This window comes from Helianthus annuus, chromosome 6 (genome assembly GCF_002127325.2).
Source record: "Helianthus annuus cultivar XRQ/B chromosome 6, HanXRQr2.0-SUNRISE, whole genome shotgun sequence".
Classification (NCBI taxonomy): Eukaryota; Viridiplantae; Streptophyta; class Magnoliopsida; order Asterales; family Asteraceae; genus Helianthus; species Helianthus annuus.
Genome location: NC_035438.2, coordinates 51,184,189 through 51,251,150, shown reverse-complemented (window position 1 = coordinate 51,251,150; position 66,962 = coordinate 51,184,189). Strand labels below are relative to the sequence as shown.

Here is a 66,962-nt window from a genome sequence, read left to right as displayed (position 1 = left end):
CATAAAGAATAGATATCCTTTGCCAAGATCGATGATCTATTCGATCACTGCAGGAGCAAGCTACTTCTCGAAGATCGACTTAGGTCGGGCTATCATCACTAAGGGTCAGATGAGATGTACATAAGACAGGCATTTAGGACTCGCTATGGTCATTACGAGTTCCTAGTGATGCCTTTTGGGCTCACAAATGCACCGGCTGCGTTCATGGATCTCATGAATCGCGTCTGCAAGCCGTATTTGGACAAATTTGTCATAGTCTTCATCGACGATATCCTTATATATTCCAAAAACCAAGCTGATCACGAGAAGCACCTCCGTTGCATTCTCAAATTACTACAGCGTGAGAAACTCTACGCCAAACTCTCGAAATGTGAATTCTGGCTACGAGAGGTTCAGTTTTTAGGACACGTTGTGAGTGAGCGTGGTATCCAAGTGGATCCCGCTAAGGTAGAGGCGGTCATGAACTGGCAAGAGCCAAAGACGCCTACCGAGATCCGTAGTTTCCTGGGGATAGCAGGATACTACCGGAGGTTTATTGAAAATTTTTTAAGGATTGCTGCGCCCTTGACTTCCTTGACCAAGAAGAAAGAAAAGTACATTTGGGGCCCAAAGCAGCAAGAGTCCTTCGAAATCCTGAAGCAAAAGCTGAGCAACGCACCTGTGTTGACATTACCTGAAGGTACTGATGAATTCGTAGTTTACTGCGATGCATCACACACGGGCATGGGGTGTGTGCTTATGCAGAAGGGCAAGGTGATTGCCTATGCTTCAAGGCAACTAAAGGTGCACGAAAAGAATTACACCACCCATGATTTGGAGTTGGGTGCCGTTGTATTTGCACTGAAGTTGTGGAGGCACTACCTTTATGGTATTAAATTTGTGATTTATTCTGATCACAAAAGCCTCCAGCACTTGTTCAACCAGAAGGAGTTGAACATGAGGCAGCGCCGTTGGATGGAGACCCTGAATGACTATGATTGCGAGATCAGGTACCATCCCGGCAAGGCGAATGTAGTCGCTGATGCCTTGAGCAGGAAAGAAAGGGTAAAACCTATTCGAATCAATGCCAAGAGCATTGAAGTCAAGAACAATTTGATTGAGAGGATATTAGCTGCACAGCGAGAGGCTGTGTTGGAAGCTAATTACCCTAATGAAAAGCTGGGAGTAACTGAGGAGCAGTTGACTCTTAGCAAGGATGGAATTCTTAGGCTGAACGGACGTATATGGGTTCCGATTTATGGAGGACTACGAGATGTTGTTCTCCAGGAAGCCCATAGTTCCAAATACTCGGTCCATCCTGGTGCTGACAAGATGTACCAAGACTTAAAGGCAAATTATTGGTGGATAGGCTTGAAAAAGTCTGTAGCCGCCCATGTAGCAAAGTGCTTGACTTGTGCTCAAGTCAAAGCCGAGCACCAAAAGCCGTCTGGCTTGCTACAACAGCCTGAACTTCCCGAGTGGAAGTGGGAATGCGTAACTATGGACTTCATAACCAAGTTACCCAAAACCGGGAAAGGAAACGATACAATATGGGTCATAGTCGATAGGCTGACTAAATCAGCTCATTTTCTACCCATCAAGGAGACGTATAGCTCCGATATGTTAGCCCAACTTTATGTGGATAAGATTGTAGCCTTACACGGCATACCTGTGTCTATTATCTCCGACAGGGATACTAGATACACATCTCACTTCTGGAAAAGTTTCCAGCAATCTTTGGGCACGCGTTTAAACTTTAGTACGGCTTACCACCCACAGACGGACGGTCAAAGTGAGCGTACTATCCAAATGCTAGAAGACATGCTTCGTGCATGTGCAATCGATTTAGGCGGTAACTGGGATAAGAATCTACCCCTGATCGAATTCTCCTACAATAATAGCTACCACACCAGCATAAAGGCTGCGCCTTTCGAGGCATTATACGGTAGGAAATGTAGATCGCCTGTTTGTTGGGCGGAAGTAGGAGAGGTCCAATTATCAGGACCAGAGATTGTTTTCCAGACAACGGACAAGATTGTCCAGATCCGGGAACGTCTCAAGGCTGCCTGCGATAGGAAGAAGAGCTACGCTGACCCAAAGCGTAAGGATTTTCACTTCGAAGTAGGTGAAAAGGTATTACTTAAGGTATCACCCTGGAAGGGGGTGATGCGTTTCGGCAAGAAAGGCAAACTGAGTCCGAGATACATAGGACCTTTTGAGGTCATTGAACGGGTCGGGTCAGTCGCCTATAAGTTGAACTTGCCTGAAGAGCTCAATGGAATTCACAATGTGTTCCACATCTGCAATCTCAAAAAGTGTTTCGCCGATGAATCGTTGGTGATTCCACATACAGATGTGCATATAGATGAGAGCTTAAAGTTTAGAGAAAAACCCTTGTCGATTGAAGATCGACAGGTGAAGAAACTTCGAAGAAAGCACGTACCGATTGTAAAGGTCAAATGGGATGCTCGTAGAGGTCCCGAATATACGTGGGAAGTCGAAGACACAATGAAAGAAAAGTACCCCTATTTATTTGAGTAAATCTCGGGTCGAGATTTATTTTAAGGGGGTGAGGATGTAACACCTCGAATTTTTGTGTCCAATGATGTGTTAACACGTGTCATTTGATTACACGTGGCATCTATAATAAATAAAGGACTAATTTTGACAAACCTTGAAAGTATATAAATTCGAGGGTTATAAATGTCAACTAGGGTAAATATACTGTATAGTAACCCTAAATAACGCTTGTACCTTCAAACAAATAAAACATAGATCGTACGGAAGCGAAACGCGGAAGAAAGTGAGAGATTACGAGCTACAGGGGTTAACTGTGTCAACATGTTTAATTATACCTCTGAGTGACCCTTTAACGTTCCCAAGGCTTCGTAACAGTATTATACGCTCACTAAGAATATACTGTATAAATTCCGCGAAGTTCCGTCTTAAAACGAGAGAGTTATACTCAAATTCGTATGAGAAGGGTTAAAAGCGTCAACAGTGAAAGTTAAGGCTTTCCAAATAATTAATAAACTAGCCGGGGACTTAATAATGCGGGTAAATAACACGAGGCCCCTATCGGTAAATAACCGAGGGCCAAACCGCAAAGTTACCCCTTCAAACCCGAAAGGTCAGGTAAATCATTTCGAAAGATTTCGTTATTAATTACCAGGATTTCGTAATCATGACAAAAGATTTTAAAAATCTGAAAAACAAACCTCTCGCGACCCGCGTGAAGTTTAAGCTTAAGTTGAGGCGGGCCGCGAGCCACCTCAATTACGCGTCTGATTTCTTAAACTCAGGCGACCCGCGTAAAAGTGCATGGGAACTCCCATGCGGGTCGCGTGAGACGCCCAGATGCAGAAAGTTGGTGTTTTCTTGACTTTTGAGCATTATGAACGATCAATCTCCAATAAAAGAGGCATGGGCGCCCCCTACTCGACCCATAGCCCTCTGGGACACCTACCCATCATCTCTGGACTGTTGTAGGTGTTTGTAATGATCATAGATGCTTGGCATTGGCTATAAATAGCCACATTATGCACATAACATTCACAACACCAAAAACACACATCTCTGGTCATTGCAAGAGCCCTCAAGTCCTCTTCTCTGCTCTATAATCAGCTCTCAACTTCTGTAAGTTGCCTAGATCATTTATAATTCAGTTTATGCTTAGTAAATAGCTAGAAAACAAACCGTCGTAAATACGGTTTGACTTTAAATTAAATCCATGATGGTTCTGTCTTATGACGAATCAAAGGTGGTTATGAGTTGGTATCAATGAGGGTAATAAACCCCTAAAAGGGTTCCCCCTGATCACCACTCTAACTATGTCAAATACCGAGTCAAACGTGCGATTAAAAAGTCAACAGAAAGCTATTTTAGCGATTTATGCATAATCTGTAATGTATATGTCATGAAACCTGTTTTGACACTTATAAAACATGATATTAAGTATATAAACTTGTTTGCGCTCGTTTGAATCGATCATTTGCTATATTGACCCGGTTCGGAGCCGAATGTCGCAAAAGTTTGACTTTTGCTTTGACTTCAGTTCTGACCCGTTTTAGTGAGGTATAGATATACCTTAGGACTCTCTTAGGACCAGGTTACATGATGGTATCAACCTCTGTGATCGGTTCATGAGTTATCCGAGTCTTTTACGCATTTCCGTTAATCGCCTAAAAGTTGACCGTAACGGCCTTTTGAAAATAAAACGAGTATTTCGGACACGTGAACGGACTAGAACATTGCTTATTAAAATATAAGCATGTCCTTAAAGTTTCACGTCAATCCGAGGTCTAGAATGAGAGTTATGCTAAATAGCGCATTTAAAGTAAACTTTAGTAATTAACGGCGCAATTAGCATAACACCTATCTAAACCAAGATTTCGTCACCAAAACTTTTACCCACTGTATTAAAATAATATTTTGGGAATTTTAAAGATTTTTAATAATTTTTACCTCGCTCATAACCTGCGGTTATGGCTACGGTTCGGTAAATACCGAATATGCCCTTTTCGGCCAAAACATGAGTTCTACAAGGTCTTTTGACCCGATTCCAGTTACTACTGATTTTAAATAATAAATAAAGTATTTTAAGCTTTATAAGCTGTTCGGGAAACTCAGATTTCCTGTAGAACTCGAAAAGCTCTTTAAAAGTCTTTAAAATGACCGAAAAGCCCCTACGGGGCATAATATTAACTTAAACTCGTTACGGGCGTCACGAAAGGTATCCTACTGATACCACAACCCATTTAAGGCATATTGACTTAGGAAATAAGCGTACGACTCTCATGGTTAACCGTTTCGCCTATTGCGCGCACGGTTCGGCTTATGAAACTAGTTTTCGTAAATTAGCCGATACGGGTCAAATAATATTATTTGAACCCCAAAATCCAGAGTGTGAACCATAAACCCGTATAAAACAAGTCTCTGAACTTGTTGGGTCAGAATCACACTCCATTCTCGGTTTTCGCCTTTTCGCGCGATTAAACCATATCTATATATATCGGAACCAACCGGTCTAGGCTACGGCCATTATAACGACTCGTTAGGATTCTAAGAGGTTAATTAAAACCTTCGTTCCAGATTAGGAGCCCCAGTAAAAGCTATCGGTGATTTAATCCAAATTAAGGAAATATACTTGCAAAGGTAAATACTTTAACTTATTTCCCCTATATGGGCTTGGGTTACGGTATATTAATACCGCTTGATTGAGCATTATATTCTTCCATCGCTTAGGTGGTTAATTAAATAATATGATCGGCTCATTTAAACAGTTTTGTTTCTTAAAAGCCTTTGGGGGTTTAATGACCGTTGTCCCGGATATCCTTGGCATCATTTTACGAAATGGCCACGACCATCGACATCCCGGTGTAGGCGTACACCCGGTATATATTGTCGACATTAAATTAAAAGACGTAGCCGTTGGTTTTTATACTACGGTTTTACGCAATGTGGTGTGTTTATAAATCTTTAACCCGGCACGACCCGGGCTACTGAACGCATAAAAGAACATGTAAAACGTTCACAAGATTTTAATAATTTTCCCAAGTTATAAAAGAGTTTGTGCCTTGTGCATTCAAATCAATTTTTAAGTAAACATTTTCAAATGTGTCAGTTGAATGTATTTACCAGTGTAAACTGACGTATTTTCCCCAAAAAGATTAAATGCAGGTACTATACGTAATGGGCTGGTATAGGCGTCCTAAGCATCGTACATAGTCTCGCAAACTCGATGCTGCATCTGAATGAACAATATTTATTACTTTTGATCCACTGTGGATATATTCAACTTCTGTAATACATTTGATATTACAACCAGGAGTTGAAGTTTATATATTTATCTTTAAGCTTCCGCTGTGCATTATATAATTGTGTGGTTTGACTATATTGTTGCCAACATCGTCACGGTAATCCCCCACCGGGCCCACCGGTGAGACACGTGGAAATCGGGGTGTGACAAAGTTCCATGCCGCTCTCGAGTGATTCACTAAAAATACACCTTCGGCCGAGTGTGAGTGATTTCCCCCGTGAGGTATGTGAACTTGTATATAAATGGAATTTTAAAAAGGCATGCTATGCCCAAATAAGTAATTTATCTTATGAAATGTTCTAAATAAATCATAACGAATAGGATTGTAAATAATATAAAAATAAAACCCAATAAAGATCTTGGATTCCCGACACTCAAAGACAAGCCCAAAACCTTCTCTTCTACCCATTCCATTTGGGAGTGTAAGCCACATATTAAAGAGTTTTGTTTGAGGACAAGCAAAGATTCAAGTGTGGGGGTATTTGATGTGTGTAAAATGCAACATATAAATTACATCAAATGAGGCATAAAACTAACCCTTTTTAAGTACTAATGTTGGAAAAAGTGTGCTTTTGTCTTCCTTTTGTATTTTCAGGGTTAAAAGAGCTTAAATGAACAAAAGAAGCAAAAATGCAGCCAAATCCAACATAAATACAAAGAAAAGGAAGAAATGTGGCATGCCCGACTCCTCGACAGCATCTCTCAAAGCAAAAACAAGAAGAAAGCTGAGCATTGGGCTGTGCCCAGCTGAACACGGGGCTGTGTCCAGCGGACACGGGGCGTGTCCAGCTCAACACGGGGCCGTGCTCAGCGAGCACGGGGCAGTGTCCAGGATGGTCAGCCCTGGCACAAAAGACAAAGTGGTAGAAGCTTCTATTGCCCACCACGGGGCCGTGCCCAGCGGACACGGGGGCGTGGTCAGAGTGCTGCATGTGCATTTATTGTAATTGCGAATTACAATTAATGAAGAGAGAGAGTGTCAGACGGGCACGGGGCCGTGTCCAGCGGACACGGGGCCGTGCCCAGGCTTCTGTTCAGCCTATAAATAGGAGTGCTTGGCTTCATTTCAACTCATCCCTTGGCACACCACCTCTCTCACACTTCATCCACCACCCACCACCACCATAACACCATCATCCACCACCACCACCATCATCCATTGTCCATCGTAGAGTGTGTGAGTCGTCTCGGGATCCAAGATTGATCGTAAGAGTTCTTGACAATCAAGGCCATGTTTGCCTAAGTCTCTTACATCACTTGGTGAAGAGAAGTGTTTAGTATAATACTTTTTATTTTTAATCTTTTGCACTTTTTATTTGGTTTTGTATTAATGACTTTAATAACTAGTTACTTATGTTGAAGGTGATCTTTCCTTATCGTTTGTCCGTGGTGTCTTGGCATTATTTTACTGTCTATATAAAATAAAAGATTTTCACCATTCATATCTCCACGGTCTATATGGAGGTATGTTGGCTACCCGGTCGGGGGTTAAGGGAACGGTTTGATAAGGGTCTTGCCCTTGTTCAGCGTTTAGAGGTCCTGCTTGGGACCTGGGTGAAATTTAGTAGGATCTCCTTCAATGCCCATAGGTATTGGATGGCGGGGATCCAAACTCTTTGACCCCCTCATAAGTTAACTACTATTAATACTATAACCCGGCTATTTAGGACTGTATCCCTGCTGACTCAGACTACTTAGCCGAGGGTAACGTCACCGCCAAAAGCGGGGCCTACCACAATTTGCATTAATAACTTAATTCATTATCTTTCAATAATCCGACCCTTTAGGATTGTATCCTTGCTGACTCAAACTACTGGGTTGAGGGTAACGTCGCCTTCAAAAGAGGGGCCTACTACAATAACTAAGATAATCTCTTAAACAAGTGCAAAAGTGCGAAAATAATCAAAGGTTATACTAATACACGTGTCGGATCCAAGTGATTCATCTTGTCTATCTGTTTTTATTTTATTTTTATTTTCAGCATTTAGTTAGTTTTCTTAGTTTAAAACATTTTTCTCACTTTTTGATTTGATTAGACGTTGAGGATAAACCGGTATTAAAAGCTCTTGTGTCCTTGGACGACCTCGGTATCTTACCAACACTATACTACGTCCACGATGGGTGCACTTGCCCATATGTGTGTTTAGTGTTAGTGAATATCGTGTTTTATAAATTTAAAACTTGGCTAAAAGTGTAAAAAGGGGCTTAAATACTCATCAAAAATATAACACACTTCACGCACATCAATATCTATATATTAGCTATTAATATTAAAAGAAATATATTAAACAAATATAAATAAAATTTATAAGGTTGAAGGAGAGAATGACATGTGACATTATTTGAAGTCTTTTATTATAAGTTAGATTCATAAACATTCTTTATCATTTTAATAACACAAAGTTATGTTTTCTTATATAACTATTTGGGCAATGTAGATTCATAAACAATCTGATTTGTTTTATCTATAATACTATATTTAGAGGCCAATGATCTCGAGATCAAGTGGTGGAGGGCTTGCATTTCTCTTGAGAGATGCAGGTTCGACTCCCACTTGGTGCAGAGTGAGGCACTGGTGGGCAATGATAGGAGACCTAGGGAAACTTGGGTTGGATCCTTGAGCCAAACAAGTTTTACCGGTAATTTCACTGTCATGCCTACGGGCGGGTGGGTTACCGGGTTTTCCCCGGAATTGGTGGTGGACTCGGCTTACTCTCGGAGTACTCCGTTTGTCCAGTGGGTGCTCCGAGAGTGCTCGGGATTGAGTTTGTTGGCCGTTCAAAAAAAAAACTATATTAAGAGAACTGGGTTTTCTACCTTTTACGTAATTTTGCTTAGGTACAAATCTTGTAGCACCATGTACAAATGAAGCAAGCCGTTTTAGAGGGGGAAAACTTGGACATTGTCCAAAGTTTTAAGACACTTTGAGGGCAATCTAGATGTTTCATTCATGGAATCCATGCCCACTTATGTCTTCCATTAATTAAATTAAATTAAAGAATTAAATACAAGTTTTATAATAATTAAAGAAATTAATTGATTAGATTAAACGTTAGACATGCAACCTTTTGGATTTTCATGATTTAATAGTATGTATAAATTCATGGAATCCATGCCCACTTATGTTTTCCATTAATTAAATTAAATTAAGGAATTAAATAAAAGTTTTATAATAATTAAAGGAATTAATTGATTAAATTAAAGGTTAGACATGTAACATTTTGGATTTTCATGATTTAATAGTATGTATAAATATAAAAAATCTATACTTCTATATTACCTTATTAAGAGAACTAGAATTTTTACCCTTTTGGTAATTTTACATTGTGTACACATTTTGAAGCAACATGTACAAGAAAGCCAAGCTATTTTAGATGGGTAAACTTGCGCATTTCCCAAAAATTTAAGACACTTTAGGGTCATTTTAGTGATTTCGGCACCTTTGTAACCTATAATTAAGATAAATGTATAAAATTTTTCATCAGTACTACTCATCAATATTTTTTGATTATCAGATAAATGTATAAAATTAATAATATTATTACCTTATTAAGAGAACTATGATTTTTACCCTTTTGGTAATTTTACATTGTGTACACATTTTGAAGCAACATGTACAAGAGAGTCAAACTATTTTAGAGGGGGTAAACTTCCGCATTTCCCAAAAATTTAAGACATTTTATGGGCATTTTAGTGATTTCGGCACCTTTGTAACCTATAATTAAGATAAATGTATAAAATTTTTCATCAGTACTATTTATCAATATTTTATGATTATTAGATAAATGTATAAAATTAATAATATTTCAAACATATATTTATATAACAAGTGATCAAAACCAAACTCCTCGTGGAGTTGAAAACTCAAATAAATAAATAAGAGTGACATGTTGGGTTTTGTAACTAACAAACTTCATGCTTAAAAGTCAACATTTATAATACATATCATAAATGAATATGATATCAGTCGGGATACCCGCCGCAACACGCGGGCTTTCTCACTATTTGTTTAAATTTAGTTTAGATAAATGAGTATTTTACATAAATGATCCTTGAAGTTATAAAGGGTGTTTTTGTCATTTTATAGAAATCTAACAAGAAAACTAATATTTATTAGTTTTAGTACTCCAAGTTGTTACAAAATTGAAAGTTGGTACCTCAAAATGTTACTTTAAATTATTAGTACCTGATCCTGTTATTTCCTATAAACCACAAGAATTAACGGTGTAATTAACTCTAAATAAAAATAAATTATGATTATATTTGCAATTAAAATTAAAAAATCTATAAATGTATATATAAGTCATAAACTATGATTATATTTGTATACATCATTTGCTGAAAATGTTAATAGAAAACATTACATTGAACTTTGACACCCTGCACATAAAACAAATAAGAAAACACAAGTGTAATCATATCTAATGTATTACTAAGTATAAATGACGAATAAAATAAAAAATACCTCCTCATCCATAATCTATACATCTGTATAAAGCATTGGACATAGATGTAATTTCCCCACGATATTTTAAAACGCCACACAATGTCCCAAGAAAATTTCCCCTACTTTCGTCTCCTGCTTCCAAATATGCCCCCATTTAATTAGGTTTTAATGATTCATACGTTTCTGGGATGATGAAGATGTATAGATGGTTTGATTGAATGTAACTGTAACCCACAATTCAATGTAATCTTTTAAACAGAAAAGCCCCAAGCAAATCAGTGGACAGAATCATCAGTGCTATTAAAATCCCCAATTGAATGTAAGATCAGCTTCAAATCCCCTCAATTACAGAGCAACAACTCCATCAAAATTGGATATATCGACTTCATATGTTGCACTACCGTCTACAATTCCCGCCACCAGAAATGATGGCGACTGTTAGGGTTCAATGTAACGATTGGTTATGGTATGTCAACAGGTCCGATTCCTTTCATTGTTGATATACAATCAGAACATAGGTAACCTTATTTTCATCCAATTTATGTATGTGTTCGGTTGTGCACAGACTTTTTGTCTATGACATGATCAACTACATCGCTTCAATTGTTAATTTTGTCTTTTTTTCATGTAAGTTTTGTTCATGCTCGTGTTTTGGTGTGTAAACAGAGTTTCAGTTGAATTATCTCGGCATTCTGGAGCTATCTCATAATCTCAAACCTTTGGATAAACTGAAAACCGTTCGTAGGATTGGTTGGGTGCTTGATTGTTACAGTGGGGTGCGAAGTAGGATGTTCTTAAGAAACCCGTTGGAGTACATGTGTTTTTGTGGTAGGAGAAGTAACCAATGAGTGTATTTTAAAATGGGATTTGAATTTTTTTTTCTTGTTTTGGATTGTACAAGTTAAAATGGGATTTGAATCTTTTTTCTTGTTTTAGATTGTACAAGAAAATTTGTTGTGTATACATGTGCAAGTAACTATGTTTGTTGTTTGGCATATTGTTTGGTTTTGTTGTTTGGATTAGGTATTGTGTTTGGATTGATTGGGATTGGGTGTGATTTGGGAATAGTCGATGATTCGTGTATGATTCTTCTTATAGGATTAGCTACAGGACTTGTCGGTTTTTTCAATAACCTTGCAGTGGAGAACATTGCTGGTTTTAAGCTTCTTCTAACCGGCAGTCTTTTGCTTAAAGAAAGGTACGCCCAAATATGTTCTATTTAAACCGCATACGGCTTGAAGTGACAGAGAATCTTTGTTATCGAAAATGCAGGTATTATCTGGCATTTGCTGGATTGGCTGGTTGTAATGTGGTTCTTGCAACGTGTGCTGCAGTTCTTTGCGCTTATATTGCCCTGTCAATAGCTGGTTCCGGTATACCTGAGGTTAAGGCCTATCTTAATGGTGTAGATGCTCATTCTATTTTGGCTCCAAGCACTCTCTTTGTAAAGGTCTGTACCATGCATAGTTGTTAATGGCGAATAGCGACAAATAGCGATAAGGCACCTATACACTACATATCGAATAGCGATAAATAGGGGGGCGGCTATTTTATAAATAGCGATATGCTACAAAAAAAATATAAAATTTATAAATATGCTATTTTACATGTATATTTAATAAAAACCTAAAATCCAGCCATTTATATTAAAAAAACAAAGAAATAATTAAATTGTCGCTATTATCGCTATCTATGGCTACAACCCTAATAGCGAGCCTAGACCTATACGCTACGTAGTGTGCTATAGTGATCGCTACGCTCACTATTGACAACTATGGTACCATGTGCATAATCATGTGTACTCTCTGTTTCCTTTTTATCTTGTTTGGATATTGGTGTGTATGATCAGATTTTTGGAGTTGCCGCTGAATTTGTTGAGGGAAAGGAAGGACCAATGGTTCATTAAATGCATTCCATGTCCTGATCATTTAAAGGACGGTGCGTCATACGGGCGTCTTGTAGGTAGACTTCTAAGTCCCATCACTAATCTTAATTGCGGTCTCTTTGCCTTACTTGGAGCAGCCTCGTTTCTTGGTGGCACCATGAGAATGACGGTTTCTCTATGCGTTAAATTTATCTCTCTTGTGTAGAAAGTTGTCTTAGCGGTTTTTGTTCTTTTCTAGATTTTTGTTTGGTTGACGAAGACGGGTTGGTTGTTGGATGTTCTTACCGGTCATGAAGGTCCAGTTCATGGATTGATGTTTTCTCCTACAAATGTAAGTAGTTTCTGCTTCATTCTTGTATTTAACTTTGCATAAAGGTCACTGTTTCTATTAACTTTGTTGTTACATATTTTCTTATAGTAATTCTTTTCTAAATTATAATCCATAAAGCAGTCAGGAGGACTGGTTCCTACCTTAGAAATATAATAGATAGTTTTGGTAATAATAATATGACTATGGTTGCTTTGATTTGCTGCACAAGAACACGCGACACTCTCTAAGGCTGTATCTGATTAAACTTGGTGTTTGAATCATTGCTAAAAGCTATATATATTTTTTTTACAAAGAAGAAGACAACTGAGCCAATCAGAGGTCAAAACGGTTGAAACATATTGAAATCTCTAGAACTGTTGTACACGTGTACTGCGGAACATTAGTAACATCGATTATCAGAATTGCTCCTGTTTATAGTAGGACAGGGGATGTGATTGGTTATCACTGATCTTTCCGTTGTATATGTTTGGAAAACTTATTAGAGGCATCCCTCTTTTTCTGTAAAGCAATTTGGAGAATAGACTCCCTGAGTGTTCCGACGCAATTAAGATTATATTATATATTTGTCTTTAAAATTTAGGGACTATATGTTATATTACTAATGAGTAATGAAGGAAAGACGCCCACGTACGTCGGATCCCTCGCCGTCTACATTGGATCTGAACGCCACCCTTTATAACTGAAGTTATGTTTTTTCTAAATTTTGTTAGGCTAATATGATGATTACCTGTAACATGAGATGCTTCCTGATTCACTTAGTCAACCAACTGGGTTGAGTTATTAGCCAAGAAATTACATAGACGAGTTACCCTTGCTTTTATATTGTCAAATCGTTACCCTTGCTTTTATATTGTCAAATCTGATCTGTTTTCCTACAACAATAAAACGTAAGTACAACTCATCCTTTTGTATTCCATAGTTTTATAGCAGCTCTATATATATTTCTATAGTTAACAATTCTGTATTTATTTTAAAAAGCAATATTACCATTTATTGAGAAAGATGGGGTTGATGGTCATGATCCTAATCAATAAGTGAATGTTGAGAAGAGAAGGTAATTTATTTTTACAAATGTTTAACATTCTTTATGTATGTTATTTTTTCTTCACTTGTGATACTCTTGTTTTTTTAACAATTATGACCAACCAATCGATAGATTTTAGGCGTGTATACGAAATAAATTTTACCATGCACTTGGCATAGATGGAAGTGGATCTGGTGATTGGATTTATGATGGTGCTGGTGATCAAGATCAGCAATTGCATGTTTTTATGAACCTGAATGTTATGCTCACCAACTGTTCGAAGAATGTCCTCACACAAGATCTTCAGCTGAAAATTATCATACAGGTTACATGCCCCTTTGGTTTTAGTGAGTTTGATTTATCTGATATTGTGAATGATTCTTTTGTTAGAGAGCTTGCTAACTATGACCTTTTCGCCTGGAATTGCACCGATGACAACACCCTCACTTCAACCAACCTCAATCACGATCGCCATACCTCCATCTACACTTTCGGTACTACTTACATCCTCACATACATACTCTTCTCTCCCTTTCTTATGACGACCTACTGATGATGATTTTGTGTCTACAGATAGAGTATTTGATCCCTCTTGCCTTAATCGGAGTGTTTATGAACAAGGTGCTAAAGATGTTGCCATCTCTACTATCAAAGGGATCAACTGTAGGTTAATATATCTCGATCTTAAATTTCAGTTTCTAGATGATTCATTCATGAATTCTCTCTTCTTTTTGTTGTTGTAAAATGTGTGTAGCTACCATTTTTGCCTACAGTCAGACTAGCAGTGGCAAGACCTACACCTTGAAAGGAATTGCAGACAACTGCATCAATGACATTTCCGCCCATATCACCAATGTCTGTTTGTTACCCATCATTTCTTCTTTATATTACATATTCCTTTTTTACTTCAATACTTTCTTTTTGTTATGACGACTAGGCCACTGCAAGTAGGTTTGTTTTGAAGTTTTCGGCTATCGAAATCTATAACGAGACGGTCGTAGACCTCTTGAACCGTGATTCTGGTGCCCTTCGTCTCTTGGATGATCCCGAGGTGAGTTCATCGTTATGTTTGTCGTGTATTTCTATTTTACTTTGATTTGAATTTTGTTTCTTGAATCCAGAAAGGTACAGTGGTGGAGAAGCTGACAGAGGAGGTCGTATGAAATAGTCAGCATCTTAGGAGCTTAATTGCTACTTGTGAAGGTACTTGCCCGCTCACTGCATAGCTTAATAGGAATTTCTTCATATCTCAACTTTACACTTGCTTCTGCTTGCAGATCAAAGGCAAGTCGGTGAAACATCTTTGAACGATAGAAGCTCAAGATCACATCAGATAATCAGACTGGTAATCTTAACAATTTACCAGCTTTTGCCTTTTCTTTTGTGTATAAACGTTCATGTGAAGTAAATGGCAAGTTTCATGTCTTTCACTTTAGAATAATCTATCATTCTATTTGTGCACACTTCATCTCATCGTTTAAGGGTTTTCCTTTTCAGACTATTGAGAGTAGTTTTCATGATGAATCAGGATGTGTAAAATCTCTCTTGGCAAATTTGGTACGTAATTTAATATTCTCTTTGTTATTGATTATTTTTCGGTAAGTTGATTTTAACCTCATTGGACTCTTGCAGAGTCTTGTGGATCTTGCTGGCAGTGAGCGTGCATCTCAAACGTATGCTGCAGGTGCCTGATTGAAGGAAGGCAGCCACATAAACAGAAGCCTACTCACATTGACAAATGTGATTAGAAAGTTGAGGTATTGGATGAAAATGATGTTATCGAATTTTAGATGAAAGCTTCTAAACTAAAGGAGACTACCCCTTTCTTGTTTTTTGTAACAATTTCGGCATTCTACATTTAATACCAACATTTTGTTTTCCAGAATGTATATAAAACTTATATACATATACAACTTATATATGGTTTTTTATCGTTTTAAGGTTTGAATTATATTATCGCCCCTTACTATCGACTCCGCCGCAACGCGCGGGTTCCCCACTAGTATGATTATACGGACCTTTAATGTAAGATTATATTTTTAAATGTAAAGATCCTTTAACAAAGTTAGTTTTACTCCATGCATTTGTTTGTTTGTGTAGTGAACAATCAATTAATACTATTAACATCAATATGTAAATAACCATGTAAAAGCGTATCAAGATTATTATTCTTATTATTATGGTGTGTATAAATCATAAGATGAATAACATAGTGTAATACAATAAGTTTTAAATTTTGATACCATACCTAAATTGATGTTGAACCAGAATTGAATTGATGAGAGTGAAAAAGAACTTGTATGATTGCGATGGAAGAAATGATATGTAATAACTCAGCTTGATATCATGATGGAAAAAAGTGCCACTGGAAATGAATTGAATTTCTTATTAGTTTGTATATTAAAAATTGTGAAGAAATCGATATTAGTAAATAGCGAAAGAAGTTGAAATAATGTTGACAAATTAATTAACCATAAAACGGTATAAAAATGAATTTTAAATAGTCTGATGGTTACTAAAAACTAAATTGTATATCCTATATATTATATCATTTAAAGATGCTCAAATCTTTCAGATAATTATAACTTTTTGAAAAAACAAATTAAAAATGGTATTCATTTCAATCAATGAAAAAAATAAATTTAAAAGATGGTATTTATACACTATTTTAACAATTTGATTACTTAGGAAATAATTTAGTCGTTTTTTTTTATAAAAAAGTATGCTAAAAATTATTTTAGCTTTAAATAACATGACTAAAATAACAATAATTTAAATTAAGGTGAAGAAAGTTAAACCACAACAAGACCATGTCTCCAAATTGTTAGCCTACTTCTATTTGTCAAGATATGATCTAAACGGGTTCAAGTACCTTAAGAATATATTGCAAATAAGTTGTGTGTATATAACTAGAATAACCCAAATATGTTTCACTTTATATATATATATATATACATGACAAAGATCCGTTAGGAACCACCCTTTATTGCGAGAACCAATGTGAACACAAACAAAAATACTTAAAAATAGCTAAAAAAACACCCAATTTTTTTTAATATTTTTTATAAAAAAATCGCTACTTTTAGTAGCCAAAATTTAAAAAAAAAAAAAGAAAAGTTTTTTTTTGCTACTAAAAGTAGCGATTTTAACTTAAAAAATATTAAAAAAAAAAATTTGTGTGTTTTTTTGATTTTTTTAGGTTTTTTTGGAGGTTTAGCATTTTAGCTTGGGGTGGGGGGGGGGTTAGGGTTTTTTTTAGGTTTTTTTGGGGTTTTAGTTTTTAGCATTTAGCTTGACCGGGGAGAGGGGGGTTTAGGTTTTTTTTTTTTTTTTTTTTTTTTTTGGGGGGGGGGTTAGGTTTTTTAGCTATTTTAGGTTGTGTTCACATTGGTTCTCACGATTCTCGCAATAAAGGTGGTTCTCGCATGAACCTTACCCTATATATATATACACACACATAAACACTAGTTATGTGTGTTTTTTATACACACATTTAGACACATACTATTGTTTTATCATATAAGATTTATATCGTTCTCATAATAAATGCAGGGTGTTTGATCCTAAGTCTTAGGCTAAAGGGTTTGGGAATCATGGTTGGGATATGATTCGTCAAGTAGGAACATGAATAAGAAGCTATATGCCTATACCACCTCCTTCCCCTAATCCACCATGGTTTGCATGGATTAAACCATGACAACCATGGTACTCCTTTCCATTTTTCAAGTAATCATTTCTGTTTTTTTTTAAACAAAGATAAATTAAAATAAATAAGGGGATATAGTTGGTTGGGTCGTGATCACACCTTTAGAAGAATGGTTTTGGATTGTGGATTAGAGATGAGTAACATAACACTTACGTGGAGGATTATGATGTTCATGTGGGTCATGATCGCTAGTCTCTCATAATGAATGTAGAGTGTCCGATCACAAGTCTTATAGCTAGTGTCACTTCGCCATCAATTTTATTATCATTTATTACACAAATTAATAATGTGAATATAAAACGGATGCTAAAAAAGGATGGATTTAGATTCAATGTATCGAGGAGAGGCGATATGGGGGCCATCCCTAATCATACACAGCTAATTGTAGTTAAATTCCAGCCCCCACCACCAGTTAAGCACATATCCCAGTTGTTCTTTCTATTTTTATTTATTGTTATTCCTATTTTTCCAACGCTTCAAAATATAAAAATCAAAACAAAATATTGTGAGTGATCTCAATTTATTACTTCGAAAAAGATTTGGGACTTTAAGACTTCGATTCTTTGTAACAATGGAGTGTGATTTATTGGGAAAGACAAAGTCTTTAAGTTCAAATCACACAGATGATTAAGATTAAAAAGAAATTTACCGTTAAAAAAAGACTTGCATCCTTCCTACAAATCTATAGGACCAATATGCTTTTTGGGCTCGAAAGGGATTAGACAAATTCATGAAATGTTTCGAGGTTGTTTTTTTTAGAGGATAGCGGTGCATAAGAAACCAAGCATTAGACCCTACCTGAAAAAAAAATCCCAAAACCAGGTCCTCGACACCTGGTTTTGTACCGGACCTACTTGCCGGTTATTTATAGGTTCCCTACCCTATGATTTGAAATTGGTTTCAACTCGATTATACCGAGCATGAACTGATCAAATCCCGACACCAGAACCGAAAAGACCCGATCATTTCTCTTCAAATACCGGTTCTATGCTTGAATCCATTATTGTAATACCCGGTTTTGACCCTCTTAAGCATATCAACAATGGAACCGCTTAAAAAAAAAAAAAAAAAAAAAAATTGTGCTCCTCTAATATACCTTTGTATCGGCCTGTCTCAATACAATTCATCTTAACTCATTACCATCTAAAAAAAATTAATTTTAACTCATCAGGACTTTCTATATAAAAGTAGCTCAGATTTCTCCTCTCTGTACATATACCAAGCATATGCAACTTCAGCCAGTATAATGCTTAATCGTTCAGAGGCAAATGTCCGGCCAATTCTGATAAAAGGTCTTAACAATTCAGACGTTGTATAATACTTAACCATTAAGAGGCAAATGCCAGGCCAATTTCATAAAGTTTGCATAAAAAGTGAAGAAAGGCAATAGTTTAGGGGTGAAAAGAGAATAAAGAAAATAGAAAGGGTGGTATTGGCGGCAGAATCGGCCATATGACAGGTAAGCTTCAGATGGCAATCGACCTGTATTCGTATTCACCTTGCTTGCTTGCTTCTTCATGTGTCTGTGTGTGTATATATATATATATAAACAAACACAAACACAAACACCAACACTCCAAACCCTAACAAACTCATCATGAGTCTCTTTGGTCTCGGAGGCAGGTATGCATGAAAATTCACTTTAATTTTCATCTTTATTCCATGAAAACAGCCGTATCTTAATTAAATTAACCATGATTATTGTTTAATTTCATTCTGGCAATTGCTTCTTTCATGAGGTAATTACTTGTTATTTATTAGCCTAGACTTACAGGGTGTATAAAATCTGTGTTTGCTACCGCGAATAAAACATGTTTTTGAGGTTGAAGATGTTAAGGTAGAAGAATTATTTGATCTAATTATTGTTAAGTTTTTGGAGCTCCATATCTGGATTTAGGTTTCATAGGTGTATGTGTTACATGATCCAGTCTAGTCAATCATATGTTATGATATAGGTCCAAAATTCATACGTTTAAATCCATATACCACCATTTTTTTTTTATTCTCTTTTTCCATTTTGGATATGAAGATGATAGTTGATTCCAAACTATGAAAAGCAGAACAATTTTTTCTGTTTTTTTTTTTTTTTTTTTTTTTTTTTTTGTAATTTCAAGCTTTCTTTGAATTATCATTGATTGCAAATATTCCTTTTTTTGTTAACAACTGCTAATCCTCCCTTCGCATTTGTGTTTGCAGAAACCAAAAGACGTTTCGGCCAAAAAAGAGCGCCCCATCAGGAAGTAAGGTTAGTTTAGTTAGATACACATTTTAAAGGAATGTTAATGAATTTTTTTATTGTTTATCAAACTTACTTGATGTGCTCGATTTATTTATACGTATTCAGGGTGCACAGCTTAAAAAGCACATTGATGCAACTTTGGGTAGTGGAAATTTGAGGGAAGCCGTTCGCCTACCCCCTGGAGAAGATCTTAACGAATGGCTAGCAATTAATGGTAACAATCTTCACTGATTTTTGGATATAAATTAGCATATGATTACTTACTTTTATAGTAACTATTTTTGCTCATATTTTGTTATCTACAGCTGTTGATTTCTTTAATCAAGTGAACATTCTTTATGGCACTCTTACTGAGTTCTGCACACCGTCAACATGCCCAACAATGACAGCCGGAACAAAGTAAATTGCTTAATCACTCGTCATTAGTCAAAATTATACAGTCTGTGATATTTTGCTAAGTTTTTTTTTTCCAGATACGAGTACAGGTGGGCTGATGGAGTGACTATCAAGAAACCGATAGAAGTATCGGCTCCTAAATACGTCGAGTATCTGATGGAGTGGATTGAAACTCAACTTGATAACGAATCAATATTTCCTCAAAAACTGGGTATATAATAATTCTTTGTAATAAACATACATATCCATTTTTCAGTTAAAAAGAAGATTTCGTCTAACTTGTGCGCGCATTGCAGGTGCGCCATTTCCTCCAAATTTCCAGGATGTGGTGAAGACGATATTCAAGAGGCTGTTTCGGGTATATGCTCACATATATCATTCACATTTTCAAATGATTATGAGTTTGAAAGAAGAAGCTCATCTCAATACTTGCTTTAAGCATTTTGTCCTCTTCACATGGGTAAGCCTTCTCTATTTTTATGCCTTTTAAAAATGTCACTTAATTATTTTCGCATTTATTATCAGCCAAAAACATTGAGAGATAATTAAATCCAACTAATGGACGGATGGTTGATGTGCAGGAATTCCAGTTGATTGATCAGGGGGAGCTTGCACCTCTATATGAGCTTGTTGAATCCATCCTCAAGTTGTAGTTCATCTTTCTTTTTAATTTTTTGTAATCTTGTTGGAAATGTTCTAAGCAGCTTTTGTCATAGATTATTCATTCATTTTAGTCTCTCTGTTTTTATATTTGAAAGTGACAACATAATAAAATTATTTTTTTAGTTTATATTGTTTGAATGGTCATAATACAGCGTGTAAATTGATACATTATTTAAATAACTATATATTCTCATTTATAGCATGTATGTACAAGTTGAATTAGACTAAAAATTTGATAAATGCTAAGTTATGGATTAAATCTATAAATTTCCAACTATCATGTTCAAAGTTAAATTTAACGGATTTGAGGGACCATTTTGTCTTTTGACAAAAGTTAAATACCTGGATAAGGGGGAGATTTAGCCTATCATTATCCATTCACAATTCACAAAAAAACAGCGAAGCAAATAAACGTGAGAACCCAGAAAAGCCAGCAAAGTTGTGATTAGAAACTCTAGGTAATCACTTTAATAATAAAGATTTTTTTTTTTTTTGCCGTTCAAAAAAAAAATAAAGATTTTTTTTATGGTACTCTCAAAATCTTAAACCAAATAATTTAAAGAGAACAAAAGCACGAGTATGCATTACAGTATGAATACTTGCACCATGGTACATGTGTAAATTCGTATATAAAATAGACCAAATGTCGTGCTTTTGTAGGTGAGGGAACCATCACAACGATTTGTTGAAACATTACAACTCTTCATGATATAATTGTTGGCAATTATTCAGTTACGTAAGTAGAAAAAAGCCGTTAAGCATTAACTCAGAGACAACTTATGATTGGCTCGCCCAACATGGTCTTGAGTGTTGATTACCGTTTACCACTAATGACCAAGTTGCTATTGATAGTAGTCACTTACCATCGTTGATCATTAATTTGCAATTTACCCCACTAACTTAGTATTTTTTCAGCTTGTGTCATTTCAAGTGGAATTTGGCAAGGTGTCGCGACTTGGTGCGGGATTCCAACTCCTTTTTCTTTTTTCAGTAAACGACGTATTGGAGATGCATAAACATTCGGTGACAACTAATTTGAAGAAAAAGATTATATATGGTATTGCCATTATTACATGTTGGATGATATGGAAAGCAAGGAATGAGTTGTTGTTTTCTTCCAATAGAAGGAGTGTGGTCTAGATTGTCTCCGATGTTAAAGCTTTTGGTTTTTTATGGTATAGGAGTAGATCAAAATCTAGTTCTGTAGTTTGGAATGGGTGGTGTAAATTTGATATAATGTAAGTATGTTTGGTTTTTGGGCGTTCTTATTTCCGCCTTGGAGATAAGTCGCCTTTGTGGTTTTTAATGAAGTTTGCTATTCAAAAAAAAAAAAAACCTTAGTATTGATTATGATTTTACCATTGATGATGATTGGTTCAATGCAACTTTACCTTACACGGGGGGAACAAACGTGTACTCTGCACCTCGTAACTCGTATCAACATATATTACGATTTCCGTTTGGTCTTAAGTAAATCCAATCAAAGTAAAATGATTTAATGACACTAAAATCACCAACAAAAATAATAAGAGACCATTAGATGCAGTGGCGGACCCATAAATTATTTTCTGGGGGTACGAACCAGGGGTTCAACCAAAATTTCAAGGGGTACGATCAGGATTTGGCCTATTTTTTTTTAAGAGGGCACCCTCCCACTCAACCAATAACTTGGGTACGCCCTTGATTAGATTAGTTTCATGTAATTATTTTCCAGTTATATAAATTTTTAAGCATGTATGAACCCGCATATGCATTTCTGAAATATTTTTATGCTTAAAAGCATCGCGTAGCTTAGAAATATCGTATATGATAGGGTAAATTACACTTTTCGTCCTTTATGTTTGTAGCGGGTTGCAATGGATGACCTTTAACTTCAATAATTACAGTCACTGTCCTTTATTTGGAAAACGCATTACACCTTTCGTCCTTTAGACTAACCCAGTGTAAATTTTCAGTTATGTCTATCCACTTAAGGGGTATTCTGGTCATTTCATATTTTTATTTAAAATATTCATTAATAAATAAACACCATCTTCTTCCCCAATAAATAAACACTAGTCTCTCTCGCAGCTCTCTCTCTCTCTTCTCCATCTTTCGCTGCCTTTCTCTTCTCCATCTCTCTCTCTTAAAGCCGGTCACCACCACGATTTCCGGCCGCCTGAAACATATCTAAAAGCATATGTAGCCATCATCGAATTTCAGAAAGAACTCTAACCACCGTCACCAAAAAACCGGGTCGCAACCATCGTTCTTGAACCCTAGATCTGATATGGCATATAAAATTGGTTGCAATCGGAACGACAAACTGATTCAGGCAGATTGAATCGATTGCAAAATGCAGATCAACCTGAATTGGTAGATTGAATTAACTGCAATTGGAATGGCAAAGTGATTTGACAGGTTGAATCGATTGAGGAACAACTAACAAACAGGAAAAAAAAAACAATTTCTACAATTAAACATAATCGGCATTTACTGTCAGACATTTTGGCAGGAAGATGATGAGGAAAATTAATTTGTTTCTTACACCTAAACGAGGGATGATTTTTATTATAATATATTTATTTAATGCGCAAAATGACTAAAGTACCCTCATATGTCTTGCACATAGCTGGATTTAACTGAAAATTATAACTTGGTTAGGGTCAAAGAACGTAGAGTGTAATTAGTTTTCCAAATAAAGGATTGTGGCTGTAATTATTGAAATTAAAGATCATCTATTGCAACCCACTACAAACATAAAGTATAAAAAGTATAATTTACCCTATATGGTAAAAAAAGGTTGAGTTGTTTGATTTTGGATGTTTATAGTAACCAAGAATTTGAATACAAGTGTTCTTAGTGGTTTTTGTCTTTTTATCAATTTTAACTAAGAGTAAATTTTATGAACAAGTTGTCTTAAATTTAGGAATTGTATAAAGACACAATGGATCGCAAAAATATAACACAATGGACCACAAAATTAATACAACCTTGAGAAATATAACACAATGCCGAAAAAAAACACAGATGAATCACAAAAAAGACACAATGACATGACGAAAATTAAAAAAAAAAAAACACAATGCCAAATAAAGACACAATGATCTATACAAAAATTCTAAATCTACAAGCTAAAAATCCAAAAGTGAAAACCTAAAATCTAAGATCGTAGTGTTCGACGAGATGGTTCCGATGTCGCGAAAATGAGTTCAACTGGAGTCCGTTTGATACCCTTCCTATGACTTCATAGTTTTAGGAGACTACTTATTTAAACCTTTTACAATTTTAAAAGTTATGGTTTTTGGTACAAAAAGAGGTGATCTTGCAAAATTAATATAACATTGTAACTTTTTTTAACGGAAGGGATTAAAAATTAACTAGCATAGCAAGATGCTCGAAAAAGTGAAAAAACAGACACATAACATCAAAAAGTTAAAAAATTCTACATCATTTGACCAACCCAATATATGTTTTTTAGTTTTTACCCATAAGGGCTGGTGGGTGTGGTTTAAAGCCCTTAGGGGTTTTATAGTGCCACGTCAGAGCCATGTATGCACCATATAAGTGAGGGGTTTTATCGTTAACTTGCACAGTGTGGAATAAAACCCCTTTAAAGCCCCTTATTAAATAAAATACAAAAAAACTAAAGATGAAAAAATCTGATTGGCTGAAAACATTGGGCACCACCTGCACATACCATTGGCGCTCGTTACTGGGATGGAGCCCCCTCTTTAGCCACTACAAACATAAAGTATAAAAAGTATAATTTACCCTATATGGTAAAAAAAGGTTGAGTTGTTTGATTTTGGATGTTTATAGTAACCAAGAATTTGAATACAAGTGTTCTTAGTGGTTTTTGTCTTTTTATCAATTTTAACTAAGAGTAAATTTTATGAACAAGTTGTCTTAAATTTAGGAATTGTATAAAGACACAATGGATCGCAAAAATATAACACAATGGACCACAAAATTAATACAACCTTGAGAAATATAACACAATGCCGAAAAAAAAACACAGATGAATCACAAAAAAGACACAATGACGAAAATTAAAAAAAAAACACAATGCCAAATAAAGACACAATGATCTATACAAAAATTCTAAATCTACAAGCTAAAAATCCAAAAGTGAAAACCTAAAATCTAAGATCGTAGTGTTCGACGAGATGGTTCCGATGTCGCGAAAATGAGTTCAACTGGAGTCCGTTTGATACCCTTCCTATGACTTCATAGTTTTAGGAGACTACTTATTTAAACCTTTTACAATTTTAAAAGTTATGGTTTTTGGTACAAAAAGAGGTGATCTTGCAAAATTAATATAACATTGTAACTTTTTTTAACGGAAGGATTAAAAATTAACTAGCATAGCAAGATGCTCGAAAAGGTGAAAAAACAGACACATAACATCAAAAAGTTAAAAAATTCTACATCATTTGACCAACCCAATATATGTTTTTTAGTTTTTACCCATAAGGGCTGGTGGGTGTGGTTTAAAGCCCTTAGGGGTTTTATAGTGCCACGTCAGAGCCATGTATGCACCATATAAGTGAGGGGTTTTATCGTTAACTTGCACAGTGTGGAATAAAACCCCTTTAAAGCCCCTTATTAAATAAAATACAAAAAAACTAAAGATGAAAAAATCTGATTGGCTGAAAACATTGGGCACCACCTGCACATACCATTGGCGCTCGTTACTGGGATGGAGCCCCCTCTTTAGCCCCCCCTCCCCCCCCCCCCCCCCCCAAATTGGTGCCTAGGAAATGGGAGAGGGGCGCTATGAGGCGCCAATATACCACATCCAGCAGCCTAAGAATCCCTCGCCTTGATTTCCTCACATATACTTGCTACATATAGCTCTTAGTTATTGAATACCTTATTATTTCGTGCTCTCCATGACTCCCAGCATTTCACCCACTTTTTTCGATTGTGCGGATCGATCCATGTAGTAAAATATGCACTGATTGGAGGAAATGTTGATCCCTCTCATTGAAAGAGCCTGTCAAGTTGGAATCTTAAAACATTGGTGAACTGATTTGCCAGACATTGTTTCAATGATCATTATATTGTACTTCTCTTAAGTGTATTTGAACATAAAAACAATTGAAAAGTGGTCAAACTTGTTATTGGTGACCTTTGCAATTTGGTAGGACACATGGGTTTGTTTTTGACAATAATTGAAAACCCCATAAACGGTTCTGGTTTCATACAAAATGTGACTACAGTTGTTGTGGGCCATGTGGCCTGTAAAAACAATCCTAAGTTTGGACCATATATTTTGATGGCTATTGGTTGAGATTAATGTCATGTGTTTGTTTGTAATGAATAACATCACATTCATATGTATAAAAAGTTAAAACTATTGAATTAATTTATTAAAAGTTATATCAATGCTATAATAACATGTTTTTTTTTTCTTCAACTATGAATATAATAGAAAAATAATATTAAATATATTTTCATAGTTATTTACCTATTGGCTGTTATTATATGTTTATTTTAATCTAAAGAATAAAAGTAAGAAGAATAAGAAAAGAGATGAGACGTTATTCTGACTTATAAAGCGAAGAGCTCGTGAACGTCTTAAGTTACAACATTTAATTTTTTCTTGTCTCATATATACATTAAAATGTCATATTAGTGCCTCATATATGTTAAAATGTTATATTATATGATATAATATGTTACAATATGTTACATGTTATGATGTAAATCAAATACAATAGGACTCAATATTTCACTGCACAGAAGAATGCATCATCCATTAAACTTTTGTTTTTATTTTATAACTTTTAAGATTCAATATCTATACTATATATAATGAACTAGGTTATTACCCGTGCGTGACACGGGATAGAGCAAGTTATTTATAGTAATTATTAATGATTAATACATAACTAAAATTCTTACAAACAAATGACATAATAACACTCCCAATAAAGCTCTATAACACAAAAAGTCTGAATACACAAATAACATAAATAGACCGGTTAAAGATTTTACTTACACTAATATAATAACTTGAACAGTTGAACTAAACTAAATGATAGTGAAAAAATATGATAAAACCCAATTCATATGATATGGGCTATACAGGAACCATACAAACAAAAGGAGCTATACATGTAACAACTACAAATAGTTGCATAAATAGTTTAAAGCCTGCCTGCATCTAACAGCTTCAAATAGTTGCAACTTCAAGCCTGCAACAAACAAAAAGATTATATAATCAAATGAGTAAACTGCCATTTTGGTCCATGATATTTGGTCACTTTTGCCACTTTAGTCCAAAACTCAAACATTTTAAATCTGGGTCCCTGTGGTTTCACTTTTATTGCCATTTTGGTCCAAAAATAAAATCAGCTGATATTTGGCTAATAAAATCCTGTTATTTTTTCCTTTTCCTCAGGGGCAAAACAGTCAATATAATTTTATTATAACACATTATTAATTAAATTAATGTAATCAGCTGATATTTGGCCATTTTGCCCCTGAGAAAAAGGACAAAATAACAGGATTTTATTAGTCAAATATTAGCTGATTTCATTTTTGGACCAAAATGGCAATAAAAGTGAAACCACAGGGACCCAGATTTAAAAGATTTGAGTTTTTGACTAAAGTGACAAAAGTGACCAAACCTCAGGGACCAAAATGGCAGTTTACTCTAATCAAATACAATAAAATAAGACATAACTAGGGATGGGCATTTGGTACAGGGTATATTCGATACCGGTACCCATTTTCCATGTTTTTTGATACCGGTACCAGTAAAACATTGGTACCGTACCGGTATATTCGGTATCGGTACCCATTTTCCCCATACCGGTATGGTATATTCGGTACCGGTACCAATTCGATACGGTACCAATGTACCATGCTGATCCCTAGAAATAACACAATTAGAACAAGAAAAGAAGCAAAAAAGATGATAAACATAAAGTGTGCACTTGTACAACCTTCATCAAGTGTCTCATTTGTAGATATATAAAGTGAAACAACAAAGGAAATAGATAAATATATTCCAATACTCAAGACAATTTAAACAAACCCATAGCCAATTTATATATTATTGATGATAATACTTTAATCCAAAATCAAAGAAAGCTATAACATCACATGAATACTCTATTGTTCTATGAATACCTTGTTCTAACCCCCTTGGTGTTTCCAGCCGTTTCTCACTTGTGTAAATCCAATATATTAATAAAATGTAACGCCCCAAAACTTGAATCTTTAACCCACTAGTGCGGTTTCCATGAGTTATGGAATAAAAGATGATAACTAGGGTTAATTAACCTAGTTTATTAGTCATGAGTAATTCATAAAAACATAAATTAAAACACAACACACACTGATTTGTGTGTGTGCGTCGCCCAGAAGCAAGAAAAAGAGGGAAGAACATTATCTTGGCCTAGTTCTTCATAATCTTCAAATCTAAAGGCTAAGAATGCTGGAATCTAATGCATGGATTGAAATTAATGATCTCCTATACAAGAGGATCACAAGGTATGTTAAAATATTATTTTTGGTGAAGTTTTCTAAGTAAAGAAAACTATCTACTATTGTGTTTCAAATGCCACATAACTAACAATTTGATCCGGGATTTGTTTAGGCATGATTTAAACGCCATATAACTAACAATTTGATAATTTTGTGTCTTAGGTGAATTACCGAAGGAAGTCTATATGAAGATCAAGTCGTATGAAGAACCAAACACACTTTAAGGATTATAGCTTCCACGTTTTGTTAACTCAAATGTTATGATATGACAATGTGTTCTTAGACATGCTTCGCAGGACGCTAGGTACGACATATATGAGGGACTTGCATTTTGGAGTGTCATTGCTTTAATAAAGTGTTTTCTTTTATTATGCAAAACAATTGTGGGTTTTTGCCATGTCTAGGTTTTTATACTTTTAGTTTCCGCTGTCAAACTTGAACTTTCGTTTTCGAATATTTAAAATTATTATCACTATTCAAGTTGAATGTGGTAGTTTTGTATTTTTCAATCATTTTTGAATGGTTCAACATATTAGTGGCTTGATTCTGGTTTGTCACACGCCTCGCGGTAAAACCCCGCATGTGGAATTTGAGGGTGTGACATATTGGTATCAGAGTCATTGATTATAGTGAACTTCGTTTAAAATTTTAACCCCTCATCTTTAACCATATTCTGATTACAAAATTATTAATTACACTTAATCCCTTTATAAACTAATTACCCCCTTGATTTTTAAACGACCATAACTTTTTCGTCAATTTATATATTTTTTCTTAAAACTTACACCATGAAAACGAGGATTTTATTCTCTTTAATTTGAGTATATAATATTGCTATATATTTTTTAATGAAAAAATGATTTGTTCCGTGATGTACAGTGTCTATGAGTGAGCAATAACTGATTCATTAAACGAAATTGAACCGAAATAGAACCGAAATCAACAAAAAAACTGCATTGATTGATAATTGATTAACCAAAAACCGAATTAACTAAAAAATAATTATCGTCTTTTTGTACCCTCATTTAACCAAAATTAACCTAACAGAACATGTCATATTTTCATTTATTTTTAGCTTTTATATCTCCAGTTCATGCATTTTATATTTTATAACTTAATTTCATGTATTTATACGTCTATTTCAAGTATTTAAACATTTATTTGCTTGTATTTAAACTCAATTGCATGCATTTCTAAGCTAAAGTTTTAGCTCAGGTTTGGTTTTGCCTATTAACCAAAATTATACGAACCGAACCAAAAATCGTTAATCTAACCGATTAATCGATCTGATTAACCGAAAATTGATTGGTTGAACCAAAATTTTGTTTTTCATTTATAACTTTTATAAGATAAGATACGATACTTTATAAGATTCCGAGTATACACACATTCAAATGTATTGGTATCAATCGCAGGGGCGGACTTAGGTGTTGTGGTGGGTGGGCGGGCGCACCCATTGAACAAATGTTTTTAGCGTATCTTATAGGCAAAAATCCCGATCGCACCCCTTAAAAACTTGGTTGAAGCCTTCGTTCGCACCCCTAGAAAATAATTAGTGGGTCCGCTAGATCAATCAATTTCACATTTACAACATTATGATAATAAAGTTTCTCTCCGCCTCAATTCAATGCCCTCCACGCATGTCATTCCATGGGGCTCACAAACCTCTAATAGAGACATGAGTGTTCGTTATTGAATATACTTAAAAAACCAGAAATATGAAACGGACCTAATTTGAATACTGTTTTGAGTATTCACACTGACCCTTTTGTTCAAATTATATACATTTATAATAATACATGCATTTTATAATTCGGATAGGGCGATCCACCATTTACTTGGGGGCTTAATTTTTTCACAGGCTCAAATCCGTAAAGCATAGACAACCCAATTGAAGTCTCAAAATTCTAAACCAAAAACCAATAAACAACCAATTAAACATATTAGAACATCCAATTTAACCCACAAGTTAGTATTTATTGGAACAAGCGCTGCTATTTGTTTTTATGGGTTTCAATCAATGCAAAACACGTGTCGGTATCTTCTTGGGCGTATCATGACTTTATTTTCAGTCTTTTTTCTTTCATTCTCTATACCGAGCGCCGGTATCATAACAAACCAATCCAACACTGACCAAATTTCTACCGTACAGTGCGAGAAAAATCCACTAGTTCTAAAAACCGACTTAAACTAGGTTGTTACTCAGTCGGATAGGGTGGGTCACAACTCACAAGTCACAACTCACAATTCAATTACGGGCTTAAACTGTAAGGCCCAAATCTATAACCCATAGCCAACCCAATCAATTTCCAACTCTTTTGTGCCGGAAAACCCTTTGGTTAAACCCTCGCCGGCACAACCACAGCGAACCCAAACTAACCGCCTTCGTTCCACTATGGCTAACCCCGCCGGAGGTATCCAAACGTTCGAAGATTTCGTGAAGGTTCACGGCCTTCTGCTGGCAGCTGCCGGTATACCTAATTCACTCTACCGGAAACTCTTTGAAAAACTGTGTACTGAAACATTCGACGGCGGAAACTACTTCCAGGTGGAGCCCGTTGAGGATGGCCGTCAACGGCGTCTCGTTTTTACGGCTTCTGATTCCATGGGACAGGAATCCAACATCTTTTTAGTTGATCATGCTTTCTCATTTCGCCTTTCAGATGCCCCAAAACAGGTTAATAAATACATATATGATTATTGAAATTCCATTTTTTATGTTTTAGTTATGTTTATATATATATTTATAGTTATTATACTTTTTATATACAGTGTAGTTTATTATCTAATAATCATGGTTGTAAAAATCGCTAGACTCAACAATTCACAATTAATAGCGATTAATTGGATTGGAATTTTATATGTAATTTTTCAAACTTATATATACACACACTTACATATTACTTTAAAATTTTATATTAAATTTTTCAAGCTTATTAGTTGGATTGGATTAAAGAATATTGGATTTTAATAATCCCAACTATTCGCCGTTGGCCGCCAACAGTCCCAACTTCAAAAATAACCACCGACAGTCCCAACTATTGACATATTGGCCACCAATGGACCCTGACTGACGAAGCCTAACGCCGTTAGATCCGGTCACCGAAAAAACCGTTTTTGTCCAGAAAAAAAGTTTCTAAAGGACCGATCTAAGGTTACAAAAAGGTTTGGGACGAAAATGTTGAGTTTTCCGGCGAAAAAGAAGTTTTCCGGCAAAAATGGAGTTTTCTGGCGACTTTAACAGGCTTTTACTAGAAAAAGGTTCTCAAAGGTCCATAATAAGGTTACAAAGAGGTTCGGGACGAAAATGTTGAGTTTTCTGTCCAAAAATGAGTTTTCCGGCCAAAAAACGTTTTTCCGGCGACCGGAAACTAACGGCGTTAGGGTTCTGTTAGTCAGGGTCCATTGTAGGCCAATAAGTTAAAAGTTAGGACTGCCAATGGTTATTTTTAAAGTTGGGACTGTCGGCGGCCAACGACGAATAGCTGGGATTATTAAAATCCAATATTCCATTGGATTAAGAGTAAATTACAAGTTTTGTCCTTTATGTATGTCCCAAATTGCAGGCGCTGTCCTTTAAACCAAAACTTGACAGGCGGTGTCCTTTGTGTTTTCAAAATCTTGCACGTTTTGTCCTTTAGGCCAAACTTAGTTAGATTTTTTAGTTAAATCTGGTATCAAGGGGCTATTTTGTAAAAAAAAAATATTCAGGGACTAAATTGTACAAAAATATTATTATTATTATTATTAATATTATTGAGTACATTACTAACCACCATCACCACCACCCTTCATCACCATCACCACCACCCTCCACCGCCGCCACCACCACCACCGCCACCACCACCACTACCGCCACCATCAAACACACCTTAAACGGAATCATATAACGGAAAAGAGAGCAAAAACGAACCTGATTTGCAAACATATCCGACATCGATTCTCCACCACCATCATCACCAAACATCACCAAACATATCCGGCATCGATTCTCCGGCATCGATTCTCCGGCATCGATTCTCCAAACATATCCACCTGCAATCAAAAACAAATCACCCCTTCACCACCATCACCAAACATCGATTCACCACCATCACCAAACATATCCACCTGCATCGATTCACCACCATCACCAAACATATCCGGCATCGATTCTCCGGCATCGATTCTCCGACCACCCACCGGCCACCCACTGACCAAAAATCAAAAACCCCCAAAAATCCCCAAAATCAAACAAATCAAAAACCCCCAAAAATCCCCAAAAACAAAAATATCAAAAACCTGCAATCGCCTATAACATCACCTGCAATCGCCGACCACCACCACCTGCAATCGCCTATAGCATCACCTCCACCGCTGAACCTACCCCACCACCACAAACCACCCCTTCACCACCGAATCTCCTACCACCCACCTGCCACCCACTGACCACCCATCTGCAACCGACCTTAACACCACCTTCACCGCCGCCAATAATGCCACAGCCAGTCACTCGCCATCCACCCACCACCCACCTGCAACCGGCCTTAACACCACCTCCACCGTCGCCCCTAGCACCACAGCCACCCACCACCCACCTACAACCAAACCCACCACAACCACCCGCCATAACCACCTGCCACAACCACCCGCCATAACCATCACCACAAAGCACCTCCACCACCACTGTTGTTAGAGAGAGAGAAGAGAGTGAGAGGAGAGAGAAGTTTGAGATCTAAATGAGAAAAAGGAAGTTTATATATTTTTTATTTTTAAGTTTTGTACAATTTAGTCCCTGAATAATTTTTTTTACAAAATAGCCCCTTGATACCAGATTTAACTAAAAAATCTAACTAAGTTTGGCCTAAAGGACAAAACGTGCAAGATTTTGAAAACACAAAGGACACCGCCTGTCAAGTTTTGGTTTAAAGGACAGCGCCTGCAATTTGGGACATACATAAAGGACAAAACTTGTAATTTACTCTTGGATTAATAAGTACAAGTTTTCAAATACTTCAAAGATTTTGACTGATTTTGAGTCAGACTAGGTGAAATTTAATTAGTTAACTACCAATTACTGATTATTCGCGAATTAACACTGCTAGTTATTTTATACTAATGTTACATATAATGATAATAGTTATTTATATTTTAATAGATATTCCCGGTGTCGTAGTTTTCCTAACAAGTACTTATTCATTTATGTGTTTATTTTTATTATTTTTCTTTCCACCTTTTTTAGTAGTTGTGTGCTTATATAATTTTCCAGAAGCTTATGTCTTGGTTATGGTTTTTAGAGCCGGGGGGTCTCACTGGAAGTAGCCTCTCTATCTCGTAAGGCTTGCCTACATCCTACCCTCCCGAGACCCTATCAATAGCTTCGCTATAGGTGGGATTATACTGGGTATGGTTGTTGTTGTTGTTGTATATTTGAATAGATTAAATAAAATTTATATAAATAAAATGCTCGTTTAGGTTCACCCATTGTCTCGGCTTGAGCTTATATGTGAAGCTTGGGCTTGGCTCGTTTATTAAATGGGCCCTATTATAAGCTTGGCTTGATTTGAGTTTTTAGTGAGCCGATCTCAAGTAGCTCACAAGCGGCTTGGCTGGTTTACACCCCCATATATCTGCTTAGTCTTGTTTAAAATTACAGTATGAGTGAATTGATATTTATGTGATTCTATTGCATACATAAAACACGTGTAATTCATACTGGTCTGTTATGTTGTTTGATCTCTATTAATTAGAACTATATTGTATTGCTTTAACAGCTGCAAGAAGTTCCAGGGTTGGTAGAAAGAATGGCTTCATTGATGTGTGTAGATATTGATTTGAATTCAGATGTTGAAGACGCAGATAACGACGGATGTGAATCAAACAATAACAAATTGGGTGTAATGGAAATCGTGGAGAGAGAAGTACAAAAGGTTAAAAAGGAGGGCCCTGAGGCAGTCGTGTGGTTGGAACTCGAAGATCTCGACATTGACGATGATCTTTTTCTATCACTTGATTTGCCTAATAAATTTCCTGTACGTAATCATTCCATACATGCCAATTTCTTTTCTATTTTATTGACAACATGCAGTAATATCGAGCAACGGTTTTACTTTTATGCTGCACTAAATTTTATAGGGCTTAATTGCGCTTAGTCTGTGCGACAACAAGCTCAAGTCTCCCGAGACTATAATTAACGAAATCGTGAAGTTTAAGCACCTTAAAGCTCTCTGGCTAAACAATAACCCGATTCTACAGAACTTGTGAGTTTCTTCGTTGCATGTTAGATTATATTTATAAATTCATCGCTGTAAGCGTAACAGAGACTGAAGTATTTCACTATTTTGTCTGTAGTGATGATTCTGTTGCAGAAGCTGTTATTCATAATTGCCCGAGTCTTGAAATTTTGAACTCGTCTTTTACGCGTAACTATACGGGCTGGGCCTTGGGTTTTTGTGGAGGAATTTATGACGAAGAAAATCCAGGCTGCGGAGTTGACGCTGACCGGTCTTTGCAGGGTTTGACCTCTCTCGACCTTTCAAATAGGCGTATTCACAGCTTACAAAACAAGGTATAATACGATAATCGGACATCGGTTCATCTTTACATTTGTTTTTATGTTTAATACTGTTTAATAACATATTATCTTATATTTCAGGCATTTTCACCTGAAGCTATGCCATCTCTTTCCTATTTAAATCTTCGAGGCAATCCGCTAAACGATCATTCTGTTTTCGATTTACGGGAACTTCTAAAAGTTTTTACCAGCTTAAATGCACTGGAGGTGCCTTTATTCAGAATGGCTTTTTTTTTTTTTTGCTTTTGAAGCTTCAAATGTTTTTATTTTGTTAATATTTGCTATGTGACAGGTGGATATTCCCGGTCCTCTTGGAGACAATGCGGTCGAGATTGCTGAATCTCTTCCTAGTCTTTCTTTATTAAACGGTGTAAATACTACAAAAATTCTAGAATCTAGAAAGGGTGTGGTTGATTCAGTGCTTCCTCCCCGTCTTCCTGAATGGACTGGCGATGAACCGTTACTTGATCGTGTGTTGAATGCGATGTGGTTATACTTAATGTCGTATAGATTAGCAGATGAAGAGAAGATTGACGAGACATCTATATGGTATGTGTCTCAGTTCATTGCCCGTTAACTGTTAATTGTTTGTTTAAACATATATCTTCATTGAGAATACATGCACGCACAGTTTTGAATTGACCTTTTGATGTTTTTTTTGTAGGTATGTGATGGATGAATTGGGTTCGGCACTGAGGCACAGCGATGAGCCAAATTTCAGAGTATCACCATTTCTGTACATGCCTGAAGGAACACTTGAATCAGCTGTGAGGTACTCTATTCTTATCATTTGGGTTTTCTAATTCTTCTGATTACAAAAGTATATGTATAAACTATGTTATATATATTATATCATATTAAACAGATCAGATAATCAATTACAGTAAAACAGACAGTAGACAGTGGTCGGGCATGCTTCTACTGTTTGGAGTCATAACTGATTGATGACGTAAGATTCCATTAATTCAAGTCACGTTGTTCACTTTTCCGTTTCGTGACTTCCATAAAACTTTCTTGTAGTATGTTAATAGATAAACAAAACATGTAAAACTATTCTGCAAATTATTTTTTCTATGACTCTTTTTCCGTAGTCAACTAGTTACAAACAAATATAAGTAACACATTATACTAGTCTTTTATGTTTGTTTACTTGACATGTATTTAAATACATATACACGATTGGAACTCTTATCTATTCAATCAATTAATTATCCTTTTGTTTTTAGTGTATACTAGTATTTTTTTTCGTCGCGCGTTGCGGCGAAACCGAGCAAATGATAATGTAAAACAAACATGATTTGAACATAAAGCATGTTGTTTAGAAAGCTAAACCATTAGAACGGTTTAGTTTGTCATCGTATTGTTTTATGATACCAAATAAATACTTTACTATAAGTACAATTTCGTTTTTAACAAAACTTATAACGGAATGTCCGGGAAAAAATCATAACTACGTACTTAAGTTTTAAGAAAAAGTTATAAACGTATAATATTAAAGAAGTATCAAATTAGTTGATAATACATGTTCTAGAAAAGAAAAGAGAATTATTAGAAAACGGTATAAGAAATGTATGGTTATAAAAAAAGAAAAATAATTAAAAATATGTTATTAAAAATAAAAAATAATAAAAAAGCTATATATTATTATAAAATTAAAATTACTATTCATCAAGCTTCTCTAACAGTATATATATAATTGATTATTGCTGAATAGTTGTCAAGCATTGGTTTATTATCAATTTTAACTTCTTTTGTAGTTTCTCCGTGTAACACACACGTAATAAGCTTGGTAATTTAATATATAATAGATAAAATGACTAAAAAGGGCATTTAAGTAAAACAAAGACGCTTTTGTCAATTGGTGTAAATATTTTATTTGACATTTGACAGTCAGTTTTGTTGCTGTTGATACAAAACATATTAGATAATCAATTTCGTGTCGCATATCCAAAGTTCCAAACACCCTTTAAAGTGATTCCACCGATACCAAAGCAACGAAAGAATTATTTTTGCTTGTGATTAGCATCTGATACAAATATTGACTAGATCATCATTTCAGCTTTACAATTCTCTGGCCTACCAAAAATGTCTGTTATGGTGACGAGTGTACTCGTGATTATTTATTTGGCATCGGAGAGGAGAAACAACGTTCTGCCAGACTTACTGCTTGGTTTCACACCCCACACCAATACTTCATAAGAGTATGCTTGTTAACTTACGATATCCTTTATAATTATCTTGAATTAGTATCACTTATCAAAACTACTGCTTTTATGCTCAAATGTACAGGAATATGAAAAACATTGGCAGAATTTGAGGTCAACAAGTTCTTCCTTAGTTAACAAGGCATCTACTACTTGTAGTCTAGTACGTAGTGATGGACGCCCACTGCAAGTTTATACAGATATTCCATCAGTTGAGGAGTTTTTGACCCACCCCGGATTTGTAATTAGTATGTGCTGTTATTGAGATTTTTAATAGTACTCTTTTTGTTAGAGGTGGCAAAACGGGTGGGCGGGTCAGGTAGGTTGGGTAATGGGTAGGGCTGCAAACGACCCGAATGAACACGAACAAGACCTTGTTCGTGTTTGTTTATTAAGAAATATATGTGTTCATGAATTGTTCATGAATACTTAGCGAACAAGATTTTCTGTTCTTGCTAGTTTCTTTAAGGAAATGAACGTGTTCGTGTTCGTTTGTTGACTTTAGGTAACGAACGTTCATGAACACAAACGAACTAATGTTCATGAACACAAATGAACTAATGTTCATGAACACAAATGAAACAAACGAACACACACAAGCGTTCATGAACATAATTTTTAATACACCGATACTTATTAAATATCTTATTTGTCAGAATGCTGAAGTATATAAATAAAATATAAAAATTAAAAACAATAATGAACTATCAATCACAAACAAACATAAACGAACACGTCACCAAACGTTCACGAACACAAAGGAACAAACGTGGCCTTTGTTCATGTTCGTTCGTTTATTAAACGAACAAACATAAACGAACTTCCTGCCAAACGGTTCACGAACTGTTCGCTGAACGTTCGGTTCGTTTGCAGCCCTAGTAACGGGCTAAAACAAGTAATATTCGTTACAGGTCATGTCGAGTTAGGTTGACCCATAACACTTATGTCTCAATACTTTTTATTATCAATAAGTATGTAGTGTATTATTGGAAAATCTGTTTAATTTAATAATAATCTTGTTTTTTGAAATGATTTTGATGTTTTAACGCTAAACAAATACACTTTGGTCAACTTTCGACTCTTGATAAAACATAACCTGAGTCTTGACCCATTTATCCTTTGTTCATCTCTTAAGTTTTTCTTTCATTTCATATGGTCAACAGCAAAGGACCCGAAGAAAGCAGATATAGTTTGGACAAGTATGCAGGTGGATGAGGAAACACGTAAGGTTATAGGGTTAAATGATCAACAATACATAAATCAGTTTCCGTTTGAAGCTTGTCTTGTCATGAAACACCATTTGGCAGAAACAGTTCAAAAGGTGATATTATCGTTTTCCAAATCCTCACCATTTGTTTTTGGTGTGATTCGCTTAAACTTATCGTTACTTTTACAGGCTTATGGATCTCCAGAATTGTTTCAGCCCACTTATAATCTTGAAACGCAACTTACTCAGTTTATTGGGGACTATTATGTACGTGAGAATGATAAAACCGACAATTTATGGATTTTGAAGCCTTGGAATATGGCTAGAACCATAGATACAACGGTTACCGGAAATTTATCCGCAATCATACGTCTCATGGAAACCGGCCCAAAAATATGTCAAAAGTATATTGAGCAGCCAGCTTTATTCAAGGGGAGGAAATTTGATATTCGGTATATTGTTCTTGTTCGCAGTATTAGCCCTTTGGAGTTATTCATCACCGATATTTTTTGGGTATGTAGAAAAAAGCCAAAAGTTGTTTTATTTATTATTATCTTTTCGAATTTGATGCATATTTTGTATTTATATAATGCGGTTTCATATTGTTTCAGGTTAGGCTAGCGAACAATACATACACTTTGGATAAGAAGAGTTTGTACGAGTATGAGACACACTTCACTGTAATGGTAATCGTTTTATCCTTTAAAGCAGTTATAATAATATATGCCCGTTCTATATCAAGTTATAACAGATAATAAACTATCTACTACTGTGTTTCAAACTATCAGAACTACAGGGGAACGTTGAATCACATGAACACACCAGAGTTTGTTAAGGAGTTTGAGCAGGAACATCAAGGTTTGTTTTGTTTTGTCCGCCTTTAACGTTATTGATGTTTTGACATTTTTTGGCACCTGGTCTGTATGACGAGGATTGTTTTTGCAAATTGCAGTTAAATGGGTGGAGATCCATTCAAGAGTTAAACAGATGATCCGGAAAGTTTTTGAGTCGGCAGCGTTAGTTCATCCAGAAATGCATAGTCCAACCGCTAGGGCTATGTATGGCGTCGATGTCATGCTTGATAGTTCCTTTAAACCCAAGTTACTGGAGGTGTTTTGACTTGAAACTCATTTTCTTTTAACAAACATGCACACATAGTTTTTTTTTTTTTTTTTTTTTTTCGGTCCGAACTTTTTTTGTTTTTTGGCAAATGCAGGTTACTTATTGCCCTGATTGCACTAGAGCTTGTAAATATGATATGGAAGCTGTTATGGGTGGAGGAGAAACCGTCAAAGCTCGAGATTTCTATAACTATGTTTTCGATTGCTTGTTTCTGAATGAAACAGCCCATGTATCTCCATTGTGAAATGAACCAATAATTATCTGGACATTTCATGCTTGTATTTGTATCACGAAAAAATATTTTTTGTTTTTTCGGAACGAGGACAAAAGCATGATGTGCTTGCATTTTTTATACCATTTTACAGAGTTGTTCTTGTGGTATATTTGGTATGATATGTGATGATTATGCGACCTTGATGCTTGTTTTTTTAATTTATTTGTTCATATTCTCTTTGATTCTTGTTGGTGTTGGATTTTATCCATTTTCTGTGCATTGCTCAATCTCCTTTTATAATTATTACTTGGACCATAAACCTATAAAAGATGAGATGATTACTAAAATTGAAGAGATTTATTATTAGTACACACGGTATGGAGGGGTTTGAAGATGGGGCATTTTGCGACACGTGAACCTCATGTCAGAACGTGACGTGGTGCTATGACACACCGTTTACATTTAAATAAAAACTAGTTAATAATAATTAAACAAATAACGTGACATTAACTTAAAAATAAAAAGCATTACATAACTTAAAACAAAACATTAACCAAAAAACCGTATTATTTGTCACGTCGCGTAGTGTTTGAAGTCACCACCGTACCTGTTATGGTACTTGACGCAAGCGACTTTGATGATGTCGCCTTCGTTTAGCTCACCATCGTCATTGTCCACACCGTTGACAATCGCCTCAAATCTCGCACTATCCGTATGAATCATCTGAAAACGTGAACAAAGTGCGTGCACTGTTTGGATGGCCTCACCCCTATGTATACAAAATTCATGGTAAACTCGATCCCAAAATGGAGACGTGGGTACCGGAGCCTCGTGGTAGGTCACCGCCACGATCCATGATTTGCATAATGCAGTGTCCCCTTCTACGCTCCCACGGAATAACCGGCATTTCTAAGTGTTTTTTTTGGTAGGGTATTTTGACATGTAAAATGGAAGAAGTGTTATGTGGGTTGAGAAGTGGTCTATTATATATAAAAGGAGTAATTTTTTTACTAGCCGTTTGGGCCAACGGCTACTTACCACATCCAATAAAAGCACGGCACGTTGCACCCAATTGCCCTTCCACGCCGGTGGAATTCCTCCCGCCCACTTAACAACGCCAGTAACAACGCCGTGTGCGGTGTGGTGTGAGCGGCGTGGAGTGACCTAAACGCCACAAATCCATGCCTACATTGTGTGGTCTTATACTTGGACAATTCAGCTTGATTCAACCAACGGTACATCTATCGGCAAGTTGTGTCAATTGTATGTTAAATGACCACCAATCATGTCATCGAAGTCATAGTATACATACAAGTAACGGTAGACATTTTAGGTCATTCGCTTTCTCATAGCTCTAACTTACATTTTCCAAATTTTCTTTGTTACACCGATACTTATTCTCACACCAGAGAGATCCCTTTCTGTGATGGGGCTACAATATTTTGTTTTGCGTTTAGTTGATCAGATCATAAGCGTGTAGGACATCCGTTCACAAAATAAATAAAATAATGATTTTATTAATCAATTTTATAATTACAACCCATAGGAAGAACAGAAGCAAACTGAAGAGAATACAGTACAAGAAAATAAAATAAACTATAAACAGATTACAATGGAAATATAATGAAAAACATAAACAATGGTGACTGAGGCACGTGAAGATCACGTTTCCTTTAAAACAGATTTCGGGCCACCTAGGTGAACCCGTCTGTTTCCCAGGGTACAACAGCCTAAGCAGGTTGTACTGCCGGGATTAGCCTAGCACCTGAAAAAAAAATACCTGAAACAAGAGTGCGTAGATATTCAAAATTAGGGAATTCGTTTGAAGTTGTGTGTGTGGTATGGACCATACGATTAAACAAAGCACAAAGCTTTGTATTTATACTGATTTAGAATTCGAAAGTGTTAACTGAATATTGAATGCACCATTCAATAAAATCAATTCTCGAATTCAATAGCATAATAATGAATTCTAAAACCTATAAAAATAAATTTAGAATTCAATGGCACAATTAATTCTGTAACTTAATCATTTGACTGGTGGAATTTGAACAGTCTCTAGTTGACAACACCCGGCCAGGACACATATAAAAAATACTAAAGGCAGCTCCAAGCGGCGATGCGAGCATGCGAAGTGCAAAGTGCGCCACATTGCGCCCTCGTCCCATGCCCGGGCGCGAGCGCGTGTCGGGTGCTTCGCACCCTCCTGGCTACCACTAGGTGTGAGTTATCATACAAGAATACATTCATGTAGAGAATTCTAATTATAAATCCACAAAAGATTTATCTCTCCACCTATGTGGGACTAGCTCAATTTCTCACATGTTTATGGTTCAAACACACAAACTTAATTAGGGCTGTAAACCCGAGTCGAGCCGAGCTCGATCCAGCTCGAGCTCGGCTCGAACTCAATTCGAGCTGGCTCAGCTCGAGCTCGAATTTCAAATCGAGCTGAGATTTGAGACTCGAGCTCGACTCGATTAAAATACAAGCTGGCTCGGCTCGGCTTAAACTAACAAAGAACCGCAAAATTTACTACTTAAAAAGCCCTAAAAATGAATCTTTTTAAGACTTAGGGACATAATTGCAATTTAGTTTAACCAAATGGCTAAATATGCAAGTATAAATAGTTAGCTCACTTTGTACATTGTCTTTACCGTCTTTTATAGGGGAGATACTCCCTTGATTTTTGTCTTCTGAGCGATGTGGGACAAAAAAAATGAAAGATGTAAACCTTATCGAGCCGGCTCACGAACTCACGAGCCGAGCCAGGCCAAGCTCGAGCTCGGCTCGTTTTCAAACCGAGCCGAGCCGAGCTGGCTCGTTTACAACCGAGCCAATTTCGAGTCGAGCTTTTTTCGAACTTTTTTCGAGCGAGTTTCGAGCGAACTGCGAGCCATGAGTTTTTTGAACACCCCTAAACTTAATGCACAAGATCTCCCATTCATCTTGACTTAATTATTAAATAATCATTATATTAAATCATAATATAATATTATTTATATAATTTCCAACAAAGCGTTCAGAGACGCCTTTCCTGAAGTTTTTACATGATCCTATCGGCCATGAGAATTAGCTTTTTCAACTATGTTTTTGGTTGCCTGGGTTTTAATGAAGCAGTCCATGTAGATAGTTCATGTTAATATTTGTATCAAGAAAATAATGTTTTTTCCTTTCCTGAACAAGGACAAGAACATGATGTGCTTGCATTTTGTTTTCTCTAGTATTTTAGAAGGTTGTTTTTGTGGTATGTTTGGGTCTGCAACCCCTACACACAAATTCTATATGGTATACTATTATTATACGAGCTTGATGCGTATTTTTTGTGATTTATTTATTACTTCATTTGCTTTGTTTCTTATTAGGGGCTGTTTGGCAACATCTGAATGGTTAAGTGCTGAACCAGTAAGAGGTCTGAACCATTAAGTGCTGAACCAGTAAGAGCTCTGAACAATTAAGAGCCTGTATAATGCTTAACCTTTCAGAGGCAAATGTCTGACCCATTCAGATTAGAGGTCTTAACCATTCAGACTCTGTATAAATCTTAACCATTCAGAGGCAAATGTTTGAACCATTCAGACATCTGCTTGCAATGTTTTAAAAACCGGTTTTTAGATCAAACCGGATTAAGCTAAAAAATGGTTTAACCGGTTGAACCGGGTTGTACCGAGCGGTTCAACCGGGTGGACTAACTAACTCTATAATTTCATAAATTACAACATCAACTCAAAAGTTAATCCAAAAATGAATGATTACGTATTAAAAGATGATCCAAAAGTAAATCTATAATAAAAAATAATCCAAAAGATAATCGAAAACCATACAATTTTCCAACAAGTTCTTTTAAGTGAAAGTGTACGATATATTTAATCCATTTGAGTGTTGAATACATTAACTATTTTCGTTTCATACAGTATTAAATAAGAACTTTTAGTTACGAATAATCATAATATATAAAAATTACATAAGATAAGTAACATATATATTGAAAATAAGTATCAACGCAAACTAAAATAACCTTGTGCCGGTACCGGTATTACGTTTCAAACCGGTATACCGTATTTTACTGCCGGTACAAACCTTATGCCATTTCACTTGTTTACCGGGGTGTTTCGTACCGGATTTACATCTGGAAACGGTAATACCGGTGTAACCGGATGGTATTTACCGGTTTTTAAAACATTGTCTGCTTGTGAAACAAACAGTCTGAACTATTAAGTGCTGAACCAGTAAGAGATCTGAACCATTAAGAGCCTTATTAAGAGGTAAACAAACAGCCCCTTAGTGTTAGTTTTTCAATGTTTTGCTCAATCTTCTTATATAGTTATTACTCAAACCATAAAAATATAAAAGATAAGATAAGATAAAGATTACCAGAATTCAACTAATCACCCACCCATGACATTCATCTATTCAAGTAGAACTATTGACTTGATTAAAGATTATTGTGGTAGCGTTCGACGCGTAACTAGTTATGCATTAAGATATATTGTATTTTAATATAAGAGTTAACTGCCATTTTCGTCCCTGTGGTTTGGTCACTTTGGCCATTTCAGTCCATTATTCAAAAATGCGCCATTTTCCTCCCCGACGTTCTGGAAAGGTGCCATTTCAGTCCAAAAATCATAACCCAGTTAAGTCAGTTAGTAAATAAGGACTGATTGTGTAAATTTGTAACATAAAGGACTGATTGTGTAAATTTGTAACCCACCACCACTAGCCCTGCCACCACCACCACCACTCCGCTGCCACCACCACCACCACCGCAACCACCGCCACCACAGCCCTGCCACCACCACCACTCCGCTGCCACCACCACCACCGCCACCACAGCCTTGCCACCACCACAACAGCCCTGCCACCACAGCCCTGCAACCACCACCACAGCCCTGCCACCACCGCCACCACAGCCCTGCCACCACCACCACTCTTATTAAAGTTTTAGAAACAACAAGTACACCTCTCCATTTTTCAGGGACCAATTGGGCATTTTTGTTCAAACTCCATTTTGCCTCCTCTGCGTCGAACCAACTTCCGTCCGCTCCATAGCAGCTCCGGCGAGGGCGTTTTATTTTCCCATCGGTCAATTAATCAAGAATTAAAGTGTGTGTCTATCCTATCCATATTCGAAAGTGTAACCGAACAACATTAATGTCCAATAATAAGACCTGTGACTCTCGAATCGGTGTGTAACCGACGAACTCGAACTCATCATTTTTTTAGTTGAAGCCTTTAATTTGCGGCGTCTTTAAGAGTGCCTGTAACAACCGAATCATGGTCATTCAAGACCCAAAACCGTCGACCATTAAACACCAAATTAAATCTTTCGTTTTCGAATCAATTCAGTATAAGTTTGAGTTCTCATCGAGCATTCAGACCCTTAGTAACTTCATTACACTTCCAATTTTTACTCGAAATCGCGCTGTAACCCGCTGTTCACTCGTCGGACTTGGCGTCGGAATCAATTTTTACTCGAAATCGCGCTGCAACCGTTGACATCTGTGCGGAGTGGTGGTGGTGGCAGGGCTGTGGTGGCGGTGGTGGCAGGGCTGTGGTGGCAGGGCTGTGGTGGCAGGGCTGTGGTGGTGGTGGCAGGGCTGTTGTGGTGGTGGCAGGGCTGTGGTGGCGGTGGTGGTGGTGGCAGCGGAGTGGTGGTGGTGGCAGGGCTGTGGTGGCGGTGGTGGCGGCGGTGGTGGTGGCAGCGGAGTGGTGGTGGTGGTGGCAGGGCTGTGGTGGCAGCGGGGTGGTGGTGGCAGCGGAGTGGTGGTGGTGGCAGGGCTAGTGGTGGTGTTAACTGCCATTTCAGTCCATTTTTCAAATTTACACAATCAGTCCTTTATGTTACAAATTTACACAATCAGTCCTTATTTACAAACTGACTTAACTGGGTTATGATTTTTGGACTGAAATGGCACCTTTCCAGAACGTGGGGGACGAAAATGGCGCATTTTTGAAAAATGGACTGAAATGGCCAAAGTGACCAAACCACAGGGACGAAAATGGCAGTTAACTCTTAATATAATATAATATAATTATGTGTTTTGTTATGATGTCCTATTAACCACTCACGAGGGTATCAAGGCCATTCCAACTTTTTTGGAGGCCTAAGGTGAAATGAAATTTTAAGGCGCTTTATATTTCTTTGATTATTATAAATGATACTCCTCTATCCGTATTTGGAACCAAGCAATAATCTAAAACAACTATAACACTTAGTGGTTTGCTTGTATAATAATCAAACAAATCTAAAACAATAAATTTGCACTAACATTAATAGTTAGCATATTAATTTTCTTTTAAGTGGGGGTTCTACTTTTTTGGAGGCCCTGACCCCAAACCTGAGTTACCTATACTATAGGTTCGGCCCTGGAGGGTATCATAGGCACGCTATTGTGGCACCAATGCTATGACACGTGGCGTGACCACTCTACGATATCTCCTGTTTCTTTGTATTCTCTAAGAACTTTTGGCTAGTATGATATGCAAGGGCGTAGCATAGTAGGGGCGGGAGGGGGCGGCCGACCTCCCGAACTTTTCGCTCAGTGGTGGAGAGTATGTAGTTTTGGTATATGATGACGGGGGTAGCCCAAGACTAAATAAAGTGACTAAACATGCAAGTGCTTAAAGGGTTAAACGGTTCAATGGTTGAAAAGCTATGAAATGGGAAAAGCGAGGAGGGAACAGTAATCAATCACATCCGAGCTCGCTTCACCAACCCACGCTCGCAAAAGCAAAGCAGGTCTGCACAATACATACTATTATCCAGGGGACAAAGCCTTCAACCCCAAAAGGGGAAACCCTCCACTGCAAACAGGTTTTACTAGTCTTGTACATACTATTTGAGAAGATGTCTTCCCCTATAAGAAGACAGCTCATTCACCCCAAAAGACATTCTTCGATCAGTTGAGATTCCCTCATTTCTGGTCATTCGTGGAGTACTTGCTCACTCTCAAGTTACTCCTTATCACATCCACTACACACATTCTGTTTGCTTTCACTTCTGGATTCGAGCACGTCTCGGAGAAAGAACTCTCAGCAAACAACAATTACATACTAGTGAACCTCCTTCCACGTTTTGCAAACGTGGGGGGACCCCGCGACCTGCGTTAGGCAAGGTTGAACCCTTCAACCTCTTTGCCTAACCAACTCAGCTACCATCTTTGGTCTCGTGTTTGTTGCATCAACAAGTTGGCGCCCACCGTGGGGCTACGCCGCTGTTTCTTCTCAAAAAAGACCTAGTAGTGTAGCTCTCTTCACTCAAAGTCACCATGTCTGAAAGTGGATCTCCGGGAGAAGTGAACCAGATCCCTAACACTTCCACCCCGGGTAGTGGCCAAGCTCATACGACTATAACAACACCTTTCTCGACTCCGGGGAGCACACCCGAGTTCCTTACCTTCAACACCCCAACCCCATCCAGATCCGGGGCTCCATCCCCCAATGTCGGTGTATCTGACACCCCGACGCGTGTTGAACTTACCCCCGAGGGGGTCGCTAATAATTTCCTCGAGTTAAGGTCACTTCTTAACCAACATGTGAGTAAAGAAAGGGAAAAGGGTATAAGGATTCATTTAGATTATGACGAACCTGAGCCAACGCTGTCTCCCGGGCCACCCCTACCTCCTTTTACCACAAGAAGTGAGGCTGGTCCCAGCAACCCTCCAAACCCTCACCCTTATCTGTCCACTATGACAAATCCTACGGTATATCCTATTCACTCTTCCCAACCAATTACTAGTGGTACTCCTCTGGGACATGAGCTAACGCTTGACCAGCTCCTACAGTCCCCGGTGACAAGCTATCCAGCTTCTTTAACAACCACATGGGAGCAAGCTCTGTCCGTGCTTCCTTTAGCACGAAGTGCTGTTACTAGCACCCCTCTTGGAATAAACTGCTCGGGTGGTCCAGGAAGCCTTCAAGGCTTCAACCTCATGCCCAATATGATGTCCCAGATGATGGCCAACTTCCCGTGGCAACACTTCATTAATCAAGTGCTAGCCACTCAGGGGAATCATGGCAATATTAACAACGTGGATACAAGGCCCGAAGAGGACTTGGCTAAACCCTATAAGCCAAGCAACCTCTCATGCTTCTCAAGGCAGATAGCCGATTATGATTTTCAATCAAAGATCAAGATGCCAACCCACATCAGGACGTATGATGGGACTGAAGACCCCGAGGACCATCTCCAGATCTTCACCGGTGCAGCTCGAATAGAAAAATGGTCAAACGCTGAATGTTGCCTAATGTTCATGCAGACTCTTGTTGGATCCGCCAGAATCTGGTTCAACGACCTACCTGCTCAAAGCATTCGAAGCTTTGATGATCTCAGCAGGGGTTTTCTGGCAAACTTCTCCTCATCAAAGGCTTTCTGGGCAACATACAAAGCCTCCCTGTCCGCCTTTAGCTTCAACCGATCAGCCTCGAAGTTCTTCTTAAAATCAGTCATTTCAATTTCATGCTGCCTGGATAAGCCTTCAACCTTCTTAGACCAAGCCTCCTCCTTCTCAGCAAAGCTGCTTATCTCCTTTCTCATTGACGCCATTGAAGATTTCATTTTATCTTTCTTTTTGGAAAAGTCTTCATACTCTCGCATCCTTTGGCGAAAACGAGCAACCCCCTGAGGAAGCATGGCTGCAAGGTTGCAAGTACTAAGAATCATCCGGGATAGCATCACATCATCGTCCATCTCAGAGATAGTCTTGTGAACCGAAGGAGGAGCAATATGACTAAGGGCCTCTTCACAGACAGAAGCATCTTTAAAGCTATCATCAACCTTCACCGACCAGCTTGGCACATAAACGGCATCAGGATTCAACCCTTCAACGTCCATACTCGAAGAACCTTGAACAGGTGTAGCAGCAACCTTTCTGGCCGAATCCTTTTTGTCACGAACAACTAACTTCCCTTCCCTTTCGGAACCCGCCTCAACACCTTGGTCCTCAGACTCTTCAATATCATCACTCAAATCCACCGGTTCAGTAGAGGTGGATTGAGGAGCAGCTTTCAAACGACGAGTAGATCGTCGAGTTGAAGCCTTGGGAGCAAGAGGCTTAGAGAAACCTTTCACAGTCGACACACTAACATACCCACCACCCTCAAACCTTTGCTCAGCAGTCCTAACAACAACATTCTCACCCGGAACAGATGGAGCATCCTCAAACACAACGTCCGAAGTGTCATCACTCTTGATGAAATCCAAGGCAGACATAACTGCAAAGAACAAACGGACAAAACATGAGACAAAAATTTGAAAGATAAAAGAAAAAAGAAAACAAAAATGCATACCCGTGCCATCTCTCATCAGAACCGGATCCCGGTCAGCTTTTTCCCACAACTTACTAACCCCTAATAGAACCAGCAAATGCTCAGGAAAGGGACGAACCCTCGCAGGACATTTACGAATACATTGCAGAAAAGCATCGTTTAAATCAGACTCAAGGGGTTCCGGTTCATTGAGAACAGCATCCGGGTGACGCCACACAGTTTTAAACGGAACAATAGTGTCTGAAACCCAGAAAAAACGATTCTTCCAAGTTCCAAGCGTGGTAACCATCGATGAAATAAGGCCAGAATCAACCTTAGATGCTTCAAAAGTAAACCAATCACCATTCTTGGCGAGTCGGAAAAAGCGACGGAATAACAATAAAGAGGGATCATATCCGAGGGCACGGCACAAAACCTCGAAGTGTAAAACCCTACCATCTCTCAATGGTTGAAAAGCTGTGAAATGGGAAAAGCGAGGAGGGAACAGTAATCAATCACATCCGAGCTCGCTTCACCTACCCACGCTCGCAAAAGCAAAGCAGGTCTGCACAATACATGCTATTATCCAGGGGACAAAAGCCTTCAACCCCAAAAGGGGAAACCCTCCACTGCAAACAGGTTTTACTAGTCTTGTACATACTATTTGAGGAGATGTCTTCCCCTATTAGAAGACAGCTCATTCACCCCAAAAGACATTCTTCAATCAGTTGAGATTCCCTCATTTCTGGTCATTCGTGGAGTACTTGCTCACTCTCAAGTTACTCCTTATCACATCCACTACACACATTCTGTTTGCTTTCACTTCTGGATTCGAGCACGTCTCGGAGAAAGAACTCTCAGCAAACAACAATTACATACTAGTGAACCTCCTTCCACGTTTTGCAAACGTGGGGGGACCCCGCGACCTGCGTTAGGCAAGGTTGAACCCTTCAACCTCTTTGCCTAACCAACTCAGCTACCATCTTTGGTCTCGTGTTTGTTGCATCAACAGTATATAAATTTTTGGGTATATACATTTTCGACCCCTGGTTTTAAAGAAACTTTTGGGTATATACGTTTTCGACCCCTCGGTTGAAAATCTCAAGGTTCGCCACTGATGATATATAATTTTGGTAGGAGATGTATGAGTTAACCATATCTAATTTTGAGTAGGTATATATGGTGTATGGTTGATGATATTATATCAACTTTATTATAAGAAGCGAGAACTTTCCTTAGCCAAAGTCAAGTAAACGGAGTGGAAAAACCAAGTTGATCTTCGAATATAAAATACAAGTCAATGTCAAAGATGTGGAACCTACTCTATTCTTTAGTAACTCTTTCTAGACATAATGCATACGACATATAAACTATAGTAACTTTCTAGACACTATGCATGCACATCTATACGAGTAGGTCTTTGTGTACATGCATGTATGATATTATTCTAGAACTTTCATGTATGAATGTCTTCCATATATGTTTGTGTTACATTTATTGATCAAATAGGAAAGTAAAATATTGGAAGAAGTAACATGGAACTTTAATAAAGCGAAATCAAATGGCTAAGATAGAGACGTTTGAAAATTCCTAATTTAGAAAAAAAGCATTAATTATTGACTTGGTATGGGATGTCACGTTTTTAACACATGTAACTTTTATATACTTTAAATACCATACATTAGTATATTTTATTTTCGTTAATTAGAATATAGAATTGTTATACCCATGGCATTATAGCCTAGTGGTATCTTGGTGGTGGGATAAGGCTTATGACCATTAGGTCATGGGTTCGATTCTCACAAAGGGGGTTTTCCCAGATTTATTGGGTTTCCTCCTGAATTGGTGTATAGGCATTGTTGCCTAGTGGAGATGGATATGATCGGGTGGTTCTGCTGGTGGCACAATGATACTCCAGTGGTCCGTCAGTGATCCAAATTTGCCGTTTAAAAAAAAAAAAAGAATGTAGAATTTTTATACTAAATACCATTAATATTAACGTTTGTTGTAGTTGTATTGTACGTAAAGGTTGTGTAACCATTATAAATATATATATAGTGGAGGGTTCAAATGAGAAGAAATTTTTTGTAAGAATAAAAAAGAATAAATTTCAACCAATAAAAATGTTTCATTTTACTTCATTTAATTTTTGTATTTAATATGGGTGTAAGGGTATATTGGTAAAATTAGATAGATCATTAATTGTTAGTCTTCCTTTTTAATAGCTAACTAAATTAAATTTGTAACTTATTTTCAAAAAAAAATAAATATTTTTTCAAAGAAGAAAAAAATTAATTTAAAGTGTAGGATAAATTATGAGGTGTGTAGGATGAATTACGAGTTGTGTAGGATAAATTTCAGTATGTGTAGGATAAATTTCAAAAACGTGTAGGATAAATTTTGATGTGTCTAGGCAAAAATTTTAGTGTGGGGGATGATAGTCTTCATGACTAATTAATTAGTCAAAAATAATAATAAATGAGACGAAAGAAAAACTATTTAATGTTTTACAATTGTACCCTTTGTTCTTTTTCTTCTCAATTTAATTTTCTTCTCAAATGAACCTCCCCCTATATATATATATATATATATATATATATATATATTGATTTCGAGAGACGATGAATAGTAACTTTATTTTTATAATAATATATAGTTTTTTTTATTATTTTATTGTTTTATTATTTAATATATTATAATACTTTATTATTATATTTACTTTTAATAACATATTTTTCTTTTTTTTAAACAATTCCTTTACCTTTTTTTAATAAATGTTTTTTACTTTTTTTAACATATATTAATTTATCGATTAATTTGATACTTCTTTAATAAGTTACGTTTATAACTTTTTTTCTAAAAACTTAAGTACGTAGTTGTGTTTGATTTCTTTCCCTGACATTCCGTTATAAGTTTTGTTAAAAAGAGGTTATACTCAAAAAAAGTATTTATTTGGTATCATAAAACAGTACGATGATAAACTAAATCGTTCTAATAGTTTGGCTTTCTAAACAACATGCTTTATTTTCAAATCACGTTTGTTTTACATTATCATTTGTTTAGTTTCGCCGCAATACAAGATATAAAAAAACAAGTACATATAAAGATGCATAATCTATTATATATAATAAATGTGTTAAATTTTGCTGATGTGTCAAGCTAGGAGGCCTCTAAATTGTGCATTTTGGCGGGAAAACTTTTGGGTATCTTTATTCATTATATGGGTACACACGGGATCCATTTTATGACCCGCTATTTTAATGTCTGAAAACCTAATTCTCTATCTCTTTCACCGCTCCGCATCTTTTTGACCTAAATCTTTAGCCGCTTCCATTCTTCTCCTTCACGCTTTCACTTTTCTCCAAACCTAAATCATGTTCTTCAATTCCGATCATCGAATCTGGATCCTCAAATTCATGTAATCTCCATCATTTGCCCCATTGAATTCACACAAATCCGATACAATTAACGATCGAATCGTTCTGTTAGGGTTCGGTTGTTCTATATCTGTTAATTTTTATCATCTTTTTATCATCATCGCGTTAAGAAATATGAGATTTGAAGTTAGATCTGCTTCTAATCTTGCTGGAAAAGGTATATCTTTTTTTTATATTTTTCTATTTGGATTTGAATATGATTTTGTTTATGTATATATAAGTGGAATCGTCATACATTTTTCTCCAGTCTTCTAATTTAGCTAAACTGTATACAGTCTGAGAAAGTGTACAATCAAGACTCGTATTACAACAAAACCGTCAAATATGTCGGTGAACCAATGAGCCACATGGAATCTATTGCTTCCTCTGCGGTACAGTTTTCAACATTTTTCATATTTTAGATAATCCATGGTTTTATTTTTAATTAAACTGTGGGAGTTGAATATAGGTCCGTGCTGCTATAAAGGTGAAAGCATCGGTTATCATTTGCTTCACTTCAACTGGAAGAGCTGCAAGGTGTGTATGTGTGTGCGTGCTTGTGTGACAATACAGTTCATAAAAATGTTTTAATTTCTGATTTAATTAGAAGATACATGATATGAAGTATCGTTAAATTTGCAGGTTAATCGCGAAGTACAGGCCTACCATGCCTGTGCTCTCTATGGTGATACCACGCCTTAAAACGAATCAACTTCACTGGACAACTACTGGTGCTTATGAGGTAAATACAATACGTTGTTTTCATTAAACTGTTATCTGCTTTTTTTGTAATGAACAATTATGAAAAACTTACTTTTGATTCTCTTGTGGTGATTTGTATGAGAAGGCAAGGCAATCGCTTATCATAAGAGGTCTTTTCCGATGCTTGCAGATCCTCGAAACGCTGTAAGAACTTTTTAACGAATGCAAAAAACATCTATTTGTTTTGTAAAAAGAAAAAGAAAAAGTAATGGATGGTTTTGTGCAGGTTGAATCTACAGGTGCTACAAATGAGACAGTTTTAAAGGTGGCATTTGATCATGGTAGAAACATCGGTGTGATAAAGCCGCATGATCGGGTTGTTGTTTGCCAGAAAGTCGGGGATGACTCTGTGGTCAAGATTATTGAGCTTGAAGAAGAAATTTAGAAATTCAAAGAGAGCTTCTTGCTTTGAAGAAGAAATCACTTGCTTTAAGGAGGGAAGGTAAAGTGGAAAAGATCATGTTCTCAACCATTTGAGTGTCCCAGCAGCTTGCTTCACCCATCCTGAAATCAGTATGGTGGGATTGACTGAGGTAAAAGTCTTGATTTTAGTCATCTGCCTACATGATTGTGAAAATATATTTTTTAAAATATACAACACGCTGTGAGGGGGTCAACTGGGTTGGGTAACGGGTCAAAATGGGTAATTCGGTTACGGGTTGGGAATTGTTTTTTTAAATTCATTATTGGTTTGGGACAATGCCGGATTTTGTTATCACTGAATGGTGCAGCCTCAAGCAAAGGAGAAAGCCAAGAAAGAAAAGTTCAAAATAAGTGTTGCAAAGACGAGTTTCAAGGCGAACACAAAAGCATTGGCCGAGAATGAAGGGGAGGGTCTTGCCAAGGTCTCTTCCCTCAACTTCTTTATTAATTAATTAATTAATTAATAAGAATACTGTTGTGTTGGGTCACACTGGATTCATCTATTATCTATTTCTATTATATATAATAAATATGAAAGATATGGGCTGATGTGGCAGCTTGTGGTTCAATCTCACAAGGTTTATGAGCGGGAAAACATGTGAGCAAAATGGGAGGCGGGATCCGTTTATAATCGTTTTGTTAATTAGTGGATTCCTCGAGAGCTTGGCATATTGAAACAGTGTATCCTTTTTTTTTGGTATATTCGTTTTTGTTAATTAGTGGATTCCTCGAGAGCCAAGCAAACGAGAAAGGATGGAGAAAAGAATATCCTTTTTGTAGTAATTGATGGAACTTACTCTATACTAATCTAAATTTAGGGGTGTTCACAGCTCAGTTCGGTTGGTTTTGACAAGGGGGACGAAGTGGTTTGAATCGCCTCCGCTCAGTCGCTGCAACTCCTCTAAATCGTGCTCTCTCTACTGGTCTTGAATTAATAGAGGTGAAGATGGAGTCGCAGAGGTCCTTCTATCTCACAAGTAAATTTATTAGTTACTGTTTTTCATGGGGCATTAAACTAAAGTGTTATTTGGTTCCATGAGAGGTTCGATTCAGTTATATATATCTTAAGTTTACAAACAACACAAACCCTTTTTTCTGTACGTATCCAAATAAACTAAAGTTTTATTTGGTTCCATGACATAAAAATTTTAAGACTCAACATATCTATCTATTATACTAAAGCAAAATAATGGTTGACTATTTGACCATGATGTGGCAACTCTCTTTGGCCAGAGAATTCATTTTTTGAGCGCCATTTCTCTACTCTCTATTCTCATTCAATTCTCCTTACCGCTTACAATTCCTTCATTCTTCTTTCACACGCTCCTTGGATTATATATGGAAACTTGACTAATTCTTCAATTACTGGAACATCATATGGAAGCGTTTCCAATCTTTTGCAATTAGTCAAAAGGGTTATTCTTCTACCTTGAAACCCTAATATGTTCGAATTGAACCATGATGTTGTGATCGATTGATTGGTTTTACAATTACATGATATGGCTGAATGAATACAGATGCTGAAAACCCTTTGCCACAACACCTGGTAAGTTTTTTTTCTCAATCCGTAACCTAATTCACACAAGTTTCTTATGTTGATTTATGTTTCATGTCTTTGTAAGTTTCTTATTTACATATTTTGTTCTTATTTTCTATAATCGATTGTTTTGATTCCACGCCGCTGTGCTCTCCAACAATCCCTTCAATAGCGGCTAGACAAGAGGATCCCTGATTCCAGTCAAATCAAGAAATGACGTTCAATGAGCCATGAATGGAGCCGAGTGTCAGCTTCGTTAAAACTCTCAGGTTTGATTTCAATTTTAGGTTAATTTGATTTCTCATTTGTGTTTTATTTTAGATCTGGTTGCTGTTTCGATTTTGCATTTATTTTTCACCATCTAAACGAAGTAGAATAACCCTAAATTTATAATGGGATAATCGGTTGTTGATTCTGAGATGATGCACAATTAAGTATTGGCATGTTCTGTGGTGAACATGATATCATGTCCGACACATTTTCTTATTGACAGAGGAATTTTTTTCTATGCAGGTAACAGAGGCTCTTGCACGTGCAGGTCTCGAGTCGTCTAACCTCATTCTCGGTATTGACTTCACCAAGAGCAATGAGTGGACAGGTAAAATTATAATCCTCAGTAATTTTAAATTACTTTACGAAAGTGGTTATGCTAACCATACGTTTGGTAAATAGGTTCAAGATCCTTCCACAGAAAAAGTTTACATCATATTGGAGATGATTTAAATCCCTATGAAATGGTGATATCCATTACCGGGAAAACCTTAGCAGCTTTTGATGAAGATAATTTGATCCCCTGTTATGGATTTGGAGATGATATGGTTTTGTACGGCAGTAATTTATTCTTTATAATTATATTAACTTATATACGGGTTCGCAAAAATCTTTTCAACTTTTATTTAATTGCAGCATCCACACACGATCAAGATGTTTTTAGTTTTTATCCCGAAGAGAGGTGTTATAATGGATTTGAGGAAGTCTTGAGTAGGTACAGAGAGCTTTTACCCCATCTAAAGCTTGCAGTTGTTATATCTTTTCTAACATTATCTTGAGTAGGTACAGGGAGCTTTTACCCCATATAAAGCTTGCAGGTGTTATATCTTTTCTAACATTATCTTCGTTTATGCTTACTATGCGTGAATGTTTATTTATTGTCACCATAGGCCCAACATCATTCGCCCCTGTAATTGAGAAGGCTATGACAATTGTTGAAGAAAGTGGTGGGCAATATCATGTGTTGGTTATAATCGCTGATGTTCCGGTAATATTTTATATTTCTCTTATTTCATAGTTAAATTTGCTTCTTTTAAATTATCTGGAATTAAATATTTTGTGCTTTATATAGGTAACAAGAAGTGTGGATACTGGGCGTGGTCAATTGAGTCCACAAGAACAGAAAACTGTAGATGCCATAGTTGAAGCAAGGTGCTTTTCTGCAACTTTAATAAGTTTATAAAATGTTTTTTTATAGTTTCTTCCAGCTGAAGTGGAATGCTCTTTTTGACAGCAAGCTTCCACTATCAATTGTATTAGTTGGAGTTGGTGATGGGCCGTGGGACACAATGAAGGAATTCGATGATAATATCCCTTCTCGGAGCTTTGAGAATTTCCAGGTATATAATAATTGCTGATTTCAATATTATTTATAGAGGTGGCTTTTCAATAATTTTGATTTCAATGTCCACCTATTTATTAATGTATGGAAAAAGAGAACGGTTTAATAAGTTGAAAGTAATGAGTAGAGGGGCCCAAAACGAAATTCAAACTCGAGATTCTAACAAACCTCCATTATTTTAACAAACCTCCATTATTAGGGTTGGGACCAGCAACAAGTAATTAAAAAGTTCCATTTATAAAAAAGGGAGTAAAGTACACAGATGGTCCATGTGGTTGACCAAAAATTTGGATTTGGTCCATAGCTTTCCTAAAGTACACGGATGCTCCATGTGGTTTGTACTTTGTGACGCATTCAGTCCCCAACTTTACCAAAAGTCATATGGATGGTCCCTGTGGTTTGCCTTTGTAAGGCGTTTAGTCCCTAACTTGGACATGCTGAAACCTTTTGAATTTGTTGGTTGGGGACTAAATTTGTTACAAAATGCAAACCACAGAGACCATCCATGTACTTTTGGAAAGCTAGGGACCAAATCCAAAATTTTGGTAAACCATAGGGACCATCCATGTACTTTACTCTAAAAAGGGGACAAAAGCGCTTTATTGTAATAATATCGTTTTTTATTTAAAGAGTAAATTGCCATTTTAGTCCCTGAATTTTTGTCGAAATTGTCATTTTAGTCCAAAAAGTTTTTTTTCTCCTCTGGATCCCTGACTTTTCCGTTTTCTTGCCATTTTGATCACATTGCCTAACTTAGTCTAAAAAATATCAGATTTTTATTGCATACATAATACACGTGAAGAATGGTTTATGTACTTATGATGTGTTGTTGTTCAGAGAAAATTTGATGAGAATTTTATAAGGAGGGTTACTGAACACACTATGAAGATGAAGTTTTGAATCTACCGTCTGCACGTGATGTTTGCAGTTATCTAATGCCATGGGTGAGTAAATAAGAAAGCGACATTTATAACTTTTTTTGTTCTTGCTTATTATTTAAACATTGTGTTTCGATCGTTAGTTCCCTGTGGTTTGTCCACTTATATTATTTCAGGCCAAATTTCAAAATTGTACCATGTTCCTCCTTGACATTCTCGAAACGTGTCATATCAGTCCAAAAAAACTCACCTCAGTTAAAAAGTTCAGTTAGTTTAGGGGTAAAATTGTCATTTTACAGAAGTTTAAAAACTCACCTCTGGTCCAAATAAAGTGTGTATCCCCAAACAAAAAGTGTATTAATTTTTGTTATCTCTTTATTCAGCTGAAATTGTTAAAAGAAGGAACTATGAGGTGGATTGCATGCTACTAATGAATAGAGATGATTTAGCGGGTCTCCAACCTGGCCCATTTCTACACATGCTTAAAAGCAATGAGAACATGCTTCTTATATATAGGTATCATATATGTGTACATACATGCACAGATATATGCCTCCGGGTATGTAAATATAACCAAATTTCGCTCTTATCATTATCCTTACAGACCCCAGGTACCGCACCGCCAAACGTAGAAACAGAAGCAAAGGCCTATGAAAGCAAGGATCGGCCTACAAATAAAAAGTCAAAGGGTACTTCAGGAAACAACAATGGTAGAACTGGACAGACTGGGAAGGCTGCATCAAGTTCAGGGAATGACGGCGGTGCAACCCAAAGGTTTGTAGTCACTCATATAATTGATTTCCGCATTTATTAAAGGAAGAATTTTCTTCTCATCTACTTACAAATGGGTCAAATTAGTTTTAGCTGCAATGCAAAAAGACCCTTTGTTTTCATCTTGGACTGCGCCTTGCTGACTGTAGTTGTTGAAATAAACAGCGTTTAAAGTGGAAGTGACGGTTCATCAGATGCAAGTGAGGAAAATGACCAACATGTATGTGTTTTCACATGAGATATAAATGTGGAAATGTATTTTCTTTCTTACTTATGTGTGAAACTGCGTGCCATCCTTTTTGTGGTACTGTAACATTGAATCAATTCCTCTAGGAATACTCAGGATACAAGGAAGGAAGCTTTAATCAGATGCTTGCAGATGGTAATTTTGCACACCTTTACCTTTTTTTTATCTCTAATTATGTGTCTTGCTATGAAAATTATAATCTTCCTTTAATTTCATAGTCGATGCCGTTGAGTTGTAGTTTATAGAAAACTGAACTTAGAATTGTTAAAATTGATTCTTCTTGCCTGCACACAACTTGCTCCACTGAATGCCTCAAATGAGTTATGTTGTGTAGTTGGTATTTAATACCAACATATGAAACTGATGGGTTTGTTGCGTACATCAGTTGTTTTGTTGATAATTGCTTAATTACACATCATAGCGCATCCGTGTTTTCTTTAGATAAAATTAATCTTTAAAAAGTCATCTCTGTTTACATAGTAATAAAGTTGTTCATAGACTGCGGCATAGCTGTGATTGTTGTATCATAATGATTTTCTTTGGTTAAGCAGACCGGAGTTGAGAAGAATATGTTTGCTTATGATTCAGTTTCATTGATAGTCATGCCTATTTCTTCTGAGCCTTCAGTAACAAGAGATGATATGGTAAATTTAATGGATTGTAAATGTGGTTAGTGTACAGGCTGGTGGGAGTAATTCAGCAGGTCAGGGTAGTGGTCTTTTCGTGGGGTGGGAGCTGAATCTTGGGGTTGGGACTGGTTGTATCATGGTGTGGGTGGATTTTGGTGTTTAGCTGGTTCACCGCTTGGGGAGAGGCTTCTACGTAGTGTGTTAATTTAATGTCCGTGTCTTGAAATGTGATTAGGTTGTGACTGATTTCTAGCGGTTTGTTTAAGTTATCATTTCAGTGATGATGAACCATTAGTTTCTTCATATAGGACAGCAGATTGTGTATGTTTAAGGAAAACGATGAGACCATCTCATTTGAATATGCTTACATTCATTGATTAGCTTCTTTCAGCTTCTCACATCAAATACGAGCCTATGAGGTAATTTCTCTGCACATGACTTACTAAATTGAGGCCATCTGTTTGTTGATCTATAATCATATTCATGGATTTGTGTTTTTGAATTTGGTTTTGTATGTTTAAGGTTTTGCTAAACTGTAAATATTGTTTATCTTTAGTGAAAAGAAAAATGCAGCTCCTTATATTTAACCTTTTAGACTGATTGTTTGTAGGTTATCTTTTGATGAGAGATTGATGGATGATTTTTGAGCTGGTACGGCCTATGGGTAATGTTCCAAATTCGATGCTGACATTAGCTAAGAAATTCAACCGAAATTATCCTTTGATGAGATTGATGGATGATTTTCGATACGACACATACTTGAATATGGATCAAGTAATAAACATAAACATCTTATATGGTAAATTCTTTTGTTCATTGGGCATATTCTGTTACCAGTCTTGACATTTTGTTCAGTGGTTGTGAAACTATGATGACATGTGAGTTTTTTTAATGCATGAAACTTATTAAATCGTTCATTCACATTAAATATTGTTAAATTAATTCATTTCTTTAATAATTATAGGATGATGACATAGTGAATACATGCAACCTTAGAAAGTGCAATGATGTTGTCTCGGAAGGACTTATGTTGTGAGGACAAATGGTAAGCACCTAGCAACCGTTGTTTGATTGCATGGTCTTGGTGACAATGGCTCCAGGTTGTTTAATGAAGTTTCAATGTTGATATTTTCTTTCTATTCTGTTTTTGGCATTTATATACTTACGAATTGGTTAATTTGGGTTGTATTTGATCCCAAATGGGTCAAATCAATATATCTAGCTGAAAGGGGACTGGTTGAAAGTTCTTCAAAGTATATTTTTATACATACTACCTTCTAAAACAAAGATATATGATAACAAAGCATGTAATGTTTTTTTTTTGGTTTAGGACATCCTAGACAGGGTTGGGTTTATCGTAAGCTGTCAAAGGTGCAAAAAACAGGGAACATTTCAGCATACTACACATCACTAAATAAGCCAAAACAGTAGAAATTATTATATTATATATGAATTACATGCTGGTTGATGTTTCATTTGGTTAATGTGTTACTAGGTTGACATCAACTCTTTTGTGGGCATGTCTTCTATTTAACTTTTAGAGTTAATTGGTCTTGCTTATATGCTTGTGGGAAGAAATATCTAAAGATTGAACCTAGAAAAGAACACGTTTAACTATATGTTTTTTTTGAAGAGGTTGCAGTATGGGTTGTCCATTTTTTCAAACTTCAATTACAATTATAGATTGAATTACTTAAACAAAACATTTGTGGAAGTTGTATAGGCTAAAATAGACTTTGGGCAACATTTAATGAACTTCCATTTTGACCCGTTTGGGATTAAACACGGTTCAAGTAGAGTGGTAGACCCATTTACATGTAACCATGTCAAACCTTTCAATTTTCATGTAAAAGTTTCATGACTTCATCGCAGCCACATAATATACTGTTATTTGATGATTGAATATTATATGTACGGTTTGCAGAAGGAGCTTTGGAGTGCTTGATACGATACCAGTTGCAGAGTCTTTAACTAAGCTATAGGCAAGATGTGAGCTGTGTGGAAAGCCAGTTTATTTTACGTTAGGGAAGACAGACAAAAATGAGAGGGAATTGGTTGCTGGTGCAGATGTATACATGCCAGTACGCAGACATCACTATGCAAGTGGGCAAGTGCTCAAAGAGATTGCAGAAACTGTTCTTCAGACGCACACGACTTAGTGTCGTTTGTTGTATTACATATTCACATTCCGTTTTTAATGCATTAATGTAACGGGTTTGGGTTGAACATTAGAACCGAGATTTAGCCAATCGTTTGTAAGTAACTGGGTTTTATTTAAAATATGGTTCCTAATCTTGAATCACTTCTTATTTTGGATAACTTATTTAGTGGCACACTGCCACAAGAATTGGGTATGCATTCTAAACTCAAATGGGTTGATGTTTCAACAAATGATTTTGCGGTTGTGATTCCACCAGGTATTTGTTCAGGTGGGAGTTGAGTAGGTTAATGTTGTTTTCGAATTATTTTTCGGGTGGTCTTTCGTCTATCTGGAATTGTCCCTCGCTTTTTCGAATTCGACTTGAAGATATTTATGAATTATATCGTTTATTCGTTTTATATTATTCAATTCATGTAATATGTAAATTGTAAATATAACATTATCAAATATGCATGTTTAAAACGGGTCAAAGTGGGTCTGGTTAAAGAGGGTAATCTTTTAAGAATTGATGAAGTGGAAATTTGTGGCTAATTTATATTGGATACAACTTCTATGCATGCTATATTGGAATTTATTTATAGATTTAATACAACATTTATTTCATTTCAAAAAATTATTTATAGACGTATACATGATAATTAATATGAAATGTAATCGTTAATTAATTTTTATAAGATATTATTTATCTTAATATTCAAACTAATCTGTAATAAAGTATTTACGTATTAAAGTATAAATTTTTTGTTGTTTAGCCACCCGTGTATTACACGGGGACTTAGACTAGTATTGATATATATAAGAGGGATGGGCAGCATGTTAAATTCTGGACAATTATGTACATATTTTCATGTTAAATTCTGGACAATTATGTACATATTTTGAATTTTTGATACATATATCAAATGGTAGGTTAGTTATCTTAATCTTTGATTTCATTTTAGGCTGAGGTATTGTCTGAGTTTATGAATTTTGTAAAAATGTAGACATTGGACATGTGGAAAAGTTAATTAGGATTGAGCAGGTATGATTGTTCCTTCTTGTATGTTTTTTTTTAAATAGGATAGCTAGCAATCGACTTCAAAAGGAGCTGGTAGAGTGGCAGGCCAATCCTCCTCCTGGATATGTATACAAAGTCACTGGCAAACTTTAAAGGTTCATAAATTTCCATTTTAATTTGATTTTGTTTCTAGGCTTTATATTATTTAGTTTTCTTTTCGACAACTTCGATCTTGGCACATCAAAGCTCTCCTAAAAGCGTATTCTTATAACTATTGGCACATCAAGAGGGAGATGGTTTCATAATCTGTATTGATGTATAAATCTAGTTGAAGATTTTATCGAATTATCATTCTTTGTTACATCCACTTACTAATTGTTTAAAACACATATTTCTATAGTTTTTTTACACTGGTCATGGAAATTATAAACGGGCAAAGTGTGATCAATAATATTTCACTTACATATGTAAGAATGATTATGGGTTATAATAACTTCTACGTATGTAACCTATATTTCAAATAGTAGAGGCATTCCTATACAAGGTAACCAGTATTGATACAAAATACGCTACGACTTATGTGACCCGAACTGTTTGTTTATATGCAGGTTTCTACAACATCTGATGTCAGCACAAATGATGTGGTTTATTCAAGGTTTCCTACACATCAACCAGCTTAGAGGTGAAATTTTAACTCGGGTAACCATCATCTTTGTTTCTTTAGTTCATCTAAATTCAATGAGGTTAAAGGTTAAAATGGCTCAATTAACTGAATTATTTCTAATTGAGTTAGTCATATGGCCTAGGTTAAGGTGTTTTTTTTTTATCTTGATGTTCTCCAATCTATTAGATGTTCTAGCCTAACTATTGATATTTGAAACTACACATGGTTATCTGCAATAACATCACGGTGTACTCAACTAATTCTACTTATAAACTTAATAATTAAATTTCATATACTAGGGATGAGCAAATGGTATCGGATACCCGTTTGGAACCGATACCGAATTTCTCAAACTGACTCGATTTTCGGTACCGGTTCGGTACCACTTTTTACCTTCAAATACCGGTCTACACTGGTACCAAACTGTACCGTAATTGGTATTTTCGGTACCGGTATCCATTTTTGGATTTTCGGTACGAGTACCGGTTGGTACCAACCTCATCCCTAATTCACAGTAAAACCATAATTCTATGTTTTACTATTTCGTGTAGTAGAAATCGTATATATTATACATCTAACTAGGGAAAACGTAGAGTACAATGATCAATTCTATCTAAATTTCAAGTTTTGATCCTTGAGGTTTTAAGAAAATATAAATGACCGGTTCAACAAAGATTAGGAATCTAGGGAAATAATCGCGTGGTTCTTTGATCATGGGTATGGGTTTGCTTTAAAGTATATATCTATGGTTTTAGTTTAGTGGTCATTTACACATAAATGGGTCAAAATAGCCACCTGTATTTGAAAAACTTATAACATCAAAAAGAGTTTTTATTAATTATAGACTTTTCTGAGATGTTGGTAAATAGTGATTTTAATTGTGCTTGCCCTTTATTGAAACAAAGATTAATATTAACTTTGTTATCTTTATTGCCAAAAAATATTGTCCTTTTGCCTTTTCTTTTTATTGTTTGGTTTTCTTTTTTCCTTAAGTTTCGGATTCTCTTTGTTTCTTAATCTCTTTTCTTCTTCGTAGATGTTGTTACTTGCTGGATTTAATGAACACGTGCAGTATCTTTTTATGCTTAAAGTATATGGTGAAATGCATCAACGAATTGAATAAACAATCAACTTGGTTGTTAGTTATGTTATCTGAATAACAAAAAAGCATGTCAGTATCCAATTGACCATTTATCCTTTCTTTCATTTATGTTAACCTATTATGAACATCCTGTTTTACTTAACATTTAATCTTTGATTGGTTAGGCGAGATCTCGGTTACTTACTTTTTGGGTATGTTAGAAGCAAGCAATGTTTTTGTTAAGTATTATCAAACTTCATGGCACACGAGGAACCAAAGTCTCTTAATTAAGTATCAAATTTTCTACGGATTGAAATTTCTACGCGTAAGGAACCGAAACAATACCAACCTTGCAACACCTACTCGATGTTGACTGGCGTAACAATGTCTTATTTTCAATGTGTTGTAGTATGGGATTAAAATTGTCTTAAGCAGTTTGATGTTTTTATTCGTCTATTTACTTATATTTATTATCGTATTCGTTTTGAATACTCTTTTTTTGTATCTAATACTTTAACTAAATTTTCAAATTTTAAGACATAGTAAATTATAAACACAAATCATAAGCAGTTAATAAGTTTGCCTACAACTTCACAACCCGGGATTAAGTTTATGAGAAGTTTATAAATCTTCTTACAACGAAGACATTAATATGTCAATCTTTTTGTATGGTTTTAAGTATGTATTAAATAATGAAAAAAGTTACATTTTAAAAACCTCATGTTTTATACGGGTTGACCACATGTAATTTTATACACCAAACAATAAAAAGTTATATCTTTATAGGTTTGTTGCAGAAATTTTTTTCATGACTTGCATGAAGAAGGGATGACGACTGCTGGCTGCTCATGGCCATGGTCTATTAATAGGCGTTCAACAATTTAAGTCAGAAATCCCTTTAATTGAAATTTGAAAGGGCATTTCTATCCAAAACATCTCATTCAGCCTTAAATGATTCAGCCTTAAATGAGTTGATCAATGTCATTTCTTAGTTAGTGCAACTTTTCTTAAGATAAACTATATCATTAATATAATATATTTTTATGTACGATTACCATTGAATTTTTGAATATATATCCTCACAAGTTTTGTAAAAAAAACTGTTTTAATAAAATTAATAAAATATTAATATCCTTAAAAATAGAGCAACCCGTGGGTATCACGGGTTATAACCTAATTATGTATATAATTGTGAGTGATTAATAGATGTGTTTCGTAATTATTCAACCACTATATAGTATAGGAAATTAACTTCATATGGAAACCACAACACACACACGTAAATCGACACAAGGAATATCAACACAGGTCACTAGAGTGATGCATATTAAAATATGGAGAAATATTATACAAGTTGAACTCTTTTTTCTTTGCTAAGCTTTATCCTATTAGGTTTTCTTATTAAGATATTTAATTTAATTTAATGAGCCAATGTATTTGAACTAGAAGTATCGTGGGGAGAAAATACATGTAACACTCTTTTTTTCCTTTAGCTATGGTTTTATCCCACTAAGTTTTTGTGACGCTGTTTTTTAACGAGGTAACATCTTCATGCTTATTAATAGGGACGGACTCAAGCCCAGCCCAAGGTGGGCGGGCGCACCCCTGGGGAAAAAGAAATTTAGTGCTAAGTTCCATCGAAAATCCCGTCCGCGCCCCTTGGAATTTTTCGTCCGCACCCCTTGGAATTTTTCGACCACACCCTTGAAATTTTTCGTCCGCACCCCTTAGGTAAAAAGTGTTATCAATTTATATTTTAAATTTTTTGTTAGTAAACTCTTATTTAAAAAAAAAATACTACCTAAATTATATAACTTTTAATACCTAACTAACTAAACCCAAATACCCATACCTTTACCCACTTAGAATTCCTAACTAGCTAGCCCACTAAGTCTTAGCTCATTAACCAAACCCAACAATATTTCAAACTATAATAAAATAATTAAAGCTCAAAACCTAGAGAAATTCTCTCCTGCTCTCTCTCTCTCTCTCTTGCGTCCCTGCACTGCCAACGAACAACATCACCCAGCGACAACAGTCCAGCAGCCGGCGACCATCGTAATTAGCCACCATACCGCCGTCGTTTGACACCAAATCTAACCGGAATCTGAACACGGGTAAGTTTCATTGTTATTTAGATGATTTTGGTTGATATTATAGGAGAAAAAAAGGGTAATAAAGTTGTTAAATAAGTTTGAAATTTTGTGTGTTTTGCCGTTATTTATGATTGTTTAGATGATTTTTAGGGTGATTATGTTGTTTATATATTTTTAAGGTGATTATGTTGTTTAAATATTTTTAGGGTGATTACAACTTACGTTATGATTTCTAGGGCTTGAATAGTTGAAAATTAAAACTAAATTGAAATATTATGTTATGGAGCGATGAACTTATGTTATATAGAGAAAGAATTGCTTAAAAAATTAGTTTTAGATGATGTTTTGGATAGATTTCAAAGAATGAAAACCCGTAGGGCGTCATTTTAATTATGTTTGTAACAAGGTTTGACATGTTTTTGATGATTATATAAATTTAGTTTGATGTTCGTTTATTTTACATGACTCGACCCGACCCGATACGAACCGATTTTTTTACTTATATACCTAGGGGGCTAAAATTTTTAAAAATGTTCCGCACCCCTATAAAAAAATTCCTGAGTTCGCCACTGCTTATTAAGTTAACCAATTGAGAGTGTTATAAAAATTTATTATTTATGGCTATCAACATATTTTATATCTTATACTTATCTTGTTATTTAAAACTAGGGAGAAAGCCCGTGCAATGCACGGCATGCATAATAGCTATTGTTTGTTCGTGGTAAGACGTCTGACACGGCCGGCGCATAACATGTAAGACAATACGCCTACAAAGGGGCGTGCTTAAACTTTATTAAACCATGGACCATAAGTTGTATCCTTGGCAAAACTTGCCGGCCAAAAAGAAGTGAAAAAAGATGTCTTCCAAGGAAAAAAAAACATGAAACAGAAAAAGGAAAAAAAAATAAACTCTCGCACGCCTTCCTATCTTATTGGATAACACATAGACCAAACTTTAGCTAACGCATGCCACCGTCATCCCCAATCCCATCACCAACCAACTGACTACAGTGAAATAACGAAAAGAAAACTATTAAAAATGGTATACTATGTTTACGTATATATTCATCGAAAAGTAGTACGGGTTTTCATTACTAACACTAAGTGCAGACGGTATACCTTTCATGTGGGTCACCGTCAACTGTTTCTTCTGAATCCGAATTTGCATAAGCAGG

The 66,962-nt window shown here is 36.1% G+C and overlaps 2 protein-coding genes and 2 pseudogenes across 2 annotated transcripts; all 4 read left to right on the top strand.

Annotated features, from left to right (window-relative positions):
* The first annotated feature begins 14,228 nt into the window (after positions 1-14,228).
* On the top strand, positions 14,229-15,176 carry LOC110944736 (annotated as a pseudogene).
* A 3,501-nt stretch (positions 15,177-18,677) lies between these two features.
* LOC110865453 (MOB kinase activator-like 1A) lies at positions 18,678-20,613 on the top strand. Its single transcript, XM_022114706.2, has 7 exons — positions 18,678-18,813; positions 19,387-19,435; positions 19,535-19,643; positions 19,735-19,828; positions 19,903-20,036; positions 20,122-20,285; positions 20,407-20,613. The coding sequence occupies exons 1-7, from the start codon at positions 18,788-18,790 to the stop codon at positions 20,476-20,478; spliced, it is 648 nt and encodes a 215-aa protein (XP_021970398.1). The 5' UTR covers positions 18,678-18,787; the 3' UTR covers positions 20,479-20,613.
* A 9,633-nt stretch (positions 20,614-30,246) lies between these two features.
* LOC110865454 (tubulin--tyrosine ligase-like protein 12) lies at positions 30,247-39,487 on the top strand. The gene is made up of 15 exons (XM_022114708.2): positions 30,247-30,644; positions 33,721-33,978; positions 34,082-34,206; positions 34,298-34,514; positions 34,602-34,727; positions 34,813-35,069; positions 35,185-35,292; positions 36,580-36,721; positions 36,810-36,972; positions 37,888-38,045; positions 38,121-38,444; positions 38,543-38,617; positions 38,720-38,789; positions 38,884-39,041; positions 39,148-39,487. The coding sequence occupies exons 1-15, from the start codon at positions 30,363-30,365 to the stop codon at positions 39,295-39,297; spliced, it is 2,613 nt and encodes an 870-aa protein (XP_021970400.1). The 5' UTR covers positions 30,247-30,362; the 3' UTR covers positions 39,298-39,487.
* Positions 39,488-51,662: 12,175 nt separating this feature from the next.
* Positions 51,663-64,179, top strand: LOC110944737 (annotated as a pseudogene).
* The last annotated feature ends 2,783 nt before the right edge of the window (positions 64,180-66,962 follow it).

Coding starts and splice junctions, on each gene's coding strand:
- LOC110865454 (XM_022114708.2), top strand. CDS start 30,363: ATGGCTAACCCCGCCGGAGGTATCCAAACGTTCGAAGATTTCGTGAAG. Junction 38,046..38,120: donor TGGCAGAAACAGTTCAAAAG/GTGATATTATCG, acceptor TTACTTTTACAG/GCTTATGGATCTCCAGAATT. Junction 38,445..38,542: donor TCATCACCGATATTTTTTGG/GTATGTAGAAAA, acceptor ATATTGTTTCAG/GTTAGGCTAGCGAACAATAC.
- LOC110865453 (XM_022114706.2), top strand. CDS start 18,788: ATGAGTCTCTTTGGTCTCGGAGGCAG. Junction 19,644..19,734: donor CGAATGGCTAGCAATTAATG/GTAACAATCTTC, acceptor TGTTATCTACAG/CTGTTGATTTCTTTAATCAA. Junction 19,829..19,902: donor ACAATGACAGCCGGAACAAA/GTAAATTGCTTA, acceptor TTTTTTTTCCAG/ATACGAGTACAGGTGGGCTG.